At 36.9% G+C, this 72,089-nt stretch overlaps 1 pseudogene; it reads right to left on the reverse strand.

The window, feature by feature from the left end:
• Positions 1-17,173: 17,173 nt before the first annotated feature.
• Positions 17,174-18,672, reverse strand: LOC149150005 (RNA-binding KH domain-containing protein RCF3-like; annotated as a pseudogene).
• Between the last annotated feature and the right edge of the window lie 53,417 nt (positions 18,673-72,089).

Below are 72,089 nucleotides of genomic sequence, written 5' to 3' on the forward strand. Positions count from 1 at the left end.
CATGAAATTTAATTTAAGAAGATACTCAATTAATTTTTCACGGCAGTCTCACAATGTTTATTTCAAGCCATATAAGGATTTGATGAGTTTACATATTTTTTATTTGCATCCCTTCACAATTGAAAAATATTTCAACTGAGACATGAAGACATTCTCTTTCAAATATCCATTCAAGAAAGTATTCTTCAAATCCATTTGATGAAATGTTTATCCATTCTATGTTGTCAAGGAAAATAGAGTATGGATGGTGGCCCATTTTGCTATGGGGGGAAATGTCTCATAATAAACAACTTATTTCTTTTGAAAATCCTTTTCCCATGACTATTTCTTTATTTTTTTAAGTGAACCATCTATTTTATACTTGTTCTTATTGACCCACTTGCATCCAATTGGATTGGGATCAAATGGAGGTTCCATAAACTTCCATGTCCCATTTTTTATGAGAGCATCATACTGGCGCATTTATTTTTTCCACTCATCATTTGAAGCATCTTCTTCAAATTGGTTTAAATTTAGTAGACAAATTCGATTCACAATCATATGAAACATCTACATCATATACAACATTTGAATAAAAATTATCTACATCACCTCCATCTTGTCTATACGAGTCTATGACTCCTTTGCTTCTGACCTCATTGATATGAAAACTTTTGAGCTTTTTGATGTGTAATTTTAGTGAAATTTTATTATTTAATGGACTAGGTTGCTCCATTAATTGAGATGGTGCTACATTTCCTTCAAGACTCACCTTCCAAACCTCTTAGTTATAACATCCAATGGATTTGCCTGATATGATGAATTCATTGAATCTTCATGAAGGGGATGTGTTGGTTCAAAATCATATCCAATAGATTTATCAAAGATAGTAATCCCCCCCTTTAATATGTTGAATCTCATATTGAAATTCATGATATATATTTTCCTAAGTGAATCTATCCAGATGACCATGCTACCACTCAACAAATTTTTCATTCTTGGAAGATTCAAGAAAAATTACATCTCTATAAAGAATAATCTTCTTGTTTACCTCATCATAATGGTGATATGCCTTGGTGGTATTTGATTACCCCAAGAAAATAAAGTTTCAAATACTTGCATCAATATTGTTTCTTTTGATGGGTATGCATTATATTGTTTACATGGGTACCTACACACACTATGCATTGTGCCAAGTGAAATAGGAGGTCACATGAGGGAGGAAGCATGCTTTCACAGGGGCTCAGGGAAGCACCCCTAGAAAAAAAATGGGTAGTTTTTTGCATTGATTGTTGGTGTCTTTCATCACAAAGTTTCCACTTTAAGCTGTTTTGTGTGTGCATGGTGGTTTATCCCATGGTTTTATAGTTTCAATTAAGGAATTACAGTTATATTTTAATCCATGTTAAATGAAATGGTGGTTTACAGGTTTGATTGGATATAGATATTGTATTTTAATACTATAAATACTAATATACTAAAAAATCTTCCTAGTTTCCCAGTTTGAGCTTCCAGGTTAAAATGTTTGTGTCTATATGTGTGTTTTTCATTCCATATTTACTATTTTATGAAGAATTTGTTTGCATAAACTAATTTTATAGTTTTAAAATCTACATTTGGTATTAGAGTGATTTTTTATTCAAGGGTACTCTTTTATGTCTACGGGGTTTTTCTTGGTCCTATCACAAGCCTTATTATAGTGCGATTTTTATGAAATCAATTCTTATGGTGGAAGGAAATGGTAGATTTTGCTTTCATGAAATATACCCATTTAATTTCTCGAAGAATTTGGATAATAAGCAAATGAATGAACCTCGACTATCTGCAGGGGCCCTCCACAAAACAACAAGTTTTTAACTCTTATCTCAATAGCTAATTGCGCATGATATTCATAAGAAAACTTCTTCAATTAAAAAGGAACAGAGTCATGGAACTTCAAACTGTCAATTACAAATTACATATATGTCTGCATGTCTTGTTTTCTGTTTACAGAGATATATATAGCATTCATGCCCAATAGTTTTGAGTTTTTCATGCCTTAAAAACTTAAAATAAATCCTAATCTAAATTCTAATCTGATAATGGAAATTTTAACGCTTCTCGACAATTTTCTATTTGGAAAGAAAATCAGAGAGTCGTGATTGATTTGGACTCTCGTTGCTCTGTTCATCCACGTGTTGACCTGTGTCCTTGACTGCGCCACTGAGCGATTCCCTTGATGATTTGGCTCGAGCGAATAGGAGGAGATCCATGAGGAGATCAATCCTTATCTGACCATGTGCTTCTTTTCTTGGATGGTGTACTAGAATCTGACAAACCATGGAGATAGTTGCAGAATCATAAAACAACTGCAAATTCGTATTAATTTTGTAGCTATTACAATCTTTAACTTAATAATAAGGCACATTAATAAATATAAAAATAAGACATCTAAGTACCTTGCCATGTCAAAATATATAATTTTACTATTTATTTGAGTTGATAGTAGTTATGAAAAGAGGAAAAATGGATTGAAATGGTGTAAAAAACAAAACCCTCATGAGACTCTACATTCCCCTATGCTGAGGTCTTTGCATGTCCTCATGCAAAACACAAAACTGATGTCTCCTATTTAATTATTTCATTTCTTTTGAAACTTATGCAAGTACATCCAACTTCATATTTTTCCCTTTCTTTCCACCCACTACCATCCTTGGCTTTTTCATGAGAATCTTGTACTTCATGTTTATGACTTGCCTTTGTAGAGCTCTATCTTTCTTGTTATTCTTGTACCACAAACTTAGGTGTAAAAGGAGATTTTCACTCTCAGCCACTTGGATTTCACTTTATGCCTTTAGGGTTTATTCTCCTTTTGAATATATCTGTTTAGTGTCTCCAACATGAAAAATTCTTGTTTTAAAACATTTACTATTGGAGGTTCCTATGGTTTACTAAACTAGACTTCTTCTTGATTTGAATCTAATGTTTTTTCTGCATCTCTTTTCTCTAGAGACTCAATATAATCATAGAATTCTTGTTGTACATGATCAATTTTAGGTGTTTTTCAACCTGGATTCTGAGGAGGTGTGATGAAAGTTGGTGGAGAAACCCTTGAATCTTCTTGTGCTTCTAGGTTGATATGCTCCATACATTTTGTAGGCCTTTCTTTTGTTGTTGGATTGAGTCTGGTACTTCTTATTAAGCTTCTCATAGGAGGCTCTTGAATTTTCCCTTCTTTCTTTCTATCTTAGGTTTCTTTGTTTTGGGTGTGCTCTCTGTCTTTTGGATGGATTTCTTTCTTCTAACATCCTTCTTGTTCATATTCTCTAAAAATTTGGCAAGAGGAATGTCATGATCTGACTGATCCTATGACTGTTGTTGTACTTGTTCTGTTGGTCCTTCATTTTTTCTTTTTCTTCTTCTCTTAACCTTGCTACTACTTGGTTGTTCTTGGTTATCTTCTTTAAAATGGTCCCTCACCAAAAATATTTCCCAATTATCACCCACATTCTTAAGATGATATTCAACAATGATTTTAATGATACCATGGTGATACATGGTGTTTTCTATAAACTGAACTTTCCTTTGGACATTCCCTGACATCTTTCTTAGAATATTGAGCAAGAAATAAGGAATATTTATTTCACTATCCACAATAAAATTTATCAACAGTCAGATATGATAACAAAAACATGCATCCAAACCTGCCTTCACAAGTAATAAATTTTTGAATTATCATAAGCAAATTTCTCCACTAACTTTTTAATGCTATGCTTGAGATGCCTTTCTTGAAAATGGTGGTGTCCATGCTAGGGTTCTTCGGAAAAAATTTCCATTCTTCACTCTCAATACCTCTGTTCTTAAACCATTTTTCTCCAATTTGAGGCAGTCTAGTAGCTTCGGTAACAAAGGATTCTGTCACTATGAATTTTATGTCCCCTATCTCAACATCCACTCCATCAAATGCTCTAGCGAAGGACTTGGTTACTTCCTTGTGGAATCCATCAAATTTCTCTACAAATTCTAGCGAGTGTGCTTTCTACAACAATTCCCTTGTCTGTGGATATCCTTCCAAAAAGTTTCTTCCTGCTGGTTCTATTCTGACTATAACTCCCATGGCTGAGAAGCTTTGTCTCAATAATATTTGTTTGATAGGGTATGAGGGTTTCATAGTAATGAGGATGAGAGTGTGAATGATAAGAGTGTGAGTGGTAAGGATATGAAGAAGTGTGATATAATCTAACCGTTGAGAGACTGAATGAGCATGATTTGGGTGACCGGATTCATAAAAATAGGGATATGAGTTGGAGTGTAGGTATAATGATGAGGAGTGAAAGGTGGATTAGATCTGATTTGACACGATACTATCAATGTTTAGTAATGATGATTTTGAATTCAATAGTATGATGTCTATATAATTCATACGATTAATTTTTTGACCCCAATTATCAAATTAAAGAATTGCATACCTTTGAATTATTGCTTATAACCTTTGGTTGTTGTTCTTTGTATTGTCTTCAGGTGTCTTACAGTGAAGGGAGTCAATCACTCTTTCAATTATTCAATCAAAAATATCTGTCAAATTAGCTACAAAAATCTGTCAAAGCTACAGAAACTCAATAATTCTGTAGCTATTTTAGTTTGAAAAAGAAGAGAGTGGTACATAAAGAAAATGGGTTTATAAAAGATGTAAAGAAAATTTAAGGTGTCGAAAATTGATTCTCAACTTAGATTTTATGTATAAGCATTCCAACCATTGTTGGTTTTCAAGTTTATATATATATTAACAATTTAGAAAGAAAAAGATTTTTGGAGATCAAGTTGGAGAAGAAGGAAAATCCTTCTTCACCAGCTTTAAATCAGTATTATCTTGCAATTTTTTTATAAATTCTTCCTTGGTCAATGTCTTATGATAGATTCTAAGTCAATGACCATTCACAAGAAAAGTGATCCTTTATTCATCAATAGTTTTGATTCTGACTGCACCATTTTCAGAGACTGTTTCAATCTCATAAGGCCCAAGCCAATGTGTTTGAAATTTCCCTTGGAAATATTTGAACTTTGAATCAAACAGTAATGCCCAATCTCCTGGTTGGAATTTTCTCTTTTTGATATATTTGTCATGCCATCTAAATCTCTGTTGTTGAACTAGATTAGTTCTTTGGATTGCATCTTGTCTTATCTCATCAAGTTCATTTAGTTGCTCCATTCTTTGTTTTTGTGCTTCTGAAAGATCAATGCCCAATTTGACTATTGTCTTGAAAGTTTTGACTTGAAACTCAATAGGAAACAAGACTTGTTTTCCATAGACAAGCTCATAAGGAGCATGTCCGATAGTATTTCTCCATCTGGTACAGTATGCCCATAAAGCTTCTGGAAGCTTTTCTGCCCAATCTCTTCTATGTAAGTGTGCAATGTTGGTGAGAATTGCTTTAATGACTTTATTGGTGGACTCCACTTGTCCATTTGCTTGAGGATGATATGGAGTAGACATTCCATGTTTGATTTTGTATTGCTCCATTATCTTCTTTACCAAATTTAATGTAAATTGAGTACCTTGATCTGTTACATTTATCTTGGAACACCAAAACGACTAAAGATATCCTCAAAAAGAAATGAAACTACAAAATTTTCAATAGCAGAAAGAAGTGCTTTAGATTCTACCCATTTTGTAACATAATCAATCCAAACAAGAATGTACCATTTTTTTTCGAAGGTGGATTAATTGGACCAAAAAAATCTAGAGCCCATTTTTCAAAAGGCTCAATAATTACCTCAGGTTGTAGAGGCATCTCAACAGAAGGAACATGTTTCCCCATACTTTGAAAACTATCACATCTCTTAACATACTTTCTGGTATCCTTAAAAAGGGAAGGCCAGTAGTATCATAAGAGAAGGACTTTGTAAGAAGTTCTTTTTCAGCGAAGTGTCCTCCACATGGCTCATCATGACCAGCTTTCAATATCTCTGGTACTTCATCTTCTCTCACACACCTTCGAATGATCAAATCTGGATCTGTTTTATACAGTTCTTCATTTATCCATGAATAAGGTGCACTAATTTGAATTACCTTTTTTTTCTCTCGAGGAGACAAGTATGATGGTAATTTTCGTGTAGCCAAATAGTTAGCAATATCTGCAAACCATGGAGATTTATTAGATACTGCAAAAATATATTCATCAAGAAAATTATCTTCTACATGCATATCATTGTTATCATTTTGAATCCTTGATAAAAAGTCAGCAACTATGTTTTGTGTTCTAGGTCGATCCAGAATAGTAATATTGAACTCTTGTAGCAATAATAACCATCTAGTGATTATGCCATTAGTGATTGATTTATTCATTAAGTATCTAAGCAGAATGATCAGTATGTACAAAAGTTTCATAGCTAGTAATATAATGTCTGAATTTATTGATGGCATGAACAACAACTAAAAAATCCTTTTATGTGATAGTATAATTTAACTCTATAGGAGTCAAATTTTTACTGGTGTAATAAATGGCATATGGAGTTAAATCGTTTTGTCCTAGTACATCTCTTAAAGTTGTATCTAAAACATCAATTGACATATGAAAAGGTAATTTCCAATTTGTTCCTCTAAGAATGGGTGCTTCCGAGATTTTCTCTTTCAATGACTCAAAGGACTTTTGGCAATCAGAATCCCAATTGAATTCACAGTCTTTCATGAGTAGCTTGAAAAGTGGAGATGCAATTTTTGTAAAGTTTTCTATAAATCTTCTATAATAACCAGTGAAACCAAGAAAAATTCTAACATCTCATTGACATGTTGGAATTGATAATTTAGAAATAACTTCTACTTTAGATGTGTCCACTCTAATTCCATTTCCTAAAATATGGTGTCCTAGAACAATTCCTTCAGTAAACATCATAAAACATTTTTCATGGCTTAATGAGAGATTTTCCTCTTTACATCTAGTGAGAACCTTTTCTAAATTTTCAAGAGCTTCTTTAAAATAATTTCCATAAACTGTAAAATCGTCCATATACAATTCCATATAATCCTGAATTAGATAAAACAAAAAAATGCCTAATACTACTCTTTGGAATGTTGCATGAGCATTACATAATCCAAAGGGAATTACTCGGTAAGCATAAGTTCCCCATGGGTAGGTAAAGGTGGTTTTATCTTGGTCTTCTAGAGCTACTTGGATTTGGTTATACCCACTAAAACTATCTAAAAATTAAAAATATTTCTTTCCTGCCAATGTATCTAAAACTTGATCTATGAAAAGAAGTGGAAAGTGATCTTTTAAAGTGGATTTATTCAATTCTCTATAGTCAATACACACTCTCCATTTTTCATTCTTTTTAGGGACAATTACAAAGGGTGAACCCACTAACTATTTGATATTGGATAGGTGAAATTAACATTCAACAATTTTTGTAGTTATTCCTTAATAGTCTTCCTTAAATTTGAATTGATTCTTCTTTGAGGTTGTCAAATTTGTTTGGCATCTTATTCAATATAGATATTATGTTTACAAGTATTAGGATCAATTCCTTTCATGTTAGTATATTCCCATGCATAAGCAAATGAATTTTCTTGTAACATCTTGATTAATTCTTTCTTTTGAAACTCTTCCAAATTATTATTGATATTCAAATTTCATCTTGGAAATATTTCAATTGTAGAGTTGCCAAATTTTTCCATAGAGTGCAAGGATAGTTGACGAGTTGATAAATATTGAATATTGTATTGTTCTTGAAAACCCTAACTAGATTCACAATATAATGAAGATTTATTATTTTCCATTAAATTCGAAATTTGATCTTCATCATCTAATTGTGAGGTAGCAAAGATTTGTACTATGTTGAAGTCATCATCTATCCATTCTTGATTTTCAACCTCTACTGTTGTTTTTTTTGGTGGATATAATGTGAATCTATTTGTTGTACGCCCATAAGAAATGAACATATCACCATATCTACAACTTATGAAAGCATCGCCTGTAGCTAGCCATGGTTTTCCTAGAATAAATGGATGCCCTCCTAAGTTATTCTTGGGTGTTAAAATGATAAAATCAACAAAATATTCCCAAGAATCTAAGGATACATATATGCATTCTAATACACCATCAAGTTTGATTACATATCTATCTTCTAATTGTAATAGTGTAGGTGTATATTGAATATTAGAAAGTTTTAATTGATCCATAGTTTGTTTGCTCATGTATTTATGGATGCTCCTAGATCAATCAATGTATTTGGGATCTCTATACCATTGATGTGCACTTTCAAAATGGGGCTTCCTAGATCAAGATATTTTTGAATTGTTGTTTTACCCATCATTATATCTGCAATTTTTCCAACAAGTTGGATTCTTTTGATTTCTTTTCTCTTTCTTTGAAGTTTTTTTATGCTCAAGTCCCTAATTGTCTTTGTGAAAATTGGTATTTCCTTAATAGCTTGAAGTAAAATAATCTTTATGCAAACATTCTTCAGTTTATATAACATGTCATAATTAGGTAATAGAATTTGTTTCTCTACTCCTTCATCAATTTTCAATCTTTTACGGAAGGGTGATTTTGAAACAGATGCTGAAGGTTGTTACATAATAGGATTTGAGTTATTTGGATGTGTTGAAATAACTTGTTTTTTGAGATTCTTCTTTTTTATCAATAAGAGACTTTTCTTCTTCAGGGGTCTTTTCTTTTTCACTTTCCTGAATAACAACTGAGAGGGAATTATTTTCTAATATTCTACTAGATCTAAGTTGAACATTATTTAGATCTAGTGGAGTTATCATGTAGGTTTGAAAATTTTGTCCTTCCATATTGTAAATTGGTTGTGAATTTTTAGTATTATTTAGATTTGGAAGTTGTTGGGAAGGATATTGATTTGGTCTTTGAGGAAATGGTAATGAAAGTTATGGATTCACATTATGAGGTTGAGTTTGTTGAATAGGCAGAGGATAATATTGCGGGGGAAAGGTAGGATATGATTGTTGAAATTGTGGATATTGAGTATATTGAGGGAATTTCCCATAAGGATTTTTCAATCCTTGTGACCAAGGTTGTGGCCAATATTGCCAAGGCATTGGAGCATTCCAATTATTTTGCAAATATTGTGCAAATGGTTGAGGATTAAAACCTTGAGCTGTATTTGGTTGTGGATTCTGCCAAGGTCTTTTAGCAATGAAACGGAGAGGGTCTACTTGGTTTGGTACTCCTTCTTCTTGATAAACAAATTTATGACCTAGTATTTAGTATTTAGGGACATTCTTTTGTATCATGATTTTCCACACAAATAACATAAGTTTGTATATTTTTTAAATCAAGAGGACATTCTCTCAAGGCATGTTTCTTTCTACACTTGGGACAGAAAATGAACAATGCAACATTTTTAGCTTTTTGCTTCTTTTGTAATTAAGGGTGTCAGTTTGTTCACTAAGACTCCGTAAAATATATGTTTTAAAGTTATCAAACAAATTTCCTAATTCTGCTCTACTTACTGTCCCAACTGTAGATTTATTAATTCTTGATAGAAGAGGATCTCTTGGATTTTTCCTAGTTCTTGCTTTGCCTCTTGACATGTGTATGCACAACTCACAAATTTCTCCTAGTGATAACTGAGAAATGTCTCCCTTACCCATTAGATTGAGAACATCAATCCATTTATCTCTAATTGATTTCAAAGTTTCTTCATCTAGATTATTCATTTTTTCCCTTTTTACATTATAAGTAAATCTTTCAACGAAATCTTCAAGATTTTCATCTTCTTTTTCTATCATTTTAAAGACTTCATATTTAATGTTATGGGGAATACAATAATCCTTATATTTCTCTAAGAATGCAGTTTTCATTTGTTCCCATGTCCTTATGGAGTTTATTCCTAAAACCATAAACCCTTACACTATTGGATCCTTAAGGGTTGTAGGGAATAATTTCAACTTTTGAGCATTATGTAGATAACCATATGATCTACACACGCCTTCAAATTCAAAGAGAAATGTCTCAGGGTCTTCGCTCCTTAATCCATGAAAGTTTGGAAGGATAGAGGGTGAGTCATTTTTCATTGTGACAGTTGTGTCTTCATCGAGGATTGGAAATCCAAAAGGTTTTGGACTTATATTCTCTCCTCTTCCTCTTCCTCCATCTCTTCCACCTCCTCTTCCTTGTCTTCCTCCTCCTCTTCCTCCTCCAATTCTCTTTTGTTCACCATTCAAATTATGTATCTCTCCTTCCCCTTCTCCAACCATTCTAGATTCTTAAGAACTAATATAGGGTTCTGATTCTTGTTCTAAAATTGGGTTTTCAATCTCCTCTAGTTACTTTGATTCTTCTATCAATGGTTTGAAGTAGGTTTCTTCTTCCTCTTCTTCAATAGGAACTTCCAAATCTTGAGCTAGAAGTTGTTCTCTAGTTGAAGATAGAAAAATTATTCCTTTTGTTGGGGATGTGGGATCTTCTTCGATTACTGCTTCTATTGATGAATTTGGTGAATCTTTAGGTTGGATTTCAAATCTTAGTACCTTAGTAAATCTGTGTTGACCTGCTATGGATGGAATTCAAGTTTTTATGGGTGGTGTGGCACTATGAGGTCGTGGTGGAGTGAGTGAAGTTGTTGGAATTAAGCTCTTTCCTCTACCTACAAATCTACCCCTAGAGTATCTTTCCCTATGCATATCATGTGTGTGTGTGTGTGTGCATGTGTGTTTTTTTAAGAAATCAAAACTTCGATTTACACTTCCCCGGCAACGACGCCAAAATGTTTAGTCAATTAAATGTTCTTGAATTGCTTACATAAATTATCGATCGGATTTGGTAAACTTGTGAAGTGAAAGTGCACTATATATGTTAGAAGCCTTTTTGAGTTTATTAAGATAATGATTGTGGATGGTTTTAAAGATTTTCTTTGTTCCTATGTTCCTAATGAAAGCTAAAGATTTACAATACAATCAATTCTTGAGAAGGAAAGTAAGAAAAGTTATCATGATCTTCTTTAACTAACTACTGTTAGTTACTATGTAAAATGATAAAAACAGAGATATCTAAACTAATGTTCTAGAGAGATAATTACTTCTACTCTAAAAATAATTACTTCTATTCAAAGATAAAATTTATAAAGCAATCTAGATTAAGATCTACACACTCCAATTATCAATCTTGATTGAAATAATAAAACAAAAGTAGAAAGAATGTGATATAAACAAACATGATTAATTATGAAAGGAAGGAAATTTATATACGTAGTACTATTTTAGAAAGGATGTAAATGATTTGAAATCAAAAGAAAATAAATAAAAGGATGTAAAAAAATAATTACAAAGAAATGAAAATATGATAATGCAATTCTGGAAAAATAATGAAATGAACTGAACTAGATAATAAGCAAATGAATGAACCTCGACTATCTGCAAGGGCCCTCCACAAAACAACAGGTTTATAAATCTTATCTCAACAGCTAATTATGCATGATATTAATAAGAATACTTCTTTACTTAAAAAGGAACAGAGTCATGGAACTTGAAACTGTCAATTACAAATTACATATATGTCTGCGTGTCTTATTTTCTATTTACAGATATATATATATGTGTGTATCTATATATCTATATATATATATATATATATATATATATATATATATGTATATATATATATATATGTATATATATATATATATATATATATATATATATATATATATATATATATATATATATATATATATATATATATATATATATATATATATATATATATATATATATATATATATATATATATATAGCATTCGCGCCCAAAAATTTTGAGATTTTCATGCCTTAAAAACTTAAAATAAATCCTAATCTAAATGCTAATCTGATAATGGAAATTTTAATGCTTCTTGACGATTTTCTATTTGGAAAGAAAATCAAAGAGTTGTGATTGATTTGAACTCTCATTTCTCTATTCATCCATGTGTTGACCTGCTTCCTTGACTGCGCCACTGGGCAATTCCCTTGATGATTTGGCTCGAGCGAATATGACGAGATCCATGAGGAGATCAATCCTTATCTTCCCATGTGCTTCTTTTCTTGGATGACGTACTGGAATCCAACAAACCATGGAGATAGTTGCGGAAACATAAAACAACTACAGATTCGTGTTAATTTCGTAGCTATTACAATCTTTAACTTAATAATAAGGCACATTAATAAATATGAAAAATAAGACATCTGGGTACCTTTCCATGTCAAAATCTATAATTGTACTATTTATTTGAGTTGATATCAGTGATGAAAAGAGGAAAAATGGATGGAAATGGTGTAAAAAACAAAACAGTCATGAGACTCTACGAACACCCAAAAATTAGTTCCTACTAGATTATTATTGATCTACTTAATAAAATAAAACTAGGTTCTTAACACAATTATTAAGTGGAAACACATTTACACAACCAATATCAATCACATGTGACACATACAAATCCTTCCCAATCACAATTATTCATTAAATTAATAATCTAAACCTACTTAGGCTTCCATCTTGAGATAATGGCCCAACATAGAAATTTACAAATACAACATACATTGTATTTTATCCAATAAAATAGGACCTAGATCTATTTTTAATCTTATTGGCTAATTTGGATCTCCAATGTTGTACCTGTGCACCTTCCTCAGACCCAACACACTTGAGTATCTCACTCCTCACTTGAGAAAATTTCTTTCTCAATGGATTGTGCCACTCTTTCGTATTTCCTTCTCCTCTCCTTAAACTTAATTTTATAACTTTTCATTGAGCTAAATCCATGACCCTAATCTCCAAAGCGATGGATGGCTAATATTAGATCCTTCTGCACTTGAGATCAGCAGTTGAGGTGAAAGTCACAAAGATAAATAGTTTATATTTCCTAATTTTCCTTAGCTCAATAGTCACCATAAGTAATTATGTTATTTTCCTAAGTTAAACTTAGGCTATGTTGCAATAACAACTTACACAATACTTTAGAAAGTGTCCTAAGGAGAATTTGGGCGACATTTACATGCTTTGATTGTGTACATATACTTTCCCAACCTACAAATATCAACACTCCCTCTTAGAAAGGGAGGCTTTCATGGCTACTCCCTCTGAACAAGAAGCCTTCATTGCCATCTGGTTTGGAATCATTCTTAATTACCATCTCCCTTTACACTTGTTCCTAGATTCATCTTAATCTTAAACATCTTGTAAGATCATATCATACCAAGAGACCGTCTTGATATACTTGGAAAGATATGTTGACCACTCCTCCCCACATGAGTTTGAAGGATAAGTCCCTCAGAACTATTCAATATTTGGATCTTCCCACTCCTTTTTCTCTGCCACTATTCTACTTCTTTCCATTGCTCAAATCGACTATCCTTTAGCCTATACATGTTTCCCTCTCTAACCCTAATGACATGGCCGTCATTTAAGCTAGATCCCATTGGTCTAATCAATGTTTTTCCGTCCTGGAATTCTATACCAAGCCCCGTCTTCTCTATCATAAGAATGAGAGAATAATTCTCCTATGTTTTAGCATACATAGCTTATCCTTCACTTTTAGCATGTGACTCCTTACTCAAGTTAGAATGACATTGACCAAAACCTATCATTACATGTTTAATATCAGCGTCAAACTCCACATGCAAATTTGAGTCCCACTTTTCCATGTTGTCAAACAACTCTCAAACTTCCTAGTTTCTTGCCTTGGCATTTGGTTTCTCCCTCATCTCCTCCTAGATTCAGTCATCTCATATCCTAACAAACAAGTTCTAATTCTCTCTAGAATAAATTCCTTGGATGAATGGATCCACATCTCTAGGAAACCATTCAATGCTACATTCACTATGCATCATTCACCTCTTCCTCCACTGTTGCAAGTTGATCACAGATATGAACAATTTTTAATCAAGTATCTTATCATTATGTCACACCTAGTCATTTGCAAGGACTAGATCTTGTCCCTCAACATCATTTTCTCACTAATAGTCTTTCACTACTATACACCCACCAAAGCATTCAATATCTCCTTGGATGACTTATTCTCAGAGAAGTGAGGCATCAAATTCTCCTTCGCTGCATCCAATAGTACCCTTTATGATTTTATCTCCATCTTATCTAGGGAAACTTTATCCTTTGCATCTTCCAACTCTAAGATCACATTCTCAATAATCTATCAGAGATCATTTTCCTTGAAAACCATGGTAACCCTAGTCTTTCAAGGTAGGGAAATTGAGGTTTCATCCATCCTATCTTCAAATTGAATACACACTATAGTCATCTTAACTATATCTTATTGAAGATATGTGTTAAGTCCTTCTAGCACTCTTAACTAGAAAAAATATGCCTGGTCCTTTAGGCACCCATCACTCCATACAAATTTTGTTGGCTAGCCCTCTCGACTGCTACCATCCATGTTGTATACTACCAACTCATTCCTCTCATCAATTTTCACCCTCTCATTTCTAGTATCTTGCTATGCCGCTTCTTGATCCTTACACATTGATCTTGTCCATGACTCAATACTTAAGGTTCTCTTCTCCACCCAATGGGTTTCCCTTCTTGAGTTTCCTCGGATCCTAACCATGTTCTTTACCTACACTCTATTCACCCAAAATTTTGAGAATGCCTTCATAGTGTCTCCCAAAGGTTGACTCCTCACTTGGAACCACTACGTCTATAACAATCTTTAGTCTACAACATCACCTATTCTAAACCATGTCACTCCCTTTGCATGTTGAAAACAGTTCATTGGTATTGTCCTGTAATGTAAGACAACATGGCCTAATATCTTCTCTTAACAACACACTCGATAGATTCTTTGAAACTAATATATCCTTAGCCCCACAAGATGTTGATCAAACATGTCCCTTGCCCTTGTGATTTATTGTTAACACCTCCTGTTATGCAAGATCTCTCCATCTAGTCCCAACAACTTTCATTCTTTGTCTATGGTCATAGTCATTTTCTTCCTGTAGTGATCATTCTTTGTGTGTTCCCATGCTACACAAATTCTTTGTGCATTATTGTCCTCAATTTTTCCTACTATGTAGCCTCACACCACCATTCACAAACAAAATGAATAAGCGAATTAGCCCTAGTGACAGGTCTGGATATCTTGGGCCATTGAAAAACCTGGATGGGCCTCTTCATGTCCCACTCAACGATCTCACCTTCTTTTAATTTCATTTCATTATTTTTCTTAGCCATTGTACACCGCCATTTTTTTCCTGCAAAATCATTTTCCTTGGCCACCATATACTGTGTGACCCTCAAATGGCCTAATTTTTTTTAAATATGCAGCTTGTATGACCCAAACATTCCTTCAATTATTCTTGTAAAAACTTTGCACCTTGAGATCAACTTCTTAGAGTTTTCACTCTGATACCATGTTAAATTCTAAACCTAACACATAGTAATTTATTCCTAGAAAATTATTATAGATCTACTAAACAAAATCACAACTAGTTTCTTAACACGATTATTCAAAGGAAGCACAATTTTTCAAATAAAAACCTGGATGGGCCTCTTCATGGCCCACTCAACGATCTCACCTTTTTTTAATTTCATTTCATTATTTTTCTTAGCCATTGTACAACACCATTTTTTTCCTACAAAATCATTTTCCTTGGCCACCATATACTATGCGACCCTCATATGGCCTAATTTTTTTTAAATATGCACCTTGTATGATCCAAACTTTCCTTCAACTATTCTTGTACAAACTTTGCACCTTGAGATCAACTTCTTAGAGTTTTCACTCTGATACCATGTTAAATTCTAAACCTAGCACATAGTAATTTATTCCTAGAAAATTATTATAGATCTACTAAACAAAAGCATAACTAGTTTCTTAACACGATTATTCAAAGTGTTAGATCCTAGATTTGTCTCAGGCTGAAAAGACAAGGTTCTAGGTCCACATCAAACCACGCTCAGCCTCGTAGTTAGCCCTACGAGGATAGGAGAGGGATCTCTCCGGGTCAATCTCAATGAAAAGTGTTTCAATAAGGCTTGAGATGACTTCAAATGGGAAACTGATTTTAGGCTAGTAAATAGATATGAAAGAGGTGATTTATCAAATGACTGAATTTTCTGGGCTGTATGGGACCAAAGGGCAACATGAGCTGAGAAATTAAATCAAAGACACAGATTATTTTGTGAGGCAAGATAGGCATGAGATTTAGCAATCAAACTGAAATAATATGGAGTGGACAGACTGTTGAGAAGCTGAAAAGGGCATATATAATGAATCCTTTTTCAGACAAAACAAGACACAAAGAGGGTGAATGTTTTTCCCAGGTAGAGCAATAACTGGATTCTACCTTTCTTACTTAAAAACATTCATCTGGAAACGATTATGAATGAACTGTAAACATAACAAAATACTCATGAAACAGAAAGAAGAACATATGCTAAAACTCACACCACAGGAATCTCATGAATCAGAGCTGCATCATTCTATTAATCTCCTGGCCAAAACTGTACAATGAAAGCGCTGGGTTTTTCCTCCACCTTTCCCAGAAATTTCAACCCTTCACAAATGATTTTTCATACAATAAATAAACTCAATCTGTGGGAAAACAAATCGATGAAAAATAGGGAGCTGGAAAACAAATCGATGAAGATAGGAAAAGTGTTGTCCATCTGTTCTGGAGATAGAACAGCGTTACATTATTCCATTTGAAAATCTCTGATGACCAATGGAAAAGCGTAAACTGTAACTGTAGACCCTTTGAATCATAACTAAAGTCCAAAAATAGGAAATCGAATCCTATTTCTCTACTAAATTTTGAGCCTAGAATCATGTAGGCGCTGATTTTAGGCCTGAAAACTCTACTTCTTGAATGCCACTTTGCGCATTCGTACACAACCGGCCTCAAATTTCTGGAGATGTGTTTGCCACTTTACAGAAATTAGGAAAAGGTCTCCAATATTTTAATGCTAAAATATGGGTAAATCCGCCACATGTTCTTTAAATCTGAAGATGAATCGAATGCCCAAGTATGGAAAAGTAGCAACTGCAGCACGAGCATGATACATAAAGCATTCTATTGCAGGACCCCTGCTTCTTAATGCTTGAGTGTCCCGAGCAAAAATTCTGTAAGATAAGGACTGGCCTTCAAGCTGTTGCAAAAGCTGATTGACTGTATCAACATTGAAGTTATGGGACTTGACCAATGCCTGATGTTTTCCAATAGCACTAAAGTTCACGGACTCCATATTTATAACATTCATGCGCTTCATCATAAAATCTGTTCATTGGCATATTAACGAAATAAAGGTTTGCTGTTGACAATGGATGCTTGAATCAAGCATTGGGCTGCATTTGTTTGCTCTGGAGTGCCTGAAATTTCAACCACTCCTTCAGATGTTCCTGGTCTGACTTCAAGAAGATTAACTTTGGCACCAGAAATCTGCTGAATTTTAACAATACCATTCCGAGACTTTCCTAGAATGGCTGCAACTGCGCGTTCTGGTATTACAACTTCAACTGTAGTTTTTGTGATAAGCCCACCAGCAGCTCTTCCAAATCCAGCAGAACCCCCTTGACGAAGAATTGGCTCCTCAAACTCAGAGGAATTGCCAACACTGCCTATATCCCGATTTGACTTTGATGACCATGGGGTTGGTGAAGACTGTATAGTCGGATAGCTTGATGATGAATGACCACCACCCTGAAACGCCATGCTAGAAGAGAAAGATATACCAGGAGAGCCCTGCTCGAACCTTTCTCTACTACTTAATGGTGCCAGAGATGAAGAAACCATAGCACCAGTACTGGACCTTTCATGGTTAAAATTTTCCCACAGTCTTGAAGTTATCTGAACTAAAGCTTCTCGCGCAACCCTTATATCACCTACAATCTGAACCAACTCATCAGTTTCCAAAGTAGACCGAGGAAGGTCTTCTCTTGGTAATATTATAATATTTGCACCTGTTGTCCGCCTCATTTCAGAAATCACTGTACCACCCCTGCCAATTAGACAACCAACTTGACTGGCTGGGATGAGAAGCCTTGTGGTGATAACACCATCCTTGTCTAGCCCCAGGTCCACAATTTGATTTTGAATGTGCAGTAAAGCTTCCTGGGCAGGAGACAGATTGTCATTGGGAACCTAATTTGACGATATTATAATAATGCGATCATCAGACCCTGGAACAGAATCGGTAGCTCTGATGTTCACACCAATGTCTTCATGCATGCATTTAATAATACCACCACCCTTCCCAATTACACTGCCAATTTTCTTATTTGGACATAAAACACGAAAAACTAGCTCTTCCATAGATGAAGAGGGCCCACGATCAGTCAGACGAGACCCTCCACTTTCAAAAAACATATGTCCAGAAGTTGGAGGCCCTTTTGCAGGAGCAAATATATGTCCAGAACTTGCAGGACCTGAACCCCTACTAAATTCATTAGATGATCTCATCCTTGGAACAGGCTCATCCAAATTTGCATGACGAGGTATTGTATTTTGATATGGCAAGTAAACATCTGCAGGTGTAGAATGATTATTTGGAGAGTAAATAGCAGAATGTGCAGGTGGCTGAGCACATTCTTTGGGAGGATTGTCTCTCAGTCGGGTTGAGATAATCTGTAATGTTTTTTTTTAGCAACATTCAAGTACCCTGTAATCTGCTTGATTACTTCTACTAACTAGAATTGAAAACCCGCGTGTTGCTAACGAGAGTATGGCATTGAATTGGCATAGCCATCGAGGGGACATGCTGCCATGACTATCAAATCCGTGCAAGTTCTGAGCGATTTGGAGCAAAGATTAGCAGTTTCGGGCCTTTTTGCTGTGTGCACCGCGCCGGAGGCCCAATGCGCCACGCCTCCTGGATGCACCGTGCCAGTGTAAATTTGCACTGGATGGTCACGCCCAGTGCACCGCGTGGCCCATGTGCGCCGCGCCACCTACTCTATGCGCTGCGACTCCTACAGCTCACATTTTCGGCATTCAAATATGAAATTCCTTCTTCCACTTTTAAACTCGACTTCTATGATGGTCTTTGTCATGCGGATTCATTGTAAAAACAACGGAATTACCATATATAATTGAGAACTCGATTTCTGCTTTGTACAAATGCATTTTGTAATGTTTTGGCTTCAGCTCTTTTCACATTTGAAAACAAACCTTTTTCCTTTGTTTCCTCTGATTATCTGACTTGAATGATGCATCTTTTGACTATTTTTGCAGGGATGGTGGCATATTTTGGCAGAGGATGATTTAAAAAATACATATTTACTACCAAAAACAAATTTGACGATTTCTTCTTCAAAACTCTATTTTGAAGAAGAATCATTCTCGAGCCTTATTGATAATGGACATTCTGAAATGAAGACTTATTGGAGACATCCTCATGGCCTGTGGGCGTTATTTGACATTTTTGAAGACCAATTCAACTAACCCTAGACCTACTGACTGAAATGACTCTTGCTGACCACGAGACCAAACAAGACTGTACATGACTTTTAAAATTGACTATGATGAACAGACCAGAGCCAGCAGGGCAAGGCATGAGGGACAAGACCCTTCCGTCGGATTATGGCATGCCCCTAGCAGAATGCAGGTGATCGAGCAGAATGGGACACCTAAAAATGAAATGCAAAAATATTTTGATCTCTGACGGAGGACTAACAAGACCGACTCTAACACAAAGGAAGCACAATTTTTAAAATAATCTCATTCACATGTGACACATAGTTCATTAAAGTAATAATCTAAACCTGCATAGGATTTTGTTTTAGGATAATGTCCCAATTATTGAATATACAAATAAATTTACATGCCATGGATTTGATCTAGATGATCAAGTCCTAGATATATCCTTGATCTACATGGTTTATCTAGATCTCCAATATTGTACTCATGCACCTAGGAAATTAGAGTATCTCACTCACTTGAAAAAACTTCTTTCTTAATGGCTTTTTCCAGTATATGGTGTGTCCTTATCCTCTCCTTAATCTTTCTTTTTAAACTTTTCATTGAGATAAATCCCTTAACCTAATCTCTCTAGTGATGTATAACCAAGATTAGATCTCATCTTTCTTGAGATCAACAATTGATATTAAAACATGATCACTAAATAAAATAATTTACTTTTCCTAAGTTTATTTTATTCGATAGCTAATATAATTAATTATGTGCTTTACATAACTTAGACTTAGTGTAAGTTACAATATCAACTTACTCAATACGTTTTCAAGTGTCCTAAGGAGCCTTTGGGTGATTTCTACATGCTAGACACTTAGGCCTATGTAGAAGTACCTATTTGAGCTACACACATCAACATGTAACTACTTTAAGTTTTGGCATTACAAACTCATCCTTCTTATCAAAGGAGATGATATAGAAAAACATGGAAAATAAGAAAACACAAATTCCTTGTTTATAAGAGGATGCTCTCCTAATAGAAATAAAAATAATTCCTCCAATGGGATATCTAAATCTTTAAGAAAAGTTGTAAAGGTACGTTGTATATGTGGAAAAGAATGGAATGACAAGAAAGATTATAAATCCAAAATGATTAAGAAAGGGAAGGGATTTAATGATGCTCCTTCTACATAAGAAAAAAAACCTCTTTAGATGAAGGAGGGTATGTCTACTTGGCATATTCAAGTACACACCTATATCATGAGGCATGATTGATCGATTTAGGGACATTGTTTCATATGATTCTTCACAAGGAGTTGTTTTTTGAGTATGAAATCAATATTGGTGATAATGTTTTCCTAAGGGATTGATCTAAAAAACTTGAGATGCACTTGAAAACTTATAAACAAGACCATTTTAATAATCATATGGGCTTGATAAATTAAGTTACAATTCATCCAAATACATGTTCATTTAATTATAAAATTGTAACTTAAAATGAATGTAAATGAAATTGATCAAACCGTGAATAAAAAAACATGCAACATCAAGATTGATAACAGAGTTCACCCCCACTGGGATACATCTTTGGATTCACCTCCAACAGTTCGAGTCACTTTTCTTGTCTTTCTGAAATGAGGAATATGTACAATGATCTTTTACAAATGGGTGGAAAAACTTAGAGTTGTCTTCTACACAAAGAAATTCAAGACTTGTACGTAACAAACACTTCCTTCGAAAGGCCTCTTTAGCTCTCCAAGGCTTCTCAAAAACACTCTCAAGCTCTCTTCTCCTAAACTATAATATCATCCAAAGTACATAGGAGGGTTATATATAGCTTTCAAAATCCCAAAACAAAGGAGAGAATATCTCCTTAGATCCCCTACTCCAATGAGAAAATAACTCTATGAATCCCTTAAAAGATGCTTCATGATATTTATGTGGAGTAAAACTCTCAAATCCTTCTATCAAGGACCTTATCCAAAACCCAAAGGATGAGATAAAATACCCTAAGCCTCTCAACTTCATCATGAATTTAGAAATTGAATTTGAGAAAATCCTCTCGTAATTTCAATTTCTATTTTAAAATTAAAAAATTTCAAATATAAGCAAATTTACAATCAAATTTGAAATACCGATAACCTAGGCTTGAAATGAGTTTTTCTTCACCATGGTGCTCCTTGAGAAATGTGTCAAGATCCTCTTGGATCATACCTCCCCAAACAAGAAGAATTTTGGTCCACCAAGAGCTGAAATAGTTGAAGTTGATTTTGATATCAGGGTATTGATTTTCTTAAATGAAGTATCTACCAATGAGTGCACTGAACATGAAAGTGACATTTTCTCTAGCACTTCTAGAATTCATTCCATTCATTCCAGCAATGGAAATGATCTTGACTCTCAATACCAAAAATGGATTTCCAATAACGACTAGACACTTAACCATGCACTAATCACCGTTAATATAACCATCAGCATGTCATCGAGCAGGATGCTTATGATTGTGTCCTTGTTGACCATTATGTTGAGAGTCACGACACCAACAGTAGCATAACTTGGATGTTTGTTACGATTGAGAAGGGAGTTTTTCATAGAATTTTAAGGTTAATGGCCGCTGCATAGAGCTTTGTCCAAAAACGACTACCGTTGTAGGATGAGGGTGTAAAAATACCTGCTTGAAGACCTGTCAATAATGCAGACATTTCATCATTTGTGAACTGCTGGTTGTCAACATTCATATGAATTTATGTAGTGTTCATTGGATGTTTTTATCCTTCTCTCATGAGGATTATCTATTTATAATCACTCCACATAAATTTGACATATTGATGTCTTAATTAATAATTTATATGCATTCCACCGTGAAATTCCACGTAGGCATGTACCTCCATCCATCTCCAGTGTAGCCTTCCACTATTTATGGAATTAACCAACGTCTCCAGATTTTGTGGCATCATAAAATACTTGCCTAACATTTTCAACTTGCCAGCTAGTGTATCTACTGCCAACTTATGTTGAACCTTTATACCTACATTGATTATGTTATCATGGAACCATCATAACAACTGGTACCAAATTTCGTTGACATTGCACATAATTAAATAACTCCATCGTTTGACATAACATTGATTGTGGCATGGGCCACCATATGCCACCAAATATCTATTTTCCCAAATTTGTAGATGTGCACTACCATCATTAGCATAATTGATGGCCTCTCATGTCTTCCGTTTGCTCTAGTGCTCTAGAAACAATGATCTTTCCTCCAAATCAACTCCATAGCAAATAGATCGAATTTCCACAACAATCTTAATCCAGGTGGATGTTGATGGCCACTCACCTATTCCACTTGGACCCCCACCACTGTCTCTTTTAGTTTTTTAGTTTCCTTAATTGTAGCACAATTTACTATTTTTGGCAGTTTTTTAGACCTTGAACTTCCGAAGCCATTTTGAGGCACTAAATGATATTTTTTGGGAAACCCAAGCCCAACATGGGTCAACTATCAATTTTGTTCACTCAAAAGTTGTATTCCTCGGATACATATTTCTAACAAGGTATTTTGCGTGTCAAATAGAGATCATATGCTAAAGTTATGACCCCAAGAAGTTAATGTACCAATTTATCCAAACAGGGCCCATAGTTTTGGCGCTTCATCTCATAGGGTTAGGTTTATAGATGTCTAGGGTTTTACATTGTTTATAAATAATAAATAGGCCTTCAAGCCTCATTTTAACACAATTTAGAGGCATGTAGCCACCACATCTCTTTTCAGAGATAAGCTACCATTGCCCAAGCTAGTCTTATTTCCATTCTGTTTGTAAGCATATTTCAATATTTGATATTAATGAAATGAAGTGTTATTTCTACTACATCTCTGTATTTATGGTTATATATTTAATTTTTTGTGTTCTTGTTTAAGTTTAGATCAGTGGTATCATAGCGGTCTACTCTTTCTCTTTTTTTCTTTGCATGTCCCCAATGAGGTCAGGATATAAGGAGTTAGGGCTCGAATTGGTCAAACCTTTGCAAGAACAACCTCACAAATCCTGACGTCATCCCATGGTGGAAGAGAAAAAAGATGAGGGGGCAGGAGATCCTTTCAAAGTATTCCTCGAAGAATCCATCGAGTGACAGAGGAACGCAATGCTGAACAACATTTCCCAGATCCTTCAGCGGCTGTCCAAGGGCAAACACATCTCCTTCCAGCAACTACTCTAGAAGCACCACACCATTTAAGGTACAAGTTAACTTTGACATCCCCATATTTGAGGGTCAGATAGATGTGGATGCCATAGATAAATGGTTAAATCTACTAGTAGGATGTTTTTTTGTTCATGATTTTTCTAGTCAAGAAAAGATACTTTTGCACTTCTCAAAGCCGCCCCCCATGTCAAGGACTGGTGGGAAACCTACTATGAGGAAAAGGAAATGGTAAAGTGGTGTGAGTTCCATAAGAGGTCCACTCACAACACAAGTGAGTGTCATGCCAATTAGTCACTAGTGACAAAGCTGAAGGCTTCTGAGTGAGACGCATCTTCTGACTCCGACTTAGAACCCGACAAGGGGAATGACAAAGGGAAGCAAATCATTGACACAGAGCCTAGTGCCACTATGGCCACCACCAAGATCCACAAGATTGATCTTGAAGATCCAGAGGAGGGGGAACACCTATTGCACTCACAGATGTGGGTGAGGGGTTCTCCGCTATAGTTCATTGTTGACAACGGGAGCCAAAATAACCTCATTTCAGTAGAGATCGTGAAGTGGATGGGCCTATTGACTACAACACATCCATAATCGTACACCATTGGGTGGCTTCACTAAGGACAATATATTCATGTTAGGTAGTAGTGTCACCTTCCCTACAACATCAATCCCTTCATAGATGAGGTTTTTTTTTATGTTTCCCCTCTTGAAGTTTGTGATGTATTATTAGGACAACCATACTTGTGGAAGCGGCATATTGTATATGAGTTTATACTTCATTAAGTTATCATTTCTTTGGGTAGTAAGTTATACAAGATATTGGAGGTAGCCCCACCTACTGCCATCTCTTTGATCTCTACTAAGAAATGTAGTAAGATCATCTCCCAGTGTGGGAAATTCGTTTTCTTTCTGATTCGCTCTCAAAGTAAGGGGACAATCGTAGCTACATCCATGGCCCTCAGGAAGGGTTCCTTGATGTAGAAAAAGTAGGTGGATATGGTCGTGGAAGAATACAAGAACATCTTCTCCTCACCCACAGGGGTACCCTTGCACTATCAGGTCAAGCATTCGATTGATCTGACTCTCGGAGCACCTCTACCCAATGGGATGATATATCACCACCCGATTCTAGAAAATGAAGAGATCAAGCAGAAAATCTACGGTTTGCTATAAAAAGGGCACATCCGACCAAGTTTCTCACCTTGTGGAAGCCCAATTGTACTTGTACAGAAGAAGGATGGGACCTGGAGGCTCTACATTGATTATCAAGCTCTAAACAAAATCATTGTTAGGAACAAGTATCCAATCCCACTGATTAATGACCTTCTGGACCAACTCAAGGGGGCCAATTATTTTAGCAAGATCGATATGAAGTCTGGCTATAACGAAGTTCTAATAGAGCCCACAGATGTATGGAAGACCACCTTCAAATCCAAGGAATTCCTTTTTGAATGGTTGGTTATGCCCTTCGGGTTGACAAATTCCCCTGCTACTTTTATGAGGCTAATGGATGACATCTTGTGACCCTTCACCAACTCATTCATGGTTGTTTATCTCAGCAAAATCCTCATCTTCAGCAAGGGTTGGTAAGAACACTTGCAACCCATTTGGCATGTCCTTCAAACCCTTCAATGGTACAAACTGTGTGCCAACTTGGATAAATGCACCTTTGGCATGAGCGAGGTCTAATATTTGTTTTAGATCATAGATGAGTGTGGCGTTGATGTGAATCCGACTAAGATCCATGTCATTTGGGATTGGTCAACCCTGACCACTCTAATGGAGCTTCATAGCTTTTTGGGCCTTAGAAATTTTTATCAGAGGTTCATCTTGGGATTCTCCCATATCACTTAGCCTTTGAGTCAAATTACTAAGGGAGGGGCAAAAGAAAAGTTTTCCTGGTATGAGTCCCAATAGAAGGCATTCATTGAATTAAAGCATCGAATCTTCTTTGCACTGATACTCACACTGCCAGGCCTACAACAACCATTTGAATCGAGACAGATGCCTTAGACTATGCTATTGGTGCAGTCCTCACCCCGCATGGGAATCGAGTGGCCTATCATAGTGAGACACTTTCCGATACAATTCGGAAGTATCCCACCTATGATAAAGATATGTATTCCATCGTGTAGTCATGCCGACAATGGAAGCATTATATTCTGGGGAAGGACACAATCATCCACACTGATCACCAACCTCTTGAGTTTATATAAACACAAGGGAAGTTGGTGAATGATCGCCATCAGAAGTGGTCTACATATCTGCAATGATTAAACTTGAACATTAAATACAAAAAGGGAAGCACAAATCATGTTGCAGACTGCCTCAGCCAAACCCCAATTGTAGCACGGACTACTATTCTCAGCTCTTGTAGCCATAAGACCCCTGGATGGTCGCCACAATAAAAAAGTGATCCACAGTTCACCTCCACGTACTAGATGCTAGTAGATGGCAAGCAAGTTCCTAATTTCCACCTCCATGACACATTATTATGCTAACTAAGCCACCTTTGTGTTCCTTCAAGCAAGTGTGCCAAGCTGATTTGGGAAGCGCACTAGAATCGGGTCATAGGATAGTTTGGTGTGGAGAAAATTGTGGTTGTACTACAAAGGTACTTTTATTTACCAAATCACCAACGAGATGTTGGGAAATATATCAAATCCTACAGTACATGCACCATTTGCAAGCCAACCATCAAGAAGCAATGCTTGTACACTCCTTTACCTACTACCAACCTGTCATGGGAATCCATCGCCATGGACTATATATTTGGTCTCCCTTCTACCAAGCATGGTAATGACTATGTATTTGTGGTCGTCGAAATTTTTTCTAATATGGCTATATTGGTGGCCTACAAGAACAGTATCACAACAGAGGACACTGCCAAACTCTTCTTTGAACGAGTGTGGGTACATTTTGGGATCTCATAGACCATTATATCAGATCAGGATAGAAGCTTCCTGAGCACATTCTGGTGAAGCCTCTAGACACTATTTGACACCAAACTCACCAAGTTGACTGCCTTCCATCCCCAGACTCATGTCAAGACGGACGTCATCAATAGGATGATAGTGCACATACTCTGCATGTACAACTCCAATCATCCAGAAACCTGGGATGAGAGTCTTCCCTATGTGAAACATAGTTATAATAGAGCTCTCCATAGCACGATTGGTCGCAATCCCTTTCAAGTGGGTCTAGAATTTCAACCATTGTGTTTAATTGATGTTTCCCTGCCTCATGCGACTATACAGACAGAATCCACACATGTATTGTTCGGGGCTGATAAAGTGACTAGATTTATTGAACACGTCCAACACATCTGCCAACAGGTTCATGACATCATGTAGAAGTCAAATGCCAAGTACAAGCATCGACATGATCAACATCATGTGCCACATAGGTTTCAGGTGGGCGACAAAGTTTGGTTGCATTTGTAGAAAGAATGCCTTATTGAAGCCCATCAGAAGCTTAGAACACTCTTATATGGTCCTTACACCATTACCAAGGCTATGGGAGACAATTATTTTGAGCTCAGCATTCCCCCATTCCTTGATCTGCACCCATTTTCAATGTGGATCACCTTCGACCACACTTCCCACAATTAATGGACACATTTGAGATTGCAGAACAACTCACACCAATAGAGTTAAACCCAGACTGCATGGAACATGACACAATTGATCAGGTTACAGACACACAGATCAAGAACACCCACCAGTAGAAGATCCAACTATATCGGGTTGTCAAAGTTGGCCAACTCCTGGACCAAGGCAAGTGGCTCACCAGGGACCAAGTTCAATAGAAATTTCCCCATCTCATGGGGGCAATCAACACAAGGGAGATCATTGCTTCCTAAGGGGGAGGACTGATCCAGGTGGATTTTGGTGGCCACCCTCTTATTCCACTTGGACCCCCACCATTATCTCTTTCAGTTTTTCAGTTTCCTTAATTGTAGTACAATTTACTATTTTTGGCAGTTTTTCGAGTCCTAAACTTCCAGAGCCATTTTGAGGTCCTAAACAACGTTTTTTGGGAAAATCAAGGCCAATGAGGGGATTAATTATTTTTTTCCACTCAAAAGTTTTATTTATCAGATAGATCTTTCTAACGAGGTATTTTGTGCATCAAACGAAGATCGTGTGCCAAAGCTACAACCCCTGCAAGTTTACTTACCAATTTACCTAAACAGGGCCCATAGTTTTGGCACTTCATCTCCTAGGGTTAGGTTTTTGGATGTTTAGGGGTTTCCATTATTTCTCAATAATAAATAAGCCTTCAAGCCTCATTGTAACACAATTCAAAGGCATGTAGCTGCCACATCTCTTCTTAGATATAGGCTACCATCACCCGAGCTAGTCTTATTTCCATTATGTTTGTAAGCATATTTCAGTATTTGATATTAATGAAATGAAGTGTTATTTCTGCTACATCTCTGTATTTATGGTTATATCTGTAATTTGTTGCGTTCATATTTAATTTCAGATCAGATTTGTAGTTCAATGGCTCACTTTTTGAAATGACTATTCTGACGACAACATGTGAGTAGCTTACGACTTCTCCTTTTGTATGCATCATCAAAGCCTTGTCTATTTTCAACAATTCCACCTTTTGCTTTATATTAAACTTTATGAGATTTGATACTTACTTTCCTCCTGCAAATCATTCTATTGCTAGAGAGGAAAAATTAAAAAATTGGAAAATTTAGCATTCTCCAAAAATTTTGTTGTTGCATACCTCTTGCATGACATATCCCTTCATGTTGGTTGTGAATTTCACAATCACACTAGATGATAGTAAATTCCTTTGCAAACTTTGTTAACTTGACTCAATTAGAAAGTAGAAAGATATCATATTGAATTTACAAGGTCCTAAAAAATACAATGTTTTTCCAGATCAAGCTCTCCACTATGGTGAGCTCCTTCATGCAAGATTTATCCAATCTACAACTTGGAATCATCTACCCATAGATCTTAGCACATGGCTCATTCTAAGGAACCGCGTGGAGCCATTTCTGCTTATGTATGTGCTCTTGATGCAAATTTCCATACAACAGATCTAATGTTGATAGACAAATCGCCTCAAATCGATCTCCTTCATTTTACACGATTTTTTTCACCTTTGCTACACGAAAATGTGGGTCAAATACTTTGAATGGCTCTATGGAGCTATCTTAAACTTATTTCTACAGTTCCTATCCATCGTAACCACCATATCATCATAGATTTGTGGTTATAAAGCATGCATTAGCACTCATGCCACATATTTTCTTGTATTGCACCCCCAATGCCAATGCAAATTCCATCGATCTCATTTCAAGAAGGAACCAAAAAATGTTGCCACCAGTATAACAATATCGATCTTCTAGCAATTTTGCAGGAGAGATTTGGGATAATACGTAACCATTAAACATTGATTTGCATACCTAGAAGATAATCAACCAACTCCATTAATTGTCATTGAATGTTGCATGGACCATGTAATACGTGGCCATATGCCACCAAATGAGCCAACATCAATCCATTTTCTGAGTTAAAACAATCTCCCACAATACCTCCATAATAAAATATATCCACTTGCAATGTTGTGCCCTCAAATTTGCATTGTAGTAAATTTGTAACTGTTCCACTATTTGAATTTCCATAGATCCAAATCATGGGGCCATTATGTGGAGCTTGGCATGTGATCTACCTTGGAACTCGTAACAATCCACCATATTATGTGGCCTAAATAATTTCCTACGCTATCACAGAGGCTTGGAATCCACAATTCTATTCATAATAAAAGAATTGGAAACCCTTCATTAGCTTCGGCCCACTTGGAAATGCTTATTACAACACTTTGTAATACATTTATCTTAATAATATCGTGGGTATGCTGTATTTACATGCACAAATAAAACCGGGCAAGAATTCATTTAAGGAGAAATGCAATCCATTGCTTACCGAGCCAACCGAATGAATTCTTCTTTAAATTGATTTCATTATGCTCAGTTTCTTGATGGATTTTTCTAGGAATACTAACCACATGTTCTACTTTTACAGATTCCCTGTATTTGGTGGATTTCGCATGACTTTTCTCCAAGCTTGAGGGCACTGATGCAGTTGAATCCTTCCTCATTTGTCAACCATATTTTTCTCCTTCTTTACCTGAAGTGAAGGATCTCTCTGCAATGGTTTACTTTTTCATATGCCAATTTTTTTACCATAAGCTTTAAATCTCCAACATTCTGCAAAAAAGTGATTATTCTTTCCACAAAAAGTACAAAATGTCACTTGTTTGGGAGAACCATTATACCTAAGATACTTAGCCACGAATTGATCATCGAGGAACTTATATTTTTTTCTTGGTCTTTTGAACTTGAACTTTGATGGGGAGAATTAACTCTTCTTTGGATGTGCTCATCCCCTTGTGGAGATAACTTTTCATCATTATTACCTGCATAGTATATTGCATCATTAATTTGTGGAAGTCCCTTTGAGACAAACTCAATATTCGACAATCTCCTTGCTTCGGTAACTTTGGAGCATTCTCCAATTTCTTCACATGTATATCCCAAGCCTGCATTTTGAGGTTCTCTTATCGCCTTAATAGGATTGACAATGCCTTGACCATTGAGTCCAAGGCATATTCCTTCGTAACCCATTTTCAATAATAGTTTGACCTAATTCCTTGAGTGTGCTTATCCAAGGAACCAAAAAAAACATTTTCTTCAGGGGAATTTAAAACAATGTTGCTTACTTCATTTACCATAGCATTTTGATACCTTTCCAGGGCCTCTTCTGAAGCTTGTTATTGCAATTCCATTGCTTGAAGTCTATCTTGAAGCTCTTGCTTCTCATCTTCCAATGCTTTCAACTATTTCTATAACCTATTACTTTCTTTGTCATCATCATACAACTCCTCTACCATTTTCTTCATGGTCAAAAAAATTTCAAACATCTTTAAATTTTGATAAAGATTTGCAAAGAAAGGATTAGGAAATGACTCATTTTCTAAAATCAACATTTCGAAACTTAAGAAATTACCTTCTTAAGTAGTTTCCTTCTCCTTTCTTGAATTAAACTTGACAAATATACCGACTAAGCTAGGCAATGAACTGCTCTTATATCAAGTGATTTGAAAAACTCAGGAGGCACTTAAAAAATTATAAATAAGAACTTTTGAATAATCAGATGGGCTTTAATAATTAAGTTACAATTCATCCAAATACATGTTAATTTAATTGTAAAATTGTAACTTAAAATGCATGTAAATTAAATCGATCAAATCATGAATAAACAAAACATGCAACATCAAGATTAATAATGGAGTTCACCCCCTCCACTGAGCTATGTATTTGAATTCACCTCCAACAAGTTGAAACAATTTTATTGTCTTTCTGAAATGAAGAAGATGTAAAATTCTCTTTTGTAAACGAGTGGCCAAACCTAGAGTTGTCTTCTACACAAAGGAGTTCAAGACTTATACATAAAAAACAATTCCTTTGAAATAACTCTTAAGCTCTCCAAGCTCTCCTCAAAATGAATCTCTCTAAGGCTTCTCAAAAACTCCCTCAACCTCTCTTCTCCTAAACTCTCATATCATCCAAATTACATAGGAGGGTTTTATATATCTTTCAAGATCCCAAAAACAAAGCAGAGAATATCTCTTTAGATCCCCTATTCCAAGGAGAAAATAACTCTATGAATCCCTTAAAGTATGCTCCATTAAATTTATGTGGAGCAAATATCTCAAATCCTTCTATCAAGGACCTTATCCAAATCCCAAGGGATGAGAGAAAATCCCTTAAGCCTCTCAACTTCATCATGAATTTAGAAATTGAATTAAAGAAAATCCTCTCACAATTTCAATTTCCATTTTACAATTAGAAAAATTCAAATATGAGCACATTTACAATCAAAATTGAAATATCCATAACTTAGGCTTCAAATGAGTTTGTCTTCACTATGGTTCTCCTTGGGAAATGTGTCAAGATCCTCCTAGATCATATGTGTCAATAGACGAAATCCTAGGACATGGAAAATTCAACTTGAAGCTCATGGGTGGAAGGATTATAACACTCACTAATGTTTTCCACATTCTAGTATTAGCCAAAAGTTTCATTTCTATAAGAAATTTGAGCAATCCAAGTGTGAAGACAATGTTTGAAAATGATACCTATAAGATGGTTCAAGAGCTATATTATTTCTAAGAGGATTTTGGATTGGAATTCTATATAAGCAATCACTATTAGCGATGGGTGCAACAAATCAATTGCTCCTAAAAGTGGAGCAAAATAAGGAAAAAATCCTAAAGTGTCTAGAGAAAAGACTATGTAATGGCATCAAATATTAGCTCATATCAAAGAAAAAGGTGTTCGAGTACTACATGCTAATGGTATGGTAGAAGGTATGTCTAAGTTATATCTAGATTTTAATTTCTCTGAACATTATTTATATGGGAAGTAGAATTAGGTAAGATTCTCCTATGGTGTTAGGAATATTACAGTTGGTGGATAATGATGTGTTTGGAGTTGTGTTGGTTCCATCATTGAGTAAATATGTGTATTTTGTCTCATTTATAGATGACTGCTTAAAGAATACGTGGATTTATTTTCTTTGGAATAAATTTGAAGCTTTCATCACATTCAAAGAATTTAAGGTTCTTGTGGAAAATTATAAAAAGAAGAAAATTAAGGTTTGGAGGATAGATACTGGTGGAGAATTATGTGGGAATGAATTTGAAGAATTTCACAAGAAGTGTGGTATAGCAAGGTTGAAGACTACTCCATACACACCTTAGTAAGATGGAGTTGTAGAAAAGTTGAATAGACCATTGATGTAGAAAGCAAGGAGCATGTTTAGTGGTACCAAGTTACATTAGAAATTCTAGGAAAGAGGCAAAGTATAATGTGTGTTACCTAGTAAATAGATCACCCTCATGAGAATTGGATGGCAAGACTCCATATGACATGGACTAGAGAAACCCTCTCTTCAACTTATTAGGTTATTATGACATTATGCTTATGTACATATTCTAAATTATAATAAGAGCAAGCTAGAAAAGAAAGTTGAAAAGAATATATTTATTGGATATAAAGATGGTATGAAAGGTTATAATATTTGGAACCTAAAATCTATGAAGGTTATGTATAGTAGAGATGTACTATTTAGAAAAATAAAAGACATTTTCAAATAGGAAGTCCTACCAAGGGAGAAAGAACTAAAGAAGAGGGAGTTTGAATTAAAGGATGATGAATCAAACTCTACAAAAGAATAAGAATTGAACAAACAAGAACCACATACTCCATTATTAAGGAGATTAGTTTAAGAAATAAGGAATCTATAAAGGTATACTCCACCTTATTTTTGTTAATTTTATTATTATTATTATTATTATTACCGATGATGATCCTATAACTGTTAGGGAGGTGGTGGATTTGGAGGATGGGAAGGTCCAAAAAAATGCCATGGTTGAAGAAATGACAACATTAGACAAAAATGAGGTTGGATATCTAGTGGAGTTTTCATCCAAAAGAAATCGCAAATGCTAGCAAACATGTGTTTAAGAATAATTTTAATGTAGAATGAAAAGTGGAGAAACACAAAGCTTGGTGAGTGGCAGAAGGTTAATCCCAAGTAAAGGGAATCGGATTCGCTGACATTTTTCTCCTATTTCCATGTTAAATTCCATTATATATATATATATATATATATATATATATATATATATATATATATATATATATATATATATATATATATATATATATATATATATATATATATATAGATATATAGATATATATATATATATATATATTGCTTTTGATTTCGAAGTAGAAAATATGGATGTGAAGGCAACATTCCTACATGGAGATCTATAACAAAAAATCTGCATGAAGTAGTAAGAAGGACTTGTGGTGAAGGAAAAGAAAGATTTCATATGTAGGATGAAAAATACACTCTATAGGTTAAAGGAGTCACCAACGATGCGGTAGCCAAATTTTGGCATGTACACTGGGACTCGGCTTCACAAGGAGCAAAGTACATCACTGCGTGTATTTCAAATTGATTGGTGCTCATTTTATTTATTTGGTATTGTATGTGCATGATATGTTTTTGATTGTAAATGACAAAGAAACCATCAAGGATGTGAATTTACTTAGTTTTCCACTAAATTTTAGATGAAGGATCTTGGTGTTGCAAATTTCATTTTAGGAATGGAAATTAAAAGAGATTAAGACAACAAGTAACCTTGGTTAAATCAAAAGAACTGTGTTGAGACAATATTGTAAAGGTTTAATATGAAAGAATATAAAATGGTAACTATCTCTATTTATGTAGGTTTAAAGCTAATTGCAGATCAATGTCCCAAGACATAGAAAGAGGAAGAGGACATGTAATGTGTTTTTTATGATATTTCAATTGGAAGTTTGATGTATGTGAGGGTTTGTACTAGATCGAACATTACACATGCAATGTCAGCATTGATCAAGTATATATCAAAGATAGGGAAGGAGCATTATAAATCAATAAAGAGGGTTTTCAGGGATTTTTGTGGCACTATTGGCAATCAATTGTACTATTAAGGAAGAATTGGATTGGACAGAGTGTTGAACATACATAGATTTTTTTTATTTATGAAGAGTGGGCTAGAAATATGGATCATAGAAGATCTAAAAGTGGTATGTATTTAACCTGTTGGGAGGAGTAATCAATTGGATGAGAAAGAGAATTTGTAGTGGCACTCTTAGCTACAAAGGTTAAATACATGGCATCAAATAATGCAGGCAAGGAAGAAATATGGTTAAAAATATTGTGTGAGAGTATTGTATCGGTGAAACAAGTTGTAAGGATAGATTGTGATATTCAGAACGTATTTTCCTTGGCGAAAAGCCCAAATTATTAACAAAGAAACAAAATATTGATATTAATATCATTTTATGGGAGATATGATTGAAGACAAGAAGGTGTTACTGGAAAAGGCTGACACTTTGAAGAATGTTATATATTCATTAACAAAATATGTGAGCATAGAAAAGTTCTCTTTGTGTAGAGAAGAAATGGGAATTATTGCCCTAGATTATTGATCATGTACTACTGTGACCCATTATGTGTAAACAAAACAACAAGTGGGAGAATGTTATGTACGTGTTATATTCTTTTCATGACTACTTGCATGTGTTGTATTTTGTTCCAGATGCAGTAGTGGCAAAGCAACCTTGTGTGGTGTTTGGAGGCAAGGTGCCTGGTTTTTTTTAGGTTTTTTTTTTCCGTGTTCATTTTTTTAGTTTTCGGCGCACAATTTTTGTGTTAAACATTTTTGTGGTGCATAGTGGTTTAGCCCATGGATTTATAGTTTATGTTAATGAACTATAGTTATCTTCTAATCCATGTTAAGCAGATTGGCATTTTATGGATGCCATGATATATATATATATATATATATATATATATATATATATATATATATATATATATATAGATATATATATATATATAGATGAATATACTAAAAAATAATAATATTTTTCCCAGTTTAGATTTCTAGGGTAAAATATTTATGTTTTCCATTATATATGTTTAGTTTTTTAAAAATTTGTTTGCTATGATTAATTTTATGGGGTTAAAGCCTACATCTTTGCTCCTCATAAATCAAGGCATAACAAGAAAAATCAAATACCATGAGATGTCTCACTGAAATAATGTGGCTATACCACATTCCATATGGAGTATTATTTCAAAGAGCTTGAGATGGAAAAAGTTTTTTCACAAATACTATGCATAGAGCCACATCAGCCAAAAATATCAACTTTACATTATTTTAGCTACACCATTATGTTGAGGATTGTATGGGATTATGGTTTAACGTTGAATCCCATGTTGTGAAAGATAACTTTCAAATTCATTAGATGTATATTCTCCTCAATTATTAGTGCGAAGAGAGAAAATATGTGATTGTCCTTCATTTTGAATCAATACATGAAAAATTTAAAAACTTTGAAAATCTTGAGATTTATATTTAAATAAGTACACTCAAGACATCTTGGTGTAATAATCAACAAAATACATGATAGTATTTATTTCCATTAAAAAATGGAATAGGCATGGGGTCACATAAATTAGAATGTATTAGTTCAATCTTTCTACGTACTTTAGAAGTGGACTCATGGAAGGGTTGTTTGGTATGGTTTCCAAGGACAGAAACATTACATTACTTTGGTTTGCTAGGAATGGTAGACAAACTACAAACACTATTATTTTCCAATAATTAAAGGTTGTCATAATTAATATTTTCAAATCTATCATACCATAGAAGATTATATGACAACGTACATTCATTCTGATGAGAGTGATATGCAGAACACTGTGAATGAGTAGATGTCCCTTTCAACTTCAACAATGTTTCATATTGCACTTTAGTCATGACAACCATGTTGTTAGAAACCTTTTTTATTTGAAATTTTCTATCAAATATATGAATAGAGTGGCCTTGTTGTTAAATGTTTATAAGGGACAAAAAGTTCATTCACAACTTTGGAAGATAGAGCGCATCATGTAGAAGTGAATCTAAGAACTAAGGAAAGTTAATCATCATGGTGTCAATTCTAAAGGTTTAAGTCTTCACAAAATACACTACATCGTCTATATTGTCACTAAATATTCAAAGAAGTGTCTTTGGAAGATTGTGACATGTTACATCTATGTAAGCAATCATGCATCTCTCCAAGTAGGAAATAAGACTTCACAAAATACACTGCACCAGATATATTTCACTAAATATTCAAAAAAGTGTCTTTGGAAGGTTGTGACATGTTACACCAATGTCAAGCAATGATGCATCTCTCCTAGAAGAAAATGAATTATGAAACAAATCTTCAGTTATTTCAAAATTGCAATGAAAAAGTAAGTAATAAGTAGTTCATGGTGCTTTATGTTTTGTTGGATTATTGTTTTACCTTTGTCTACTTTCTAATTTTGTTTGTCTTTAATTTTCTGCTAGAGGATTCCATATGTTGTTGCATCAGATCCATTTATGTTGCAACAAATACAATGAAGATTAAGTCTTTCTCCTCAATTTTTTTTACCCCTTATCTCTAGAATTCATTTTTGCCCCACCCCCTTTTAGTGTCATTTCCTATAAAAGAATCATGTGGTTGATTTCTTCTTTCCAAACAATTTCTTATGTTTTGCTACTCTTTCCACAAAAAAATCATATGTGTTAAACTTGAATCAGTGACTAGCATACAAGGATTCAAAGTAGAGAATACATATGGCAAATGACCTTAATGAAAACCATGAGAAAAACATTTATATTCATTCCAATGGCATTTATATCATATATATATATATATATATATATATATATATATATATATATAATGGATTTTATCTCAAATACTATAACCCAAATCATCATCCTTCAACTCTAATTATACAAATTCGAGTTTCAATTGAAAATGCTCATAACACTCATAAAGATTTACAGAAACACTCCTAACACACAAATAGTCAGTTCCAATGGAAAATACTCATAAATATGAATCTCAAGTTCAAGTTTAAAATAATACTCATAACACACGTATCTCAAGTGGAGATTTATAAAGACAAAGTGCATGAACTTCTAACCAATCAATCATTACCTTTAAGTGACGCATACGCAATACTGTACAAGGTGCAGATTTGAACTATGTTATGAATTTAATCTTAGTAAAAGGGTATAATATATATTGAAGATCATAGCATCAAATTCTATGTGGAAGATTAGATGTGTATCAATAAGAATGTAAGAATATATATGAAATTAGATAGGGATAAATAAGAATATAATTATTTTAATTTTCGGATGAAAAATAATTTGGAATCCTGAGTACACTTAATGAATTTTTGAAAACGAAAAGGAAAAAAGCCTTTTGGATTACCACCTTTCAACCCGGCAGAAGGAAAGGTTCAAGAAAGGTTCACTTTGATCACGGCCTCCCAATGATTTCGCAATCATGTATTACAACAATAAAACAGCTTTCTCGCGAGTGTTTATGCAACAGCGTTGCTGCTGCTATTCGGATCTTCATAGCCTCAATGACCAAGCTTTTCATTACGACTCTCTCCTCCTTTCTGGGCTATCGTCGTATATAAAAATAAATATAACACCGTCCAAATTACGAATAAAAAAATAAATATAATTTATATTATATTAAATTATTAAAATATTATTGTGAAAAACTTTATTAATTTGAAAATTTGTTCCACATATGAAAAAAAATGATCATCATGTTGAAATTTTCATCGTACACAAAGACGACCACCATTTGAGATGTTTGAATTTTGCGATTCAGATGGCAATGATTCTAAATGATGACATCCGTTGAGATCTAGAAATTTGAGATTTTTGAGATCTCGCTTTTCACATGGCAATAATTTTAACTATTGAGATGTAAAACCTAAAGGTAAAAACTAATGCACATATTTAATTTGAATAAAGTTCAGGTTAAGATACTCAAGTTGTTTCAATTGCCACAATGATCTTGGCAATAATTGTAGCGCCGTGGTACTTAAACCCAACACCCTCAGAGAGCCGAGGTTAAGCAAAAATGCTTCTGGAATCTCTTTTAATTCAAGATTGAGTGTTAAAGCTAGACAGACCAATTTTGGACATCTCAATTCCATGTCTGGGAGAGACGTAATATTGGTACCAAAAAGGGAGAGCCTTTGTAATTATCAGGAGTCTCGATATCGGGGAAAAGGGCGTCGATGTCAGCGCAATGTTTACCTGCCATGGATACAGAATTCTCCTCTTTCTCTGCCACATAAATTGCCATATCACGCGCAACAACCTGAACTCGAAATGTAATGCTCCAATAACTGGATCCACCAACTGCTTTACTTAGCTGTGCGCAGTATCTATTAAGGAGTCCACATCTTTGCACTTTACTATACCTTCTGCGATCCCAATGTGCGATGTCACATGCACATGAATGTAGCAGTCCACTTGAGCCATCATACGATACAGAAAACATGTTTTCAAATGAGCTATTGGGAATTTCTGATAATTCCAAACAAAACTGAACAAAACGGAACAATGCTCTGTTCTATCACAGCGGGAATAAAAATCGTTTGCGGAATATGGTGTTTGACTAACAGAGTTTCATCAACTGAGTTTCAGCTGCAATTGGTGTTTGAGCAACACTATGTTTTTGACGCCGAGAAACTATTTGCGAAAAATGGAGTTTCAGCAACACACACAAAAAAAAATTGTATTAATTAACGAGACTGCGGTTACAAAATTCTTCCTCTCACGGAGGGATTTCACCAGGAAAGCTATTTCACTCTGTCTAAGCTTGCAAATTGAGATTGTTGTGTCTGCACTACTGCATTACAAAAATACTCAATTTCTGCTAAAATTAACACGCTGTATCTATTTTCAGCTTGCAAATTGACACTGCCGTATCTGCACAACTGTGCATAAAAAGAAAACACAATATTTCTGCTGGAAAATCAACACTGCTGAAAAATTCAACTTACTTTCGCTGCTGCGAGTTTTTCCCATTCCAGTGCATTCACAAGAACTGGACATTCATGCTCTGCTGCATTTTGCCCTCTTTTTCGTTCGCGCTGCTCTTCACAATGGCACTCACGCTGTAATATCTCTGCACTGCTCTGCATTACAGACTCTGTGTTCTGCTGAAAAACATTACACTGTTGTGCGTAAAACTTTCAATACATGTGCACTGCTGCGTCTCACATCACCTCTCTATCACTGCACTTCTGTGCATAAAACAACTTCTTACATTACTCTCGCGCTACTGCGCATTACATTTCATGTTCTCTCAACAAAACAAAATTACCCTCGCACTGCTGCGCATTCCTTTCACATTCAACAACAAAAACGAACTTCACGCTACTGCGTGCTTTCCTTACATATGCAATTCTACGCTGCTGCGTATTCTTTGCATTACATCCACACTGCTGTGTGTATTACATTCAACCTGCTGGAAGAATTCTCCTTACATTCACTGCGGCAAGTTTTTCTTTTCATTGCATGTTTCAATCTCTGCACTGCTGTGCATAAAAGTTTCATTCATATGAGCTTGCATTGCTCCGCATTACTTTTTCATCAACATAAATTACATTCGGGTGTTGATGTGCTATATTGCAGAGGGATTAACCAAGGATACTTTTAGGGGCGAATGTTCGCCCTTTGGCGAAATTAAGGGGTTTTAAATTTTTAGTGGGCGAATATTTTGTATCATAGTACATTTTTACAAATCACCTCAAATAGCCCACCTTATTTAAAGGGAGAGGGTAAAAAAGGTAAATTTAGCCCTTGAAATTAGGACTTACAACCTTCCATTCGCCCATTTTCAAGAATAGGTTTTATTTAAGTGAATCCTATGGGCCAAATACCATATTTATAAAAGAGGTATGGTAAATTAACAAAAATATAAATAAATGAGAGGTATGGTAAATAAATAAAACATTTTTTATATTTACTCCATAAGTCACTTTATATACATGTAAGGGTGTAAACAAATAAAAATATAAGTGAAGTGGAGGTATGGTAAATAAATAAAACGTCTTTTTATACTGACTCAAAAGGTATGGTAAATAAATAAAAATATAAATAAACTATACGTATCGTAAATAAATAAAGCCTCTTTTTATATTTAGTCCATATTAACCCTCGTTCTATTTATGAAGGCTCAAGAAAGAGGTTTTATTTAAGTGAATCCTATGGGCCAAATACCATATTTGTAAAAGAGGTATGGTAAATTAATAAAAATATAAATAAACGAGAGGTATGGTAAACAAATAAAACATTTTTTTATATTTACTCCATAAGTCACCTTATATTTACGAACACTCAAAAAATGGGTTATATTTAGGTGAAACCTATGGCCAAAATACTATGGGACAAATACCATGGACTAGATTGTTATTAATACCATGCAAAAAACCATTATTAACCCTAATATTAGAATTAATAAAAATAAAAATGGCACATGGTATTGACCCATGGTATTCACCAAAATGGCACATGGTATTGACCCACGGTATTCACCAAAATGGCACATGGTATTGACCCATGGTATTCACCTGGAATGTAGCCTATTTAAATGGGGGAATTAAACTACCATGTAGCCTATGCTAAGATTCACTAGGACTTTACAAAGTTTTATTATTTAGTGAAAGACTCGCCAAGACCTTACAAGATTTTATAATTGAGTAAAATATTCGCCATGCCTAGTGAGAGATTCGCCAAAAAATTATATCTACATATTATATTATTGATAAAATCGCCTTCCATTTTTCCTATATACCATGGAGATTGGCCCATTTATTATATTTATAAATTTAAGGGGGGTTCTTAAAATTTTCCCTGGGATTAACACTCTTACCACTCTGTTTCTATGCTGGTGCGTATTACATTAAAACAACACACCAAAAAAACTACTTAAAATTTTTATGACAAGAGTAGAAATTAAAACAAGGTATGGAGGGGCAGATAAATAAGTTTAATTCCTGAAATTTCTAGATGTTCGGTACACTCTCTATGTTTGCAATAAAACCTCGTGTTTACTATTTTTACCAACATTTACCAATCACATTAAATTCATTAATGTTTCACTGACAAAACTGGTGGTCAACGAGAATTGCACTTCACGTCACGTAATAGATAAATCTATGGTGCAGGCCTATACATTCAATCAGACACCTGCCCATCCATATCCCACGGCTCTATCTACTGAAGTTTACGCTCCGGGGAAAAAACTGCTTTGACAAAACCACTCAGCCACGTGTTTGCTGCTCAATGTGATCGCTGCCCCTCCGAGGAATACAACTGTTTCGTAAAAGCGGTGCGGGGAAGTCTGGCTGGTTTTCTGGAAATAGTACGTAGCAGGGGAAATTAACATTTCAACACTCCCCTTTAATTTCAATTGCTGGGTTATCAGTCATACCCAGACATTTCATCAAAAACTCAAAACTTTTCTATCCCAATGGTTTGGTCAGAATATCAACAACCTGTTCCTTCTCTACTCTTATGACAAATTTAATTGCATATCTCTCCCCTATAAGAAGATCCATATGATAGAGTTCTACCAAGGTCTTCATCAAATCTTCAATCTCTTCCTCTATCATATTGACAAGGGTGTTGGCAGTGAAGCCCATCTCGGCCATCTTGGCAAGAGTTACGTATCGAACTCCATACTCTTTAAACAGATCTTCAAGGAACTTCAACTCCTTTCTCCCATTCATGGGTTCTATCCATTTCCTATCCTTAATTTCTTCTTCGAAATGAACAGGGTCATCAACATGACAATATAAAGCAAACAAAGAGTTCATACCTTCATTTGCGGCCTCTTGTTCATAAATGTCATTTAAATTTCTGAACTTCTTACCTCTTTCATTTGGTGTACAAGTACTTGAAGAAGCACTTGAATTTCCTCCTTGGGGTGTGCTTGGAGAAGCACTTTCATTTCTCCTCAAGGGTGTCTCTTGCTGCCCTTGTATTGCTGTTGCTGTTTCGGGATGTATTTCAGCCATATCCTCATCATTTTCATCATGTGACAAAGAGTTTTTAACATTCACTATTTTCTCTATGCTTCCATCCCAAGCTTCCTCCTCAATGAACTGTGGTTTTGCTGTCTTCATTTTCTCCATGCCTTGATAGGCTATCCTGAGAGTTTTCCATGCTTCTTTGGATCTCTCGGCTGCTGCTATCCTTTCAAACACACTCTCATTCACTGCTTGATGCAATAAGCAGAGGGCTTTAGCATCCTTCTTCTTATAGCTCTTCAACAGTTCTTTCTCTACCTGAGTCAAATAATTAAACTCATCTTCATCTGCTAGTTCTTCAAAAGCATCCTCAACAAATTCCCATAAGTCTTGTGAGGCAAGCAAAGCTCTCATAGCTATTCCCCAATAGTCATATTTTTTCCCATTAAATTATGGAAGATGAGTATTACAAATACCCATGCTAGTGTTGGCTCCAACCATTCTTGCACTCTTAACTATGCTTCAAAATACTTGACTGTGTATTTAAAATCACCGATTGTCTTCAACAGTAACACAAAAAACTAACTTGAGAAATACCTTGGATTCTTTCTTGATTGAGTCTTCACTCTGCTGGAGAAGCTGCTACAGCAAGGAATCCTTATTTCAGCTTCTTTGACACCTTCAAAGAGCCTGGACAAGCTCTGATACCATGTTAGGAATTTCTGATAATACCAAACAAAACTGAACAAAATAGAACAATGCTCTGTATTAACACAACGGAAATAAAAATCGTTTGGGGAATACGGTGTTTCAGATGCAACAAGGGAAATTAACATTTCAACATGAGCATGGGGTAAACTATCGTAGCTTCATCTCAATCGTTGATATAGATCTTGATGAATGCGAGGATGAGTAATTGGAAAATTTGAATCCACTGTCTGAATCTGTGTTAAAGCAAAGTTGCCCATCATTGTTGAGGCTATTACATTTATAGCCAAGGGCAACCCTTTACACTCCTATGCCACGACTTTGGCAATATGCTCTATTTTCTCAGGAACATCGCCCAGTTTGAAGGCTATTTTGCAAAACAATTCCCAGGCCTACTCTCTTGGCAGCGATTGTATTTTCATGCACTGGTCTGTGTTCATTTATTGAACAGATCTCTATTTCGAGTAGAAAATACAACTTTTCTTCCTTTGTTTTCACCAAATTCAATGCCCAAATCTTTGAGAGTGACTATCCTCCACATGTCATCTAAAATCAGGAAAAATTTCCTTGTCCTCAGATGTGCCGATAGCTTCATCTTCAACGCATCAACATCATTTTAGCTTCATCTTCAACGCATCAACATCATTATAGGAACAACTAATGATGTCTAGATTGATTGCAGGAGCCATACGACTCTGCAACTCTAGAATGGAAAATTGAACAATTGCAACCCAAATCACCTGACCACTGATCTTGTAGGTGTTGTAGACCTTTTCAAGTAAAGTTGTTTTTCCAACCCCACCCATCACGCTCTTATCCTGGCGGCAGTCTTTCAACCGCACATAGGCAGGTGTGGCACCGCTACCCAATTTCTTTTCACCAATACTCTCGAGTACGAACTATGCCTAACAATCAATACTTAATTTTTTCTTCAACTTTTAGTAAGCATTCATCTTTTGACACAATGGAAATACATTCATCATCATCATTTATAAAAATCTACCATGGATACAATCTTATTTTCATGGGAAGGGAAACTCCTTGGTTAGAGTTTGCCCAAATAGTAATAATAATAGATTTTCACAAGTATCTTTACAATCATAGCCTTTGTGAGGCAACCCAAAGTTCACCTTTGAAAAACTACCAATTTTCAGTTCGAACTGTCATTCAGGGTTTCCCCACCCCAGGTCGCCCTTCGTCTAGCCTCACCCTTCGGTTTGTGTAGGGTGGCCCTCGTTCAACCACACCCTTCTATTGTTTAGGGTTGCCCTCATCATTCAGCAACACCTCTATGTTCATTTAGGGTTGCCCCTTCGCCACCGTGTTCGTTCAGGGTCGCCCTCATTCAACAACGCCCTTTGTTCAACTTATTGGGAAGACGTGCCCCACTGCAACTCGTCCGGGTAGGTGTGCCCCACTACAGCTCGTCCACGGGTAGACGCGCCCCTCCGCAGCTCTTCTAGGTAGGGTTGCCCCACCGCAGCTTTTCCAGGCAGAGGCTCCCCACTACAACTCTTCAGGGTAGGGATGCCCCACTACAGCTCGCCCATTCAGATGTGCCCCGCCTACAACTATTACATCCACTGGTTTGCCTTTCTCTGCTCCTCCTTACGCCTCACAACATGCCAAAATTCAGACTAAGTTCTAATGTTGGATTTGCACTTGCATGCTTAGTTGAATCTCCTCAACTTGTCGCCAATATATATGTGTGCCCATCATGTATGGAGGGGCGTTGGCCTTCAAGCTGACTTGACCATCCTAACTCATCGCATGCCATCCTCACGTCAGCTCGCCCCCATACGTTGCCTCGTTGGGTCCATTTACCCAACCAAACACCCTATAAGCTTTCCATTGCAATTTTCCACATTTAACCATTTTTTCATTTCTTTGTTTTTTGACTCTTGAGTTGGCTCATCACAAATCATGTATCGGGCACGCTTAACCAACCACCCAACTCATCACACACCAACTTGTCCCATCATCATAAGTTTTGTCACATATGACTCGACCGCATTTAACCGACTGCTCGACTCGTCGCACCGAATGACTTGTCGCCTTTAACCGAGGATGTCCATGCCCCACCATCGCACATCGCATGTGCTTAGCTCGTGGGCGTGACATACCCCTTCACTCTAAATGGTTGTCATCCTCGACAACACTATCTTACAACATCGCAAAGTGTCACTAGCTCCAACATCCAAGATGTCTATGTTCCCCATCTCTACTCCACCATCGCACAAACAATCAAGGTTCATGACTCCATGAATAGGAAAGTCTCCTCAATCCATGATTATCAACCACATCCGTCACAAATCCACATGCTGCCCCACAGTGGAAGGTTGGTCCCTCCAACTCAAGCTACATCCTATCACTGCATTATACATAGTGTCGACCGCATCATGTATCGACATCATGTGAACTACTGCCATGATACTCCAACCCAACTCAAACATATCTCAGTACACTGACGTCGCCCATGACTCTAACTAGTCGGGTGGCTAATCCAATTATCATGTTCAAACCATGAGAATGCACCTTCTCATGCCACCATAAGTCGTTTCTCTCAGCATCCTATCACAACATCAACTAGATCAAGAATCCATCCCATCTCCATAAAAATGTAAGCAAGCCATGCCCAGGTCCATGAAGTAGTCTCCATCTCATCCATAACATGTTGTCAATGATGTTGGTGTCAATGTGCTGCATGTTAATCAGTTGCATCTATGCAAACATCATTATCCATATGTGTATGTAAGATCCATCTCCTCAAAATGAATAGATCCTCTCATCAAACCGACTTTCAATGTGCCACATCCAAGTCCATGAAGTAACGTCCATCACATCTGTAATATGCCATACCTCAAGTCTGTCAAAGGGACAATTATACACCTGTCTCATCATCCATGTGCTGCCCATGGTCAGAAACCAATCAGCTTCCATGTATCAAAAGTGGTTAAGTCTCAGCTCAACCCATGCCCAAGTGTTGCCACCAAGGCATCATCATCAATGTAACTCCATCAACTCCAAAGTGTCTCATCTTGGTCATCCTCGTCAAGTCACTCTCTCGAACACACCCATAAATGTGCTCAAAAGTATGCACCCCATACTGCATCAAAGTTAGGTACACCACTGACCTCAACTCCTCAATGCATCAAATACTCCAAGACCACTATAATATGAAGTCTCCAATAGCTACAATAATCTCATGTCATCATGAGCTCCATGAATTATCTCCATTCAACATCTCAGCAAGCATGCATGTCTCAGCATCAAAGGTTCCTGCAAGATGCCTCAACTCTCCATGTAGTAGGAATGCTCTAATAGAGAACTCACAAATCCAACCAGTCCATGGTCTTGTTGTACGAAATTGTACAGCATCTCCATCAGCTCATAAGTAAAATGTATCCATGTCGCATCAGCAAATCCATACACACAACATCCCTACCTTGGCACTACTCATTGGATGCCCATAAGTGACCTCTCTATATAAGTGCACCTACATAATGTCCCTGAATAGTGTCTTCCATGCTCCATCTATCCAACTCGATGTCCATGACTCAAGCTGACCATGTTGTCCAACTAAGTAGACCCATCACAACATCGGTCATCTCATCCTAGTCATCAAATCAGGTTTAGTGCCCTCGGTCACTCAAGCCATATATATCATTAAGTCACATAGGTCTCTTCCATCATCGCTCCCCCACTAAAGGTCCACCAAGATTGCCTCTTGGTCTCAACCATGAAGAAGTCTACCCAAGTATTACCAAAATCTCAAATGTGTGCCCTTTCTCCAATCTATACATGAGTCATGCCGAGCACTTAGCCAATTCTTCATATGGCTTAAAGCATGACCCATCCTCCACAATGATCATCATGTTCCTCCCTTGTCACGAGCATTTTCACCCCCTGCCATGAGGTCACAAATTGCTCCAACAAGCTCTCCAACAATCAATGTTCCTTGCTTGTCCACACAAGGTCTCATCGTAGTCGTCCATGGTAAGGTTTTCCATCGCATCGACAAACTGTTTTTTCCCTTCACTGCATATGGCCCATCCTCCAAAAGCTCCAGTGAAACACAAGTAGTAATAGGAATACTTACTTCATCATGAGGCTCCTCCATGTGAGTGCTTTCATCCATCAGTCGTTGCATCGTGCTCAAATATGGTTCAACTTGAGTAATCAGCGATACCTCAAGTCCTTCCTCTTTCATTGTCACATCTGCAACGTCCTTCAAATTTGGTTCTGCTATGGTAGGTTCCTTCCCGCCAAGCTTGTATTCATTATGTACTGCAACTTTCTCTTTATCATGAGTGAAAGCTATGAACCACTCTCTCTTAGGAGTTAGCTATTCTCGAAGCACTTCTTGCCTCTTCTAAAGAAATTTCTTTGTTACTTTCAACTCCTTGAGTTCTGCATCAAATAAGTCAACTTTTCTTACAAGTCTGTAGAGTTCACCTTTATTCATGTGAGAGATCCCTTCCTTAGCCAAAGCATGAAGAGCATCCCTTGTTTCATAGAATTCCTTGCTTAATTATGAAATTCTTTGTTCAACATCACCTGATTCTTCAAGTAGACTTTTGCTCAGATTGACTTGGCCCCAAAGTGTGCCTCTGCCATTCTTTAAAGCTCATAATTCTTGCAAAACCCATTTTCTGCAAAATGGATGTACTTCTCAATTCTCTGAATCAAGGTCTGATACCAACTTGTCATGAAGTGCATGTGTATCAACTTTACTTCAAATATCCAATCGAGCCTTCTTGGCAGCAGTATTTCAACCACACATAGGCAAATGTGGCACCGCTACCCAATTTCTTTTCACCAATACTCTCGAGTATGGACTATGCCTAACATTCAATACTTAGAATATTTTTCAACTGTTACTAAGCATTTATATTTTAACACAACAAAAATACATTCATCATCATCATTTATAAAAATGCACAACATATACAATCTTCTTTTATTGGGAGGGGCAAATCCCTGGTTAGATTCTACCCAAATAATAACAATAATACACTTTTACAAGTATTTTTACAATCACAGCCTTTGCCAGGCAACCCCACGTTCACCTTTGCAAAACTACCAATTTTCGATTTGGACTGTTGTTCAGGTTCATCCCACCCTCGGTCGCCCTTCTGTTTGTTCAGGGTGGCCCTCGTTTAGCCATGCCCTTCTGCCATTCAGGGTAACCCTCGTCATTCAGCATCATCGCCATGTTTGTTCAAGGTCACCACTTCATTTAACAATGCCCACGTGTTTGTTTAGGATCGCCCTCGTTCAACAGCAGGCTTCGTTCAGCTCACCGGGCAGATGCACCCCACTGTAACTTGTCCGGGGAAGTGCACCCCACTGTAGCTTGTCCGTGGGCAGATGTACCCTATTACAGCTTGTCCAGGCAGGGTCACCCACCATAGCTTGTCTGGGCAGAGGTGCCCCATTGTAGCTCGTTTGGGCAGAGTCACCCCACCACAGTTCACCCGTTCGAATGCGCCCCTGCTGCAACTCTTACGTCCATCGATTCACCATTTTTCGCTCCTCCTTATGCCTCCCAGGTGAGCGCCAGTGTTGCAGAAATAATGTTGCAACTTCTGGGCTGCCTACTTTACTCTTATCAACCCAGTAGTTCTTAACAAACTTGGAAGCGACGGTGTTGTATGCACAAGTACTAGTTCTTACTGCAGGTTGTTACTTGGTCAACTGGTGCAAGATCACTAGGAGCTCAAGCCAACTTCTATGGATTCCAGAAGAAGCTCTATATGTGATAAAAGAAGAGATTACTCTACAGAGGCTACTCTAATTGTAGAAAGGAGAAAGACTGAAATGCAAAGCAAACATAGTAAACCCTAATTAACCAACTAATCCTACTTTTGCAGAAAGCACTATGAAAACAATGAAATGAATGCCATTACCTACTCAAGGAAGTAAACAACATCTATTCAAGCTATTTCTAGAAGTAAATAAGAAAAAAACATCTTTTTGGATTTCTATGTATTTTTATGTGAATTTTACATGCATGTATTCTATTGTGTGTGAAAGTGGAAGAGAATAAGTGGGGTTGAAGGGTGACTTTGGGACATGAAAGAATGTAGGATGGTGTGGATGGGTCCTAGGAGGTCTCAGGTGGCCTTCTGGAGGCTTTTCCCACACTCGACCTTCAAAAGAAAGTCCACAGGAAAATCTACAGGAGGATACAGTGGATCTACAGGAGGACGCCGAGAGCAGTTTTCATGGTTTTGAGGGTATGAGAGTGGGTGGAAAAGGTGGATGAAGCTGGAATGAGGTGTTAAGGTGCCCAGGGTCTATCAAGAATCACCAAGAGAGATAAAGATGATTGGGTTTGCTTAAGGAGAGAGGAAGAAGTTCTATGGAAAAATGCAGAAAACTAAGGCAGATTTGGGGTGAGATTTGGCCAACCTGTAGGGCATGGATCAGAGAGAGGATGTGATGGCTGATGGGCTATCCTATTGTGAGAAGAGATGTGATACAAAAGAACTGACAGTCAACCAATAAGATCAAACAAGTAATGAAATGAGTGCATCTAGAAAAACAAAATTTTGCATCAATCCAATCTAAACTATGATCTATGAAAGCAAATGCTGAGAAATGATACAAGAAGGAAAGCATGGAAGAAGACTTATTGCAAATAAATAAGTGAGGCTAGTGGAAAAGATATAAAGCAAAGCATTAACCTTCTAACAAACTGCAAACACTAGAAGTCCCATGAATGAGGAAAATCTCTGTTTTTGGGGCAGCAAGAGGGTCTTTGCCTCAATTCAACATCCTAAAGGGAGGAAGAGAGGCCAAGGCATTGTTGCTAGCCTTTTGAATCTTCTTTTTATCACTGCTTAACCTGCTATAGTAAGCACAAATGGAAGCAAACTCCTAGATCATCAAAAGCAACATATTCTTAACCATGAAAGAGATACATCAAACATCAACTAATCTACAAACTGAAACAAAGCATATAAATACAAATAAAGAGGAGCTTGGCTACTTGGATTAGGCCCTAACCCAATAGCTTTAGCCCTCTAAGGTAACTCAGTGCTAGCTCAAAAGGTATTCCATCTTTATTATAAAAAAAGTAACAAGATTACATGAAACTGTCACAAAAATAAGCTTGAAGTGGAACAGAGTTTACATAAGCCAAAATCCAACAAAAATCCAACAAAAATTTGACCCTAGTGAGGCCCTAAGCCTCTCTACTTATACAACTGAAGCTACCAACAACTTCCTTAAAATCAGGGAGGCTTGGCTCCCAAAACTCGAGATAATCATCAGTTATCCTCCATTTGCTCGGCTGCCTCCTAGTGCATTGATTTGGCTATTTGTACTCTGAACTGAATGAAGGGGAATTCGAAGTGGGGAGTAATAAATGAGGGGGATTCCCTCCTATAAGTCCTCTCCTTTGTCCACTTCAAGTTATTGCTACCATTTTTCCACTGAATCTTTGACTTTGTCTTTAAAATTCAACAATAAGTTGCATTAAACACATATTAGACCACATGTCATCATAACTAACTCAACTCTCTCCATAAGCATAAATATAATTAAAAAATATACAATAAGCTAAGAAAATGGTTAATTTGACTATGTTAGGAGGTAAAATGAGCCCATATAATTACCCCTTTATGGGGCTCATCATCACCCCCTACTAAAAGTGTTGCTCATCCTCTAAGAAACTTAGTCCATGTCCTCATCTTTTATGGCCCTGGTGGCCACTCTAACATCCCAAGCTTCTGATGTTGTTTCCTCTTCCTTGTCATAGAAGCTTGCCTTTTTGTTTATATCTTCTCGCTGCTTCTTCTCTTCTTCTTCTGTTATTCCTTCTAGCATGCATAACAACAGTGGGGGACTCAGTTTGAGGCCAATCCAGTTGACCTACAGTGTCTGCATGGAGTTCTTGTACATTGGCACTCTCCTTAGTGCCTCGTTCATCCTCATGGGGGAATGATATTCCCTGATCTTCAGACTATGTGGTAAGGTGTTCCATCTCCTCATAAATGCATGCACACAGTCATCCCTAAATAGCCTTTCCATGTCCTAAAAATGTGTAATGGTTTGTGCTTGATCACTTATATATCTAGGAGCGATCTGAGGATTATTGGCAAGCAGCCAGTGTGTGCTGATGAGTGCCATGGAATCTGATGGCTTAGCTTTGATCATTAATGGCTCATTCTACTCTCTTATGATCAGCCTTTTTACTTCTGTTGCCATCAACTCTTCATTGTTCATCCATAAGGCCATGGCCATTAGTTGTAGGTCCCCTAGCCTAGCATTGGGATCCTACACATTCATGTTTGTGAGGGCCATATTATGCAGGTAAAATTCTGCCATCTTTGCCTTATCTTCTTCTGTGCTTTGGTCACACAGGTCCATAAACTTCCTGTAATCTTGAAAAGGCATTGTGCCTCTTTGTGCCAAAGACTTGATCTGAAATTGTAACCATTGGTCCTTGAGATATAAGCCATAGGATTTTGCTGGTGTTCTACAATGCAATGTCTCCATGGATAAGCTGGCCATGCATGCCAGCTGGGTTTCTTTCTCCTTTAGCTGCCTCCTTAGCAATTCATTTTTAGTTTCTAGTTGGCTTCTTGCAATAGCTTCTCTATGTCTGACATCACTTAACTCTCTACCCATTTGTCTAAGTTTATTTTCCATATGGCCAACATCCTCAACTCCCTTGGATATGGCTATTTGCATCCACCGATGTGTTTTTATTCTTTCCTTTTCTAACTCAAAGAATAGTGGAATTGCAAATGTTTGTGGAATTATCCTACCTCCTTCAAGAAGATGGTAATAGGAGGCAAGGCTGGGCTGAGGATCAAGTTCTTGTAGCTTTTTAGCTTCCTCCTTCCCCTTTGGCTATTCTTCTATTCTTTTCTCAAGCTGCTGGGTCTCCTGTAATTTTGACAATCTCCCCTGTAGAACTATCCGAGCCTCATGTAGGACTGTTTTTGGGTCCTATAGTTGCACTTTCTCCTTCTAGGTGGAAGATCTAGGAGTCCCTCTTTCATATGTGATAAGTGTTTTGGAAGGAGATTCTTCCCCTTTGACAGAAGGTGAATCTTCAATTGTAATTGGCACTATTGAAGATGGTTGGGGTTTCCCTATTTTGATCCTTGTGCTTTTCCTAGCCTTGAAATACATGGAGGTCTGCCTTTTTCTCTTTTCTTTTGGCTTAATTGGTGTGCTCAGGGCAGTGAGGGCAGCTGTTTCCTCCTTTTCTAGAGTCTTAGGGGACCCTTCTCTTTATTTTGCCTCTACTGCCTCTTCTTCCCCTCCTTTTGTCTCTTTTTCTTTCTCTATTTGCTTTGTTTCTTTCTGCTATGTTTCTTCACCCTTCTCCTATTCTATCTTAGTTTCTTCCTCCTCCCTTTTTTGTCTTGCTGAATCATTAGTTTCTTCACCTTCTCCCTCTTTCTACTCTTTCTCCTCACTGTCATAAGCACTGATATCATAGGTGAGGGCCTTTATGTCATCTTCTGCTGTCATGTTTCGGAAGACTTCCCATGCTATAGGGAGTGTGAATGTATGGAGGGCTTCTTCCACTAAGATTTTGATTAACCCATGGTGAGCCAGTTGATCTGAATTCCCTGCCTTAACCTTAATGTTGGAGTCTAGGAGGGACTGGAGGAGAAAATAGGGGATGTTGAGTTTCTGGGGTGTTGGAGTGTCCATGCCATAGCTTAGTTCGGGAAGGATTCTAAAATTGCAACCATAGACTATGTTGTACCTCCCTTCATAGGAAATGTATTTGATGATTTGGTAACTAACCTCATCTCAAGGGTATGGTATGCTAGCCCTTCTAATGCCATTTTTATCCTCTACAAGGGTTTCTTGTTTTGGAAGAAGTTTTTTTTGGGAGCTTGTCCAATTGGTTTTTCATCTTTGCTCCAAGGTAATCCAAGAGGAAGGGTAGTAACCCAACTGATAAATTCATGGGTTATCTCCATGTAAATACCTTTAAAAGTGACAGTGGCATGTGTTCTTGAGTGAGGGACTAAAGAGAAGGCAAATTCTTTGGCAACTTCTTCATCAAACCCTCGGAATGTCTCAAAAAAGTTCATGCAATTTGCCATTGTCAATATGGCCACTACTTGGGGATGTTCATGGAGCCTAGTGGAATTAGTGGGCTCCTTCTTCATGAACCCTCCTATAATTGTGTTTATACCCCTTTGGAACACCAAATGTGGAGATGGAGACAATATTTTTGAAGAAAACAGGAAAACAGAGGAAAACTATTTTTTTTTTAACAGGCAGAAATTTTTATGTATTTCTCCTTCTTCTATGGACTTAATTCCTCCTTAAATTGATATAATTTCTTACATATACTAATCATCAAGGTGGGTATGCATGGAACCTACCTCCTCAGGCCAGAAATCGTGCTAAAAACTCGTGTTTTCTTCTTTAAAACAACTCACTACCCTTCCTGTAGAACTGCCTATAGGTGCTCCTGTAGAACCTGTAAGTGCTCCTGTAGAAAACACCGAGAGCAGGAGGATGGGAGAGATCAATGGAGAACGATGGTTTCGAGGCTGTGGGGGCACAAGGAGTCTGCTGCAGCTTAGTTTACAAGAAGAGAATGAAGGAAAAGGTGGTGAGAATGCGCGAGGAGGAGTAATTATTACTCTTTTTGGATATTTTCGGTGATGGGGTGAGCCGGAAAAAGTGTATGTTGGCCATATTTGGACCGTTGGTCCCCACTTGCCTTGTCATCATGGTTTCTCCCCGTAATCACCTCTCATCATTGCATCAGAGTTTACACACACTCCACTACCTGTCCTTGACATCTCTCTTGAGTTGACCATGCACACGTGTGGATGACATCTTTGGATGAATTTCGTCAACTAGATGAAGGTGGCTAAGTTAATTGGCCACCTTTTCCTCGTTCAACCTCAACCATCTCATTGCTCATGCATATATTTCAATTACACAAATGCGAATAGAGGAGCGAGTTAGTCACTTACCTGTGATTCGAATGCATGTGTTGTGAGCTATTTTGGCTCTTTCTATTGCTACATGCCTGTATTTCCCTTGATGCATGCTATCTGCTTGTTGATGTGTGGTTATTTGTCTTGTGCAGGTATCCTCTTGCTAGATCTGAGCTTTAGATGTCTCCTTCAATCCTCATGGTTGCACTTCTTTTGCTGCTGTGGCTGGATTTTAACAGGATCAGTTGCTACAGGAATTCCTACAGGAGCTCCTATGGCTATTTCTCCCCTTGAATCTTTAGCCTATTTCTATGTTGGGAGCTGTTAGGATGATGCCAGAGATGTAGATAGAGATGGAGAGGTAATAGGTAAGTTGCAGGTGAGATTTAAGGTGCTGCTTCCTCTCTTATTTTTGTTTTTTTCTCTTTACTAAAAACTATTATTTTCTATGTTTTTCTAGGACAAGAAGAAAAAATGATGATTGGGGTGTGATGCAGGTGTGGAATGGATGGCAAGGAGGATTTAAGACTATAGGAGGGTTTATATGTTCTTCGAGAAGCTTCTCTGCCCCTCAAATTGCTTCTTATATTCATTTTTGGCTCTCCGTAAGTCCTATAGGAGCCTCCTGTAGAATACACAGTTTCTGAAAAAGAAGCACAGTGGGGTGAAAGAAATGTCAGAAATGATGGAGAAGAGTGTGGAGAAGATAAGATAGGTGTTGGTGTGAATGTCAAGGATCTGTGGCATCTTCTCTTGCTCTCCGTAGTCCTCCTGCAAACCTGCACTGCACTTTAAAATCAAATTTTTTTTTTTTGAAAACAACTAGGGCACCTCAAGGAGGTTTTCACCCTAATTTCCTACCCTGGACGCCTCCAAGGGAGGTTTTCACCGAGGGATCTTATTCTATTTTTCTTTTCTTTTTTCTTTTGATATCACTGGGCTAGCTCAAGAGAGGTTTTCAACCCAATGATGGGACTCAAGTGCCTCATGGAGGTTTTCACTTGAGTCCTTATTTTTTCTTTTTTCTTTTCCTTCAGTGAGTGGGTGAAGTGGAGGCTAAGACATGCTCCACTACCATCACTATCTTATTCAAATCTTCAATGAACTCTCGCTTGGAGAGGGGCTTCTTGTAAACTTTCAACCGATGTCCATTGACAAGCATGGGGATGGCTTCATCATCAATGGTTCTGATTAGAACTGAACCATTATCATTGTATTTTTCCACAGTGTAGGGTCCCAGCCATCTTGTCCTCAGCTTGCCTTTGAAGTCTTTATATCTTGAATCATAGAGTAGTGCCCAATCTCCCTCTTGAAATTACTTCTCCTTGATATTTTTGTCATGCCATATCTTCCTCTGAAGCTGAACTACCTCTGTGTGGAGAAGGGCCTGCAATCTTTGTTCATCCAATCCATTGAGCTGGAGTAATCTTTCCTTTTGTGCATGGCTGAGGTCTAGGTCCAACTGAGTTGCCATCCTTAGTGTATTGAATTCAAATTTTATTAACAACAAAGCCTTCTTCCCATAGACCAATTCATAGGGTGTGAAGCCTGTAGTGGTCTTCCATGTTGTGTTATAGGCCCAAGTGGCCTCAACTAATCTGTTCGCCCAGTATTTTCTGCTACTGCTCACTACATTGGTTAGGATCCCTTCCAAAGCTCTATTGGTGACTTCCACCTACCCATTGGCTTGTGGATGGTAATGTGTGAGCAGGTCTTCAATCAAATTGGATGTAAATTGACTACCTTGATCTATGACCAATTCTCTTGGATCCCTGGACTTGTAGAATATGCTCCCTTTCAAAAATTCAGCTACTTTTTCCTCTATCGATGCTCTGGTTGCTTTTGTCTCTACCCACCTTTTCAAGTAATCAGTGCACACAATGATGTATTGCTTTTGCTTTGAAGGAGGGCTGATAGGACCCATAAAGTCCATGCCCCACTTCTAAAATGGCTCAAAGGTCACTTGAGGTTTCATGGGAATTTCATCCTTTGGAGTAGGTTTCCCCATCCTCTGACATCGATCACACTCGCTGGTATATCTTTTCACATCCTAAGGAAGAGTGGGCCAGTAGTAACCTGCTTGCATTATCTTGAAGGCAGTTCTTTCTGCTACAAAATGACCTCCACAAGACCCATCATAATAGGTTAAGAGGATGTCAAAGACTTCCTCCTCCCTCATACATCTTCTCAAAATCTGATCTAGGCCAAGTTTGAAGAGATTGACCTGAATCTAGGTGAAAGGGGTGCTTTTCCTCACTATCTTGCTCTTCTCTTTTGAGGACAGATGTGGTGGAAACTATGCTGAAACCGAGTAGTTTGCTATATCAGCAAACCATGGAGAGAGTACTAAGATAAAAAATAGGTGTTCATCCAGCATTTGTTCATCCACCATTCCTTCTTCACCTACAAGCAAATTTACTCTAGAGAAAAATTCAACAACAACATTTTCTTTACCAGGCCTATCAATAATGGTAAAATAAAACTGCTGTAGTAAAAGCAACCATCTAATAATCTGAGCATTCACATCTGGTTTGTTCATTAAATTTCTAATTGCAGCATGATCAGTGTGCACAAAGGTTTGATAGCCTATGATGTAATGTCTGAATTTGTTTAAGGAATGCACGACAACTAGGAGTTCCTTCTCGGTCATTGTATAGTTGAACTCTGCCTTTGACAAGTTTTTGCTTATAAAGTATATGGCATAAGGTAACTTTTCATCAATTTGTCCCAAGGATGCTCCTATTGCTTTGTTTGAGGCATTTGTGTGAATGTGGAAAGGTAGGGCCTAGTTTGGGCCTCTCAGAAACGGGGCGGTCACGAGCTTGCTCTTCAAGGTATCTAGGGCTTCTTGACAGTTTTCTGACAATATAAACTCGACATCTTCACCTAAAAGGGAAAAAAAAGGAGAGGCTAGCTTGCTGAAATATTTAATGAATCTCTGTTAATATCTAGCTAAACCTAGGAAACTTCTGACATCTCTCACCTTTTGAGGAGGTGGGACCCTTTAGATGATTGCAATTTTGTTGGGGTCCACCTATAGTCCCTGTTGGGATATTGCATGACCTAGCACAGTCCCTTCAGTCATCAAAAATTCACATTTTTCTAGACTAAAGTACAAGTTCATCTCAATACACTTGTCTATAACTTTTCCTAGGTTAGATAAAGCTTCTTGAAAGTCAAAGCCATAAGGAGTAAAGTCATCCATGAATATCTCTACTGCATCATGAAATAATTCAAAAAATATACTCAATACCGCTCTTTGGAAAGTGGCTGGAGCATTATAAAAACCAAAAGGAAGGATCCGATATGCAAAGGTACCCCAAGGACAAGTGAAAGTTGTCTTATCTTGGTCTTCTGGGCTAATTTGAATTTGATTGTACCCGCTAAACACATCTAGGAATGAGAAAAACATTTTCCCTGCCAGACCGTCTAACACTTGATCTATGAAAGGTAAAGGAAAATGCTCCTTTTAGAGGCTTTGTTCAATTCTCGATAGTTGACACAAATTATCCACTTACCATTTTTCTTTGGCACTAGCACCAAAGGAGAGACCCATTCACTGTCAGAGATGGGATAGATGAATCCTGCATCAAGCAATTTCTGCAGTTCTTCCTTAACAATATATTTAAGTTCTAGATTCATCCTCCTTTGAGGCTACCTGACTGGCTTGCAACCTTCCTTGATATATATATGATGAGTAGAGACTGAAGGGTGCACTCCCTTCATCTCCTTGTAACTCCAGGCGAAGGCATCTAGGTGTTTTCTCAACGAGCTACACAGTTCCTTCTCCTGAGGAGTGGATAGGGATGTATTGATTTTGAAGGTTCTTTCTCGGTCGAACTCTATATTATTAATACAGAGAGGAGTGGAGTCGTCCGCAAAGAGATCAGTTGAGGGGTTTTCTTGGGTTTCTCTTACTATGTCCTTTAATGGTGATACATTGGGGGGTGGATTTTGAATTAGATTTTCAATTATATCATCCTCATCTTGCGGTTTTCCTCCCATGGAAATTTCTAATGCACAAAGCAGTGCAGAATAGACTTCATCCTCATATTCCTCCTTCAACTAGAGAGGTAGATCATATTATAGCAGGGGTTGGGCAGGAGGATATAGGATTAAGTGCTTGGACATATGCTCGTTCTTGATGGTCATGTTCCCAACTCGACAGCTGATGTTGGCATTGACGACAGCCAACTAGGGTCTTCCCAGAATGAGAGGATACCTAGTGAGCTTTGCCTTAGGCTAGAGAACTAAGAAATTAACAGGGTACTCCCAAGAATCAATGGAGACCATCACATATTCCACAATCCCCTCAAGGGTCATGGTGGAGTGGTTTGCTAACTGTAGCACGATTGTGCTCTTCCTCAAGGAGCCCTGGAGGTTGAGTTTGAGCATTTTGTCTTTTATCATCACATTAATGGCATCTCCTAGATCAATCAAAGTATGTGGGATCATGGTGCCATTGATGTGGACATCATCTACTTGGCTTCCAGGGTCTAGATATTTTAGACAGATTACCTTCCCCAACATCAGGTTGGATAGTTGCCCTATGACATTGATGGTCAGGGCATCTCTCTTATGCCTTCCTAGATGCTTAAAGCACTTCTCTTTGATCAACCTATTGTAGATAGCCACATCTTTTATGGCTTGGAGAAGTGGTACCTTCACACATAGATGTTTCAATTCTCCCAGGAGTTCGGCTTCTTCTGGGGTAGGTTGGACTATTGTGGATAGTTTCTCAGGAAAGGGTGGATTTTCTTTAGGTTCACTTTCCTCTTTATCTTTCTCAACCTCCCTAGGTGGAGGCTAGATATCCGGGAGAACCTTCCCAGATCACAGGTTAATCTCCTTAATCTCCACAACATAAGTTGGGCATGACAATTCCCCACTATACAGTTGTTGAGCATGTCTGTTGTTCAGGTTTGGGTTCAACTAGGCAGGCATTTGGGGTTGCCTTGGTGGAGCAGAAGGTAATGGTTGTGGTTGAGCAGGTGGTGGAGGCAAAAGAGAGGGAGGAGAGTTGCATTAGGGCCTCCACCCCTGATGAGATGCATTCCACTGAGGTTGCGGCTAAGCATAGGATTGAAATGAATGAGCGGCTGGTTGGGCATGATATTGAGAAGGGAAGGACCAAGGAGGAGGTGTTGACCAAGAAGGATGAGCAGGAGGGCCCCAAGAAGGGATGGAAGTGACTTGGCTGGGGTGGTAGTATGCCTGACATGTCCCTTGCATCCCCTGCTGGTATGGTCTATGTCCATGCGGTCTCCTTTGGTTCATGAAATAGAGTGGTTCAATGGCTCCTTCGCCCCCCTAGTATACCACTTTAAGTTCGGGCAAGGAAGGGCACTTGTCTGTAGAATGATCTTCTTCACAGACTAAACAAACCTCTATAGAGTTCCATGGACATTCATTCCTAGGATGCCTCCTGGTGCATCTAGGACAAAAAATGGCCAAAGCCCTCTCTACTTCCTCTTGTCTTCTTTTGATATGTAAGGTATCCATTTTCATTACAAGAGTCTGTAGCATCTCAATCTTGAATTTTTCTAGCATGTTTCAAATTTCTCCTTTAATGGATGAATTGGAAGAAGAGGTACTAGCTATGGGTTAACTCCCCCTACCTTCCTTTCTGGCTGCTCTAGAATGGTTTCTAAAAATAGCCTTTATGTCCTCATAAGATAGTTGGTAGATGTCTCCCCCTACCAGTATATGGAGGTTGTCTAAAAGGTCTTTTGGAATTCCCCTGAGCAAGACCAACTTTAGAGATTTAGGGTCAAGTGTACACCTCGCCCTTTTGTAACTGAGATGGAACCTCTCTTCATAATCTATTTAAGATTCATCACTTCCCATAGTCATTCAGAAGATTTCTTCTTTGGTATCTTCTGACCTACAGTAGTTTCAAAGCTTGTCATTAAAGGCCTACTGCATCTGAGCCCAAGTTGTGATGCTATTGCCAAGTAACCCCATGAACTGGCGCAATGCTGCATCCTTGAGAGTAGAAGAGAATAGTTTCAAATTTTGGTCTTCTTCATAGTCATAGGTTCGACAGATGACAACAAGCTCAAACAATAAGGTGTCAGGATCTTTTGTAGTCAAACCATGGAAGTGAGGTAGGGTTGAAGGACTATATTCTTCATTTTGGTGTCCCCATTGGTCTCTCAAATGGGAAAGGTACCCTCTATTCTCTCTCCATTTCCTTTTGCATTTTTGTTTTTAGCCATAGGCTCAGGAGGGATGTTTTCTTCTTCTTCTTCCCCTATAGGTTCTTCAAATATGTCAGACTGTTCACCTAAGGGTTTTTCTTGATTTCAGCCACCAAAGAAGAGAGAAGGTTGGTTGTGTGAAGCAGTGGGGGTGTTGGGAATTTTTTTTCCTGAATTATCTCTATTCCTACGAGGCATAAAAGGAAATCTTTTTGGTTGGTTTTTGTTTCTTTTTCCTCACACTGATAGTACCTTCAAAACTGAAATTGATTGAACAAAACAATTTGCAACTAACTGAAATGAACTTGCTGAAATGAAATTTCCAGAATTGAAGAGGAAACCAAGGAAATGCAAAATTGAAAGAAAGGAAATGACTATTCTACTTTTGATGAAATAGACTATTAGCAGAATGTTGCAAGAAGAAAATAGAAGAAAGAAGTAATCACAAAATACTCTGATGCTTCCCTGGCAACGACGCTAAAATGCGTTGAGCAACAGTATTGCATCAATAATGATACAACTCTTGGGCTGCCTAATTTACTCTTATCAACTCGATAGTACGTAACAAACTTTCAAGCGATGGTGCTGTATGCACAAGTACCAGTTCTTACTGTAGGTTGTCACTTGGTCAGCCCGCACAAGATCACTAGGAGCTCAAGCCAAATTCTATGGATTCCAGAAGAAGCTCTATATGTGATGAAAGAAGAGATTACTCTACAGAGGCTACTCTAATTGCATAAAGGAGTAAGATTGAAATGCAAAGCAAACCTAGTAAACCCTAATTAACCAACTAATCCTACTTTTGCAGAAAGCACTTTGAAAACCATGAAATGAATGCCATTACCTACTAAAGGAAGTAAATAACATCTACTCAAGCTATTTCTGGAAGTAAATGAGAAAAAACATCTTTTTGGATTTCTATTTATTTTTATGTGAATTTTACATGCATGTATTCTATTGTGTGTCAAGGTGGAAGTGAATAAGTGGGGTTGAAGGGAAAATTTGGGACATTGGAGGATGTAGGATGGTGTGGATGGGTCCTAGGAGGTCTCTGGTGGCCTTCTGGAGGCTTTTCCCACACTCAGCCTTCAAAAGAATGCTTACAAGAAAATCTACAAGAGGACAGAGGGGATCTGTAGGAGATCTACAAGAGGTCTACAGGAGGAGGCCGAGAGTAGTTTTCATGGTTTTGAGGGTATGAGAGTGGGTGGAAAAGGTGGATGAAGGTTGGAATGGGGTGTTAACATGCCTAGGGTCTATCAAGAATCACTAGGAGAGAGAAAGATGATTAGGTTTGCTCACAATGAGAGGAAGAAGTTCTATGGAAAAATGCAGAAACCTAAGGTAGATTTGAGGTGAGATTTGGGCAACTTGTAGGGCATGGATTAGAGAGAGGATGTGATGGCTGATAGGCTATCCTGTTGTGAGAAGAGATCTACTGCAAAAGAACTGACAGTCAACCAATAAGATCAAACAAGTAATGAAATGAGTGCATCTAGAAAAACAGAATTTTGCATCAAGCTAGTCTAAACTATGGTCTATGAAAGAAAATGTTGAGAAATGCTACAAGAAAGCATGGAAGAAGACTTATTGCAAATAAAGAAGCGAGGCTAGTGAAAAATATCTAAAGCAAAGCATTAACCTTCTAACAAACTGTAAACACTAGAAGTCCTATGAATGAGGAAAATCTATGTTTTTGGGGCATCAAGAGGGTCTTTGCCTCAATTCATTGCCCCAAAGGGAGGAAGAGAGGCAAAGGCACTATTGCTAGCCTTTTGAATCTTCTTTTTATCACTTCTTAACCTACTGTAAAAAGAACAAAAGGAAGCAAACTCCTAAATCATCAAAAGCAACCTATTCTTAACCATGAAAGAGATACATCAAACAACAACTAGTATACAAACCGAAGCAAAGCATATAAATACAAATAAAGAGGAGCTTGGCTGCTTGGATTGGGCCCTAACCCAATAGCTTTAGCCCTCTGAGGTAGCTCAGTGCTAGCTCAAAACGTATTCCATCTTTATTATCAAAACAATAACAAGATTACATGAAACTGTCACAAAAATAAGCTTGAAGTTGAGCAGTGTTTACACAAGCAAAAAGCCAACAAAAATCCAACAAAAATACAACCCTAGTGAGGCCCTAAGCCTATATACTTATATAGCTGAAGCTACAAATAGCTTTCGTAAAATTAGGGAGGCTTAGCTCTCAAAACTTGAGATAATCATCAGTTATCCTCCACTTGCTCGGCTGCCTCCTAGTGCATTGATTTGGCTATTTGTACTCCAAGCTGAATGAAGGGGAATTCAAAGTGGGGAGTAATAAATGAGGGGGATTCCCTCCTATAAGTCCTCTCCTTTGTCCACTTCGAGTTATTGCTGCCATTTGTCCACTGAATCTTTGACCTTGTCTTCAAAATTCAACAATAAGTTGCATTAAACACATATTAGACCACATGGCATCATAACTAACTCAACTCACTGCATAAGCATAAATATAATAAAAAAACATACAATAAGCTAAGGGAATGGTTGGTTTGACTATGTTAGGAGGTAAAATGAGCCCATACAATTACCCATTTATGGGACTCATCACTCCCAACACACTAAACTTCAGACTAAGTTCTAATGTTGGATTTGGACTTGGATTCTTGGTTGAATTTGTTGAACTAGTCACCAACATATATGTGTGCCCATCATGTATGGAGGGGCATTGGCCTTCAAGCTGACCTGCCTATCCTAACTCGTCGCACCCCATCTTCACTTTGGATCGCACCCATACATTGGCTCATCAGGTCCACTTACCCAACCATCCATCATATAAGCTTGCCATCACAATTATCCATACTTAGCCATTTTTTCATTTCTCGGTTTTTTGACCCTTGAGTTGGCTCATTGCAACTCATGTCTCAGGCATGTTTACTGACCACCCAACTCATCGCACACCAACTCATCCCATTGTCACAACTTTCATTGCAAGTGACTTGGGTGCGTTTAATCAACCACCTAACTCATCGCACCCAACGACTCATCACCTTTAACTAAAGATGTTTGTGCCCCAACGTCGCACATCGCACACACTCAGCTCGTGGGTGTGACACCACCCATCCCATATACAACAAATATCTGATCACGAGGAGCTTTTGTAAGCCAATTCTTGAGCCGTATTTCCACACATTTAATTTCCAACCCTACCAGTCTAGTGTCTGGTTGGTCTTGAAGCAATAGGCTTGCCTAGTGTGGTGCCACAGAGGCAATTCGTTGAGCATTATGAAACATAGAGAATTTGGTTTGAATATTGTACGAAAATTCTCATCAAAATTTTTCATCCACCTCCAGATTTCTGTAGAAAGTTTAGGCTTGCAAAGGAGGCAACTCATACACTGTTGCCGCCTTTGAGAGAAATCGACCAATTCTCTTGCTTTTCCAACTGCATCTTGCATCCTTTGTAGACAATTTTGAAGAGATTAAGGTGGCATCTTTTTCCGATCTTGAAATTGATCAGTAATATTGACTATGAGACTCTTCATATGATTTAACTACCCTTCCAGAAGTTGACAGTTCTTATCCAACATAATAACATTGTTTATTTGCTGGATAAGTGGAGGAATAATGCTACTGTAGGCATTGACTATGACTCTAGTGATAATAGCCATCATTTCCATTTTCTTTTGACTTCGCAGTAGAAAAAATACCATGTCTAAAGGGGCGAGAGACATTATAACACAGGCTAACAAACAAATATAAATACAAAGAATTGACATGTTTGTTGTGAAATCATCGAGGAGATACAAAGTCATAGGTCGTTATTTAAAATGCAGACTGAGTTCATCTAACATGGTTATTATATAAATTTGGAATCCATAAACAGATTGTCAAAATTTATATATAATCAAGCCGAGCTTTCAATAAATAGTGCTTAAACGCAGAAATTTTATGATCAATAACATCTTCCTTAGATATGCAAGTATGAGGACACATGTCTTAATGTATACAAGCCTTCTTAAATGGTAGAAAACAAAGGCGAATCTATTTTAAGTTTGTTTTCGAATTGAACAAATCGGGCCTCTCTCCGGTATACATAGTTTTTCTTGGCATTGTACCAAGAGCCCTATTTAGACAAAATTTCCACAAATAACACTTGGACTACCACCTCGAACTACTGTGTTGTTCAGTTTCTTTCACTACTACATCAAGGGAACTTTTAAGACATTTTTTAAGACAAAAGAAAGCTTTTGTCTTAAAAATTCGCTTTTTATTTTAGTTATTTTACATTAAAATTTACTATCAATTGAAATGTTTTAAATATAAAATTTAAGAAAAAAATAGTTCGAGACAAAAATAATTTAAAAGAAAACTTTATATTTAAGACAAAAATATTTTAAGACAAAATTTTAAATTTAAGACAAAAATATTTTAAGACAAAATTTTATATTTAAGACAAAACCAGTTTAAGATAAAATTATTTTAAGATAAAACTTTATATTTAAGATAGAAATAGTTTGAGACAAAAATATTTTAAGGAAGAACTTTATATTTAATTAGACAATAGCCACTTAAGATGAAATCCATTTAAGACAATTAACAATTAAGACAAAAACATATCAATTTGAGACTAGTATCTAACCAATGCAAAATTGACTCTAACAATGCGCCCTACATCCACCAGCTTGTAGGCTACTATTGTCCTGTGCTTATATTAAGGTTGTTATTCCACTTGTCATTCATTTTATTTTATATAAAGACAACGATTTGTTGGTGTCTAGTCAATTTAACGTCTTAAATTGCTCTACATAAATTATCAATCCGAGTATCGTAAACTGATGAAGTGTGGTGCACTATATGTGCTTAGTTAACCTTTCTCTTACTTCGTTGTTTTATAGTTTATGTTTTTTTTTGGGTTTTGTTCTTGTTGGTTTTCTAAAGTGTTTAATGCAAATGGAAATCCTATTCTAAGGTCTTAAGAATACTTTTAAAGGACAAGTATGGATAAATATTTCAAGACAAGGCCTATGTCCCTAATGGTAATTTCAAAAACTTAGCACTTCAAAAGAACTTAAAACATGTTATTGATGGAGTTAGTATTTAAACAAAGGTGTAAATATACAACTAGTTCAATCAAAATAAAATGCAATAATCAAATAATGAGAGAATGACTATGAGACCCAGTATCCTTGCTGCTTCAGCAAAAGGACAAGATGATGCTATCACGTCATTAGTTCATTAAAAGGCTATGTGCATCACTAATCTACAATCAACTTGAAAGCAATTTATGTACAACTAATATACATGAGAAAAATGTAAAACAACAGTAATCAAAACAACTTTTTTATGTACAGCTAATATAGATGAGAAAAATAAAATGCAAAATTAAATGACAACTATACAAGGCAGGGGCCCTCTACCACCTATGAAATCAAAGCAAAATTAAACACACTTGCATGAATGAAAAATCTAATCTACCTTACATTCTGCAAAGAAATTTTTACAAAATGAAATATACTCTACCTTACATTCTAATATGCTCCATGACATCTACTTCACATCTCCTTCCATGTTGAGAACATCAAAGCTTTATTCAAATTCTTCAAAAGTACAAAGTACAACAAAGTTCTCCAAAGCTTTCAAAAGCCATCAAGGAAGAACTACAAACTTAAGAACTAGGGACTAAAAGACTAACAAATGAAGGAGAGAGATCTCCTATTTATACAAAAAGATGAGAGCCATCTCATTAATGATAGTCCATGAATCTCTCCCTCTACCTCTAGAGTCCTAATAAAAATAGGAACTGATAAGACACATGTCTTTTTAGAGTTACAATACAATTAGGAGATGTGACACATATCCTCATGATCCCATGATTCTTTCCACTCAAATTCGAATTTGGCCTTGGGGTGCCACATAAGGGTCTTCTAGAAGCCTCCTTTCAACGTACACATGTCAACAATCTCAACCCATTTGTTAGGTATAAGCATATGCACATTACTTTCTAATGTTTAACCACAAATTCACTTAAAAGGCTTAGAAATAATAAAGATTGGAAAAACATAAAGGTGGCCCAATGATAATGAAAGTGGGATGAATGTGGTGACATAGTAGTGAAATGGAGGTGAAATGGAGGTGATATAATGGACATAATAGTGAAAGTGTAATGGAAATGAATGACATTTTCAAGGCTCAATAGCTGGGCTCTTCATTTTGTGAGGGTAATAGACTCTGAAGAATGCGACAACATTTCCTGGCATGGTTTCCTGGACACTAATTCCACTTTTATCCCTTCAATCTCTGCTGGTACAATTAGAGACAACTTGTTTATCGTTGCATTTGGCTAATAAGTCACTTTAGTGCTTATCATTACAGAGCAGTTGATAAACTAACTAAACAGTGGACTACTTCTCTTGGTTATGTGATTAAGCCTCGAGTTTGAATTTCCCTTAATATTAATCCCCTTAGACTTTGGATCTAGCTCAGGGTAATCAGCTGCAAGAAATATTGCAATGTGGCTGGCTTACAATTAGGTGGAGAGTTTAAGTCCTTCCTTTATTTTGGAGCCATCATTAAACACACATATAAGTGTACATTGCTAATGTGTATTTCCTTATGGAGTACGATGAATCTTGCTACATTGTGAGTGGTGCAAGATCTTGCGTGCTTGTAAATGTAAATGAATGTCTGAGCTTAGACGCTCACTGTATCTTCATGATTAGAATTGTATCATGTATGCAGTGTGCCTAGAATATTTTATTCATTATTATGTGCATGGTGAATGCGCAATTATGTGTTCATATTCAGTTATTTTATTTCCAAATTTATGGGTATACTTCATTTAACCAATCCCTACGCTAGTTATTTTGTCAAAACTGAGTATTTAGGTATTAGGAATTTAGCCATTAGTCTCCTTGAAACTACAGGAGGGTGGGTGCACAAAATGTGTAGTTATGCTTTATGAACCTAGCCTAGGTTTTTTTTTAGTCCATGTACACTATGTTTTCAAGGTCAAGAGGAAGTGGGAGAGCATGACTATGTTGACATGCTAGTAGGTCCAACACCTAGTGGGCACTGGTGAAAGCACACCCTAGTGGAAGCATGTTGTGTGTATAGAAACCAACCATAATCCATCGACCCTAGAGATCAAATCTGAGGTAAGGCAGGGTATATACACTTGGCCAAATGTTGTTTTATTTTGGGTGAGAAGCCTAAAGGCCAAGAGTGTGGTCAAGGAAGAACTTGGAGTGTTGGGAACATTTCCATACACCAATCGCTAAGATACTTGTACCCTAAAACATCCTAAGAGTGTAGAAATTAATATAAATTTTCTACTATTGATGTATTCAAACTAAAAGCAAGAGCTTACAAATTTCCTCTATTATTCTACGAAATGGAAATCACAATTTAGAAACACATTTTCTAACACTCCCTCTGTTGGGTCCCTATAATACTAGTGATTACCCCATTACTATTACCCCTTATTTATATTTTTGTGCCCCTATTACCCCCATATTGTTATTTCTGTGCCCCATAGAATCCCTCTATTGTTATTTTTGTGGCTTTATATTATTATTGTTAGGTCGGCTGGATTATGTTGTGACTCCTTAGACTCCTATATATAGAAAGGAGGTTTTGTCATTTGTATCATCCAAGAATTGTTCATTTATGTAATTTGAAGGAGGTTTCCCCCTCGAAGAGGCTGAATTCTAAGGCGTTGATCTATCTTTTCTATCTTTTCTTGAGTTGGTTTCATAACATTTGGTATCAGAGCTTTGGATTCTAGGGTTTCGTTGCTCCAAATAGGCCATCGTGGAATTTTCGCTATAACTTTGTTTCTGTGACGTTTCAGAAGTCGCAAAAAAAAACCATTTGAGAAGCGATCGCGCTGAACCTTGGGTCTGAATTTCAGAGCTTTTCGCGCGATATTTGCAGAGATATGATTTGAGGAAGTTGGTCTTTTTGCAGACTCCTGAATTACATTCAAAACAGGTGACCTAGGGAAAATCGTCATAACTTTCTCTCTGGGTATCAGATTGAAATTTCGTAAGAAGGTACAAAAGGAGGACGCATTGTAGTTTCTTTTGTGTGTGTTTCAGATTCAAAGGTTGAAACAGTGACTCGTGGCACGTCGTACAAGTTCGCTCTACTGAACCAGTCTAAAAGCAAGTCACTGTGGGAGATTTCACATAACTCTTCCTTGGAGAATCCAATTTGGCTCAGACTTGTGGAATTGGAAAGAGGACATAGAAGGCGACTATAGATAGAAATTTCAGAACAGGATGATTCAAAATTACAGAGATACAGCAGATTCAATATCAGGCTTCTATAAAGTGAAAAAAGGTGTGTAGTTTTTTTAAAATTTTTGTGTAAGCTTGGTTTAACAGAATTCAAAGGGCATAGTAAAGCATTATTATCGGTAACTGATGCCCCGAGGAAAGAAAATGCAAACACCTAGTAAGGAACCTGAAAGCTCTAGCATGACTCATGAAGAAGAGGAAGAAATGCTACATGATATATCAAAATTACAAGAACAAGTGCAACAAATGTCATGCTCACAAAAGCTAACAGAAGCTAAGATAAGTGGCGTAGAATCTAAGATAAATGGTGAGGAATCTAAGGTAAATGGCGTGGAATCTAAGATAAAGGGCATGGAAGCTAAGATGGAGGATTCGATGGCAAATTTGAAGATAGATTTGAAGACAGACATGGAAGAATTGAAGAAGTTGCTACAAGAAAGGGTCACTAATGGTGAAAAGGTAGTAAAGGAAACTCATGATGAGAACAAAAGAAATGTTAATCATGATTCCATAGACACTAATGTTGGATTGAAGAATCACCATATTCCAAAAATCGATATGAGGAAGTTTGATGGCAAGGATCCCGCCACATGGATATTACAGATGGAGCAATTCTTCGATCTCAATAATGTGCAAAACGCACAAAAGGTATGTATGGCAACTGTATATTTGGAACCAAATCAGTTTGTATGGTATCAATGGCTTTGCTCTCGTAAACAATTTATCACTTGGGCAATTTTTACGGAAGAATTGATAGCACATTATGAAGATACAAAAAGCAACACTTTTTTTAGCCAATTGATAAGTCTCAAACAAAAGGGTTCAGTAATGGAGCACATTGAGGAGTTCCAAAAATTGAACATAAGGGTAAAAGATATTCCAGAGGAGCATAGGATTGATGTGTTCATAGGGTCTTTAAAGGATAATATCCAACATGATGTTCGCCTTTGGGAACCTGATTCATTAGAGAAGGCATTCAGGTTAGCAAGAAAAATGGAAAGCAAAATTATGGCAACCAGGAAGCATACCACTCACAACTATAAAGATGGAAGTGTTGTTGCCCCTAGTCTTCCACAACCTATAAGGTTGACACCACAACAATTGGAAGAAAAAAGAGCAAAAGGGCTTTGTTACAGTTGTGATAGCAAATACACTAAAGGTCATAAGTGTGCTGAGAAGAAATTATTCTACATAGATTGTGAAGAGGAAGAAGAAAAGGAGCAAGAAAGGTCAAAAGAAGAAGATATACTCCAGGAACAAAGCCTAGATGAAGAACAAATAAATCCGACCATATCTTGTAATGCATTGGCGGGAATTACCACTCCTCAAACCATCAAGATAGAAGGACAAATCAAGAAGAAAAAGGTAATAGTGTTGATTGATTCAGGAAGCACCCACAATTTTATTCATTGTAGGGTAGCAAAAGAATTGAATTGCTTCCTATATCCAGCACCAGAGTGTCAAGTGATGATTGCAAATGGAGGAACAATAAATTGCTCTGGAAAGTGCCATAATATCAAGCTATCCATGGGAGAATATGTATTGACTAGCCCAATGCTTTCCATTCCAATGGGAGGTGTTGATGTTGTACTAGGAGTCCAATGGCTACAATCCTTGGGTACAATAGCTTTTAATTTTCAAGAACTTTTCATCAAATTTTCTACAGAAGGAAAGGAAGTTGAATTAAGGGGTATTGCAGGGAAACCAGGAAAGATAATCAGCTCTAATGGCATGACAAAGCTTCTAAAAAAGGAGCAAAGAGGTGTAATTGCACAATTATGTTCGCTAGATGTTTCCACATTGGAATCATCTATTTCTCCAGATCTCCAAAATGTCCTGGACAATCATTCCAAGGTATTTGAGACTCCCAAAGGTCTCCCACCTATGCGTGATCATGATCATGCTATTCATCTGATTCCAGGAAGTGTTCCTCCAAACATCAGGCCGTACAGATATCCCTATGCCAAAAAAGTGAAATTGAACGTATGGTTGCAGAAATGCTAGAGGCTGGTATAATTCAACCAAGTCAAAGTTCTTTCTCAGCTCCAGTAGTATTGGTGCACAAGAAGGATGGATCATGGCGCATGTGTCCGGATTATAGGGAGCTCAACAAGCTCACTATTAAAGATAAGTTCCCCATTCTTGTTATTGATGAATTACTGGATGAATTGCATGGATCAATTTACTTCACCAAGTTGGATCTTCGTTCGGGATATCATCAAATCAGAATGAAGATTGAAGACATTCCGAAAACGGCATTTAGAACTCATGAGGGTCATTATGAATTTTTGGTCATGCCTTTTGGCCTTACCAATGCACCTTCAACATTTCAAGGTTTGATGAATTCAATTTTCAAACCATTCCTTAGAAAATTTGTGTTAGTATTTTTTGATGATATACTAATCTACAACAAGTCTTGGAAGGATCATGTTGAACATGTTGACAGGGTGCTACAACTATTGGAGGAGAAACAATTATATGCAAAAAGATCCAAATGTTTCTTTGGAGTCCAGGAGGTGGAATATTTGGGTCATATTGTATCTCATGAAGGAGTTAAGGTAGACCCTAGCAAAATTAAAGCCATTAAGGAATGGAAAATCCCCACATCCATAAAGCATCTGCGAGGATTTCTTGGGTTGACAGGGTATTATCGCAAGTTTGTTAAGAATTATGGGAGAATAGCAGCACCTCTAACAACATTATTGAAGAAAGATTCATTTTCATGGACTCTGGAAGCAACAAAGGCCTTTGAACATCTTAAAGAGGCAATGTGCCAAGCACCGGTCTTAGCTACACCGGACTTCACAAAAACCTTTATTGTGGAATGTGATGCTTCAGGAAATGGAATTGGTGCTGTTCTAATGCAAGATGAAAGACCCATTGCTTTTGAAAGTCGTCCAATCAAGGGAAAGTTTTTAAGAAAAGCTATTTATGAGAAGGAAATGTTGGCAATACTCCATGCACTTAAGAAATGGCGACCCTACCTAATGGGAAGACACTTCAAGGTAAAAACGGATCATGATAGCCTTAAATACTTTTTAGAACAAAGATTATCCTCTGAAGAGCAACAAAAGTGGGTCACAAAGATGTTGGGTTATGACTTTGAAATCATCTACAAAAAAGGGAAGCAAAATGTGGTGGCAGATGCACTCTCAAGAAAGGATGAGGATGTGGAAGCATTGTTGTGTGCCATTTCTATTATCCAACCAGATTGGATAAACGAAGCAAGGGAGGAATGGAAGAATGACGAAGAAGTGTGGGCACTTATTCGAAAGCTACAACAAGATTCCAGTACTTCTGATACATTTAGCTGGCAAAATGATTCGTTATGGTACAAAGATCGCTTATACCTCTGTAAGAATTCCCAGCTAAAACAAAAGATTCTTATGGAATTGCACACTTCTCCCTTAGGAGGGCACTCAGGATTTTTAAAAACTTACCACAGGGTTAAGAAGGAATTTTTTTGGGATGGCCTTAAATCAGATATTCAAAAGTTTGTGGCGGAATGTTTGGTTTGCCAGCAAAATAAAGTTGAAACAATTAAGACACCAGGTCTATTACAACCTTTATCCATTCCAAGCCAACGTTGGGAGGAGGTTTCAATGGATTTTATCACAGGTTTACCCAAGTCTGAGGGAAAGAGTGTCATCATGGTGGTAGTTGACAGACTTACCAAGTATGCACACTTTTGTGCATTATCACATCCATTTAAAGCCAGTACAGTTTCTACTGCATTTATGGAAACAGTTCAAAAGCTACATGGAAACCCAAAGATTATTGTAAGTGACAGAGATCCCATTTTCACTGGAAATTTTTGGACAGAATTATTTTCTTGTCTTGGTACTCAGTTAGCTCATAGCTCATCTTATCATCCTCAATCTGATGGGCAAACTGAGATAGTAAACAAATGTTTGGAAGGATATCTTCGTTGCTTTGTATCTGATAAACAGACACAATGGG

The sequence above is a fragment of the Pinus tabuliformis genome, chromosome 9, assembly GCF_031772625.1.
Source record: "Pinus tabuliformis cultivar Carrire ecotype Pingquan chromosome 9, CPIR1, whole genome shotgun sequence".
Taxonomy (NCBI): Eukaryota; Viridiplantae; Streptophyta; class Pinopsida; order Pinales; family Pinaceae; genus Pinus; species Pinus tabuliformis.